The sequence below is a fragment of the Pinus tabuliformis genome, chromosome 3_1 (genome assembly GCF_031772625.1).
Source record: "Pinus tabuliformis cultivar Carrire ecotype Pingquan chromosome 3_1, CPIR1, whole genome shotgun sequence".
Taxonomy (NCBI): Eukaryota; Viridiplantae; Streptophyta; class Pinopsida; order Pinales; family Pinaceae; genus Pinus; species Pinus tabuliformis.
The window spans coordinates 591,188,180-591,260,268 of NC_142301.1; the positions used below are offsets into that span (position 1 = coordinate 591,188,180).

General features: G+C 38.8%; 2 pseudogenes; both read right to left on the minus strand.

Annotated features, from left to right (window-relative positions):
• Positions 1-14,686: 14,686 nt before the first annotated feature.
• LOC149188395 (protein LATERAL BRANCHING OXIDOREDUCTASE 1-like) lies at positions 14,687-26,309 on the minus strand (annotated as a pseudogene).
• On the minus strand, positions 22,363-23,849 carry LOC149188396 (uncharacterized; annotated as a pseudogene).
• Positions 26,310-72,089: the final 45,780 nt, after the last annotated feature.

Genomic DNA, 72,089 nt, shown 5'->3' on the forward strand with positions numbered 1-72,089 from the left:
TGGATGTACATCAAAAAAGTGCTCACAGTGTTGGTTTCAATCATAATTGGGTCAGATGGGTCATGGCCCTTGTGACTTCTTCCAGCTTTTCAATTTTAGTGAATGGCTCTCCTTCTGAACTTTTTCTCCCTTCCAGGGGTCTTAGACAGGGAGATCCGCTTTCTCCTTTTCTCTTCATCCCCATGATGGAAGGGTTGGGACGGTCCATCAAGCATGCAAGAGAAATGGGAAAAATTCAAGGAATCCAACTTTCGGAGAATGGGCAAGTTCTAACTCATCAATAGTTTGTAGATGATACCATGTTACAGGGAATTCCCACAGTTAAAGAAGCACTTGCTTATAAACAAATTTTGAGTGACTTCGCGAAGGCCACAGGTATGGAAGTAAACCTTTCCAAATCAAAAGTCTTTTTCTTTAACACTCATATTGCCATCTAGAGAAATGTCTCCAGAATTTTAGGCTTTCAAAGAGAACCCCTTCCCTCTAAGTATTTGGGAATTACTCTTACAGCTAAACCCTGACACAAGAGTATATGGGATCCTCTAGTAACTAAAATGCAAGACAAAGTCAGGAAATGGAAAAATAGATCTTTTAATTTAGCTGGCAGATTGGTTCTTACTAAAGCAGTTCTCCAAGCGATCCCAATCTTTATGTTATTAGCCCTCTCAGCTCCAATAGGAGTCTTACATCAATTTCAGAATATTCAACGAAATTTTCTTTGGGGCAAGGAGGAAACAAGGAAAAAATGGGCTTTAGTCTCATGGGAAAAGATCTGCAAACCCAAGAACCAAGGAGACCTGGGTTTGGACAATCCTGAGATTCTCAACAAGGCTCTTGGAGCCAAACTTTGGTGGAGGTGGGTTAAGGATCCTAAATCTCAATGGGCAAGCATCTGGAAGGAAAAATATGCCAATGCTTAGCCAGCTTCTGAAATCATGCGTATGACTGGAACAGTGAAAGGCTCCCACATATGGAACAAGGCCTGGGAGAATAGAGAAGTGGTTCAAAAAAATAGTTTCTGGGAAATCAAAGAGGGAGATCTGGCACTTTTCTGGGAGGACAAATGGCAACAAGAACCTAATCTACTGAAGGAAGAATTTTTAGGCCTCAAGAATGAGACTGACAATCAAGGTTTAGTAAAGGTGAAAGACTTTGGGAGAATCCACATAATGTTGGAAAATGGAGAATTTGGAAAAAAAAATAAGAGGATAGAGAGGATAGGACCCTCAACAGTAAAACAGAGTCCCTTAAGAGAATGTTGGATCAGAGAATAATTTTAGTAACGGAAGGGCAGGACCAACTGAGATGGGGTAACAACAAAGAGGGCAATTTTAATATTAAGGAAGCTAAAGGTTTTCTCCTTAATCAAGAACCCCAAGCTCCAAATAAAACTTGGCAGAAGCTTTGGAGACACAAAGGTTGGATGAAAATCAAACTCTTCATGTGGTTAGTTCACCACAAGAAAATTTTAACCTGGGACAACCTTAAAAAAAGGGGCACGCTGGGACCCTCCAGATGTCATCTCTGCGGGACCCATGAGGAGACTATCAAGCATCTTCTCAACAGTTGTATCTTCACCGACAGGATATGGGATTTTTTTACCAACATCTTCAAACAGTCTGATAGAGATAAAGAAACTATTGCTAACACTCTTAACAATTGGAGGAATAATTTTTCTGATAATGAAGTTCTCAATTCAGCCTGGGATCTCTTGCCGAGCTTCATTATTTGCAATGTGTGGAAAGAAAGGAATAAAAGAATATTCAAAGAGGTAAAGGCTGACTCACTTAGCCTGGTGAAGCTGATCGTAAAACAACTTAAGGAGACAGTTGGCACCACGATTAGGAATCTCCCCAAAAATCCTCCCTCGGGAGAAGAGTTAAGAATCCTCCAACTGTTAGACATGCAGGGGCTTATTCCTCAAGGTCTAGACAGGAAAGCAAGCATGAGAGATAAGGTGGATGAATTCTGGCATCCTCCCCCTGAGGGTTTTTTAAAGTACAAAATTGATGGATTTTCCAAAGGCAACCCGAGGGTGGCTGGCTTTGGGGGAGTTCTAAGGGATGATACAGGTAGCATAATCTCCCTCTTCCATGGACACTTAGGAAAAGCCACTAACAACATGGCAAAACTAATGGCCTTGGAACAATGCTTAGAATTTTTTATACAGAACAATTGTCAAAATGTCATAATAGAAGCGGATTCAGAGTTAGTCATAAATGCAGCCAAGAGAATCAGTAATGGAACAGGGCCGAAAAAAGTCACAAAACACTGGAGGTTAACTCAGGTTCTTCATAGGATTCAAGTACATCTACAGGAACTTGTTGGCATTATGATACATATGTTGTACTTGATGGCAACCCACTCATCTCAGATAATAAATTATAGTGTAGAGAAAAGTTCACGCACTTATATGCAGAGAAAAGTTTATTTCATGTAGAGAAAAGTTCACGCACTTTTATGCAGATAAAAGTTTATTTCATGTAGAGAAAAGTTCACGCACTTTTATGTAGAGAAAAGTTTATTTCATGTAGAGAAAAAGTTCGCGCACTTTCATGCAAGGAAAAGCATGTATATGTTGGAGAACTTACCTTTGGTCCATGGTAGTTAGTCCTTGGTATTTGAACCTATGAGGAAAAGCGCGTATATGTTGGAGAACTTACCTTTGGTCCATGGTAGTTAGTCCTTGGTATTTGAACCTATGAGGAAAAGCGCGTATATGTTGGAGAACTTACTTTTGGTCCATGGTAGTTAGTCCTTGGTATTTGAACCTATGGTTTTGGACCATGGTACCTCATCAAAAGTGTTGATCTCACACAATTTCATAGTTGGTTCATGGTATTAGTCCGACAGTTTTTCATCCTATGGTTTTGGCCCGTGGTATTGCATCCAAAAGTGTTGATCTCACATACTTTCATGGTTGGTTCATGGTATTAGTCCAATAGTTTTTTCATCCTATGGTTTTGGCCCGTGGTATTTTGAAAGGCCTAAGACTATAAAAGAGGAAGGAGATCATTTGGCACAGCATCATCTGAATTATTGAATATCTGATAAAGTGCTAGATCTGGAATATTGTGATTGGGTTTTGGTGCAGATCTGGATCTGAATGAAGAAGGAACCTGAGCGTAAGGAGAAGGATAAGTTCTATTGATGGGTTAAAACCTTAAGGCTGGAATAGTGGTATCTCTATATGATTTTGATCTGTGATATGTGGCATACGCTTGATCTATAAATCTAATAATCTGGGTCTGAATTATTGATGCATGTTTTATTTTACACATGTTATGATCTGGGTATGTCTGATGTAACAACTGCAAAGTTATAAGGAAATATTTGCAGATCTGTATGCGGGTTGGCTTTGGTGAAATCAGAGATTGATGATGCAAGTGTAGTTGATGGGTTTTTGATGTTCTTGGATCCAGTTTGAAAATTTATGAAAAGTGGTCCTTGAAAGAAAAGAAGTAGGGGGTTGTAGCTCCCTTCCAGGAGAGACTGGAAAACGAGAGAGAGTTGTAGCTCTCTGCAGGTTGCAGCCTGCGTACTGGTAAAGGACTGCACCAGTACAAAACCATTGTAAAAGGAGTTTCTAATTTGAAAGAAGATAGAGACATATTGCAGCAGGTGGTTTTCACCCACATTGGGTTTCCACCTTACATCTTGTGTTCTTTGGTGTGACTATCTGTTTTCTTTATTCATGCTCATTATTTTATGGTACTGACATGCAAAAATAATTCAAAGAATAAATAAGGAATATTTATTAAAAGAACTTGATAATACTGATTCACCCCCCCTCTCAGTATTATTTCCAACAATTGGTATCAGAGCAGGTCCTTCAGAGAAGCTTGATCGCTTGAAGGAAGATCATTCATCATGAGCAACTACGAGAGGGAAGCATCAATCAGGCCACCAATTTTTGATGGGACAAACTTCAATTATTGGAAGGTTAGAGTTACTGCCTATCTTCAATCTCTTGGTACAGAAGTTTGGGATATCATAGATACAGGCTACACTTTTCCTTCAGCTACTCCTACAGATACGGTCGAAAAGAAGAAATATGAAACAAATGCTAAAGCAGTCAATACTCTGCTGGGATGCTTATCTCAAACAGAATTCGTGAAGGTTATGCAATATAAATCCGCAAAAGAAATATGGGACAAGATTGTCTTGAGCTACGAAGGAGATGAACAGGTAAAGCGTGCTAAACTTCAAACCCTCAGGATTCAGTATGAGAATCTCAGAATGTATAATGATGAAAGTGTGGCTAACTATTTCCTTCGGGTAGATGAGATTGTTAATTGCATGAAAAACTTGGGTGAAGAAATAAAAGAGGCTATTGTGGTTGAAAAAGTTCTAAGATCATTGTCCCCCAAGTTTGAATCTAAAGTGTCTGCAATAGAAGAAAAGGAAAATCTACGAATTCTTACTACACGGAATTCTAACTGCTTATGAAATGAGAAAGGGAGGTCCATCAGACAGAAGAGAAGCTTCTTTCAAGGCTTCAGGCAAAGGACACTATTATGAAGGAAGTCACGTGCCAGAAGAAGAAGAAGAAGAATCAAATTTTGTCAGAAATCTTCAAAGGGGAACTGGAAGGTTCAGAGGTAAGTTACCTTTTAAATGCTTTGCTTGTGGAAGAGTAGGTCATTATGCTGCAAAATGTCCTCATAAGGATAAAGGAAAGGAACCTGCTAGATGGAACAAGAAACAGATTGCAAATAAGAAAAGCTACTACACTCATGAAGATAGTGATGGTCTATCAAATAGTGACGAAGATGAACGAGGTAATGACTATAAACTCTTAATGGCATTTGAAGATGATGATTACATGGATGCTATAGATGTGGATAGCTTTTATGAAGAAATTTCTAGACTCAAGACATGTATAGGAGAAAAGAATAGGATCATTGATACTCTACAACTTCAAATTGATGAAAAAGAAAAATATCTTGAAAAGTTAGAAGGCGAAATTGTTGGTCTTAGAAAAGAGATTGAGAAAACAAAGGCTATTAATCTTAAGTTTGTCAAAGGATCTGAAACTTTGGATGAGATCATCAATGTACAGCGCTCTCCTCTAAACAAGACAGGTCTGGGCTATAATGGAGAAACTTCTCAAGCATCCACCTCAAAGAGTTATCTTGATGTAGCAAGAAGGAATGAGCAAAAGCACAATGGAGATCACCAAGTAAAGCAGGGACCAATTACAAACAAAGACTATCAGGCAAATCAGGGGCAATCTGTCTTAAGGATGAACAAAAGCTACAACCAACCACAGGTAAAATCCTCTCAATTTGCTTCAAGAATGAATGACAATAGAAATTACAATCGTTTGGCCAGAAGATTTGATAACTGCAGAAATTTCTTCAATGGACAATGCTTTCTTGCCATAACTTTGGTCACAAAGCAGCTCAATGTGTTGCATATAAAACGATCATGACTAGAGAAGCTCAAAAACAAAGAAGTATGACCGGGATTACAAAAAGGACCTATAACAACTTTTCGGTTCTTGAAAATGAAGTTGAATGTTCTATTTGCAATAACTTTGGTCATGAAGATTCTGAATGCAGGAGCAGGTTTCAGCAGACAAAGGAACAAGCCTCAAGCACCAAAACATGGAGAATAAAGGAACCACAAACATAAAGATGTGGGATAGCATTTTATGCAGAGGGACAGGAAAATCTATGGTACATTGACAGTGGATGTTCGAAGCATATGACAGATGATAAAGAAAAACTTGAATCATATTCTGCTCTAGAAAAAGGAAAGAAAGTTTCTTTTGGAAATGATACTCCTGCAACTATAAAAGGAAAAGGCATTGCTCAGTTAAAAGAAAAGGTCAAAGCTAGAAATGTTTTGTATGTTGATGGATTGAAACATAATCTTCTAAGTGTTAGCCAGATGTGTGATCAAAGAACCGAGGTGATATTCAGATCAAATGGATGTCTTGTTCGTGATCTTGATACAGGTAAAACAGTGATCAAAGGTAAAAGAACTCCAAATAATCTATACATATTTGAATAAGGACAACAACAATGCTATCTGAGCAAGGATGATGAGCACTGGTTATGGCACCGGAGGTTGGGGCATCTAAGCTTTTCACAAATAAGGAAAGCATGCAAATATCAGGCAGTTCGTGGTCTTCCAGATATCAAAGCTCCAGACAACACCATATGCAAATCATGTCAGTTTGGAAAGCAAACCAGAACTACCTTTCCGGAAAAGGAAGGATCAGCTAGCATGCCTCTTGAGCTAGTACATACAGATACATGTGGTCCATTCAGGAAAAGGACACCTCGAGGAGAAGAATACTTGATATTATTCATTGACGATTTCTCCAGGTTTGTTTGGTTAGGACTTATGAAGCACAAAGATGAAGCATTCGAAAAATTCAAATCCTTTAAAGCCTTGGTTGAAAATGAATCAGGATACAAAATTAAGTGTCTTAGATCCAACAGAGGTGGGGAGTTTACCTCAAATGAATTTTTCGATTTCTGTGAAGAACATGGGATAAGAAGAGAATTCTCTACAGCTAGAACTCCTCAGCAAAATGGAGTGGTGGAAAGAATGAACAGAACTGTCCAACAAATGGCTCGTGCTATGCTTGATGAATCTGGAATTCCCGCAACTTTCTGGGGTGAAGCAGCACATGCTGCGGTTATTATTCTCAACAAAACAAATGTCCGAGTGAACAGCACTCAAACCCCTCATGAGCTCTGGTATGGTGAGACTCCTTCGGTAAAGCACTTCAAAATATTTGGGAGCAAATGCTATATTAAAAATACTGATGAACAACTTGGCAAACTTGAACCTAGAGCAGATGAAGGCATCCTTCTTGGTTATTCTCCACACAGCAAAGCATACAAGTACTATAATAAAAGACTTGGAAGAATTGTTGACAGCATTGATGTAGTGGTTGATGAGAAGGGATACATTCCTAGGCAAGTAAATCATGAAGATATCGAAGAAGATGAAGGCCATCCTCAAAGACAGAATGATGAAGAAGAAGAACCTCAAGAAGAACCAGAGGAGCAGATAAGGATAGAAGAGAAGACTCCATCCAGATATGTTCAGAAGAATCATCCAGAATCTCAGATTTTGGGACAGAAAGAAGCAGGTGTACAAACAAGAAGAACAATTGCAGAAGCTTCAAGCTATTTGGCATTACTCTCTTCCACTGAACCACAAAATGTGAAAGAGGCATGCAAAGATGAATGTTGGGTCAAAGCAATGGATGAAGAACTTGAGCAGATCGAAAAGAACAACACTTGGGAGCTAGTTCCTAGACCAAAGGATAAGAATGTTATAGGAACAAAATGGGTCTTCAAAAATAAATTGAATGAAAATGGAGAAGTAATTAGAAACAAGGCCAGACTTGTTTGTAAAGGGTATGCGCAGCAAGAAGGAATAGATTTTGAAGAAACTTTTGCTCCTGTTGCAAGACTTGAGGCCATCCGAATGTTCCTTGCTCTCTCAAGCTTTCAAAACTTCAAAGTATTTCAAATGGACGTGAAATCAGCCTTTCTGAATGGAGACTTGGAAGAAGAAGTATACATTGAGCAGCCAGATGGTTTCATTCTTGGAAATGATCCAAATCTTGTATGCAGATTGAAAAAGGCTCTCTATGGCCTCAAACAAGCTCCAAGGGCTTGGTACTATCGTTTGGACAAATATCTTCATCAACAAGGTTTTTCAAAAGGATCAGCAGACAGCAATCTTTATATAAAAGTTGAAAATGACAAATTGCTGATACTTGTTGTGTATGTAGATGACATTATCTTTGGCAGCAATGAAGAAGCTATGAGTCAAAGCTTTTCCTTGGTGATGCAGAAAGAATTCGAAATGTCCTTGCTGGGAGAACTGACATATTTTCTTGGTTTGCAAATCCAACAAAATGAAGGAGGGATCTTCTTGTCTCAAACCAAGTATCTCAAGCAGATTTTGAAGAAATATGGTATGGAAGAAGCAAAACCAGTATGTACACCCATGGTCACAGGATGTAACCTCAGTGCAAATGATGAATCAGCAGCAGTGCATCAACCAACTTACAGATCTATGATTGGAAGTCTACTTTATTTGACAGGTACCCGACCAGACATCATGCATGCAGTGGGAATAGTTGGAAGATTTCAGGCAAATCCAAAGGAAACTCATCTTCAGGCAGTAAAGAGAATCTTCAAATATCTTCAAGGGACTCAAAACTATGGCTTATGGTATCCTAGAGATACAGATCTCACACTTCATGCTTATACAGATGCAGATTGGGCCGGAAGCATGGATGACAGGAAAAGCACAAGTGGTGGTGCATTCTTTATGGGTTCCAGATTAGTATCTTGGTTCAGCAAGAAACAGAGTTCGATTGCCTTGTCTACAGCTGAAGCAGAATATGTTGCTGCTGCATCTTGCTGCACTCAACTCCTTTGGATGATGCAGACCTTGCAGGATTTTCAAATCACTTGTACACCACCCATCTCCATCTTATGTGATAATACAAGTGCAATCAGCATTTCAAAGAACCCAGTCATGCATTCAAAAACCAAGCACATACCAATCAAGTATCACTTTCTCCGGGAACAAGTGCTTGAAAAAAAGGTCAAGTTGGAGTATGTTCCTTCTAAGGAACAGGTTGCTGATATACTCACCAAACCATTGCCTAGGGAGACCTTTGAATACCTCAGGCAAAAGCTGGGGGTTGTTGATGCATCATCTTGTCGTTGAATCTCTTCTGATTGTTGGTTGTACGCAAGGTTCATCTGAAGTATATGCGTACATGTGCTGGGTTGCGGATTGGTCAAAGATCGAATGGCACAGGTTCAGGGGGAGCATATCATGCATTGTTGGCATTATGGAGGAAGTACAGAAGGAGATCATAGATGCTGGTCTGAATATTGCTGAAATACGTCTCTATCTCTTTCATGGTCATGGATTATGGTTCTTCTTTGCAGATCTGGTTTATAGTCAGGGGGAGCATGTTCTTAGGGGGAGCATAACCCTTTGCCCTTGATGTCAAAGGGGAGAGTGATTGGTTGTTGTTGCCATCAAGTCCAAAGGGGGAGATTGTTGGCATTATGATACATATGTTGTACTTGATGGCAACCCACTCATCTCAGATAATAAATTATAGTGTAGAGAAAAGTTCACGCACTTATATGCAGAGAAAAGTTTATTTCATGTAGAGAAAAGTTCACGCACTTTTATGCAGAGAAAAGTTTATTTCATGTAGAGAAAAGTTCACGCACTTTTATGCAGAGAAAAGTTTATTTCATGTAGAGAAAAAGTTCACGCACTTTCATGCAAGGAAAAGCGCGTTGGAGAACTTACCTTTGGTCCATGGTAGTTAGTCCTTGGTATTTGAACCTATGAGGAAAAGCGCATATATGTTGGAGAACTTACCTTTGGTCCATGGTAGTTAGTCCTTGGTATTTGAACCTATGAGGAAAAGCGCGTATATGTTGGAGAACTTACCTTTGGTCCATGGTAGTTAGTCCTTGGTATTTGAACCTACGAGGAAAAGCGCATATATGTTGGAGAACTTACTTTTGGTCCATGGTAGTTAGTCCTTGGTATTTGAACCTATGGTTTTGGACCATGGTACCTCGTCAAAAGTATTGATCTCACGCAATTTCATGGTTGGTTCATGGTATTAGTCCGACAGTTTTTGATCCTATGGTTTTGGCCCGTGGTATTGCATCCAAAAGTGTTGATCTCACGTACTTTCATGGTTGGTTCATGGTATTAGTCCAACAGTTTTTTGATCCTATGGTTTTGGCCCGTGGTATTTTGAAAGGCCTAAGACTATAAAAGAGGAAGGAGATCATTTGGCACAGCATCATCTGAATTATTGAATATCTGATAAAGTGCTAGATCTGGAATATTGTGATTGGGTTTTGGTGCAGATCTGGATCTGAATGAAGAAGGAACCTGAGCGTAAGGAGAAGGATAAGTTCTATTGATGGGTCAAAATCTTAAGGCTGGAATAGTGGTATCTCTATATGATTTTGATCTATGATATGTGGCATACGCTTGATCTATAAATCTAATAATCGGGGTCTGAATTATTGATGCATGTTTTATTTTACACATGTTATGATCTGGGTATGTCTGATGTAACAACTGCAAAGTTATAAGGAAATATTTGCAGATCTATATGCGGGTTGGCTTTGGTGAAATCAGAGATTGATGATGCAAGTGTAGTTGATGGGTTTTTGATGTTCTTGGATCCAGTTTGAAAATTTATGAAAAGTGGTCCTTGAAAGAAAAGAAGTAGGGGGTTGTAGCTCCCTTCCAGGAGAGACTGGAAAATGAGAGAGAGTTGTAGCTCTCTGCAGGTTACAGCCTGCGTACTGGTAAAGGACTGCACCAGTACAAAACCATTGTAAAAGGAGTTTCTAATTTGAAAGAAGATAGAGACATATTGCAGCAGGTGGTTTTCACCCACATTGGGTTTCCACCTTACATCTTGTGTTCTTTGGTGTGACTATCTGTTTTCTTTATTCATGCTCATTATTTTATGGTACTGACATGCAAAAATAATTCAAAGAATAAATAAGGAAGATTTATTAAAAGAACTTGATAATACTGATTCACCCCCCCTCTCAGTATTATTTCCAACAGAACTTCATACACTCAGATTTAATCATGTGAGGAGAAAGGCCAACAAATTGGTAGACATTCTAGCCGATCAAGGTGTCAGTTGCAAGGACAACACAATTTTAAGGAGGTGGAGCACAATGGCACAGAGCGATCTCAAAAAACTCTGTCATAACCAGGTGGAGGAGGACAAAGAAGAGTATAGAAGCAAAAAGATGGAATCCAACTAGTTTTGGACAGCGATCAGAGGGCTTCACAAGGTTGGACTGAAAGGTACACGATGGGAGGTAAGACAAAGTTGGCGGAATTGTTGACCACGATCAGGAATATTCTCCGCAACTGGCGACAGAGTTTCCCTGACCGAAGAAAGCAGCATCTAAACTTCTGGATCACCCTTTTTGTTCATTGGCTGATGTCAATTCCGCCCAGGGAGCGGTTTCGTAGCAATCGCACCGCTTTTATGTCAAAAGTGGTTTTTATTTTTTGGCAGCGATGCCATAGAGAGGAGGACACGTGGTGGCGGGCCCGATCCAAAAACCACTCTCCCCGCTCCCTAAAGGGTGATGACTTCTGGCGCGTGATTTTCAGCTCAACCATCCGATGGAGCGAGGGAGATCAATGCTCGGGATTGAACGAGGAGTTAGGTGGGGCCCCATCGCACACTAATGTCCAGCGTTCTTGGTGGGTGCAATATGTCCCTTGACCGTCATATCCAATTTTACCAATCAACGGCGACGATAGGTCGAGCAGGTTGGAGGTGATGCCAGTTAAGTGGCGTGCTTCTCTCCTTTGCGATTTTGTTTGGAGCCGTTGGATGGGGCTCGACAGTTCTTCACTACAGATGTTAATGAAAGACTTGTTTTCCAGTGGGTTTAGCGTGGGCCCCTCTTTGTTGTATGGTTTCGGTGGGGCTCGGTTCTCTCCAGGTCTTGGAGGGCCGGTGGGGCCCTTTTCTCTTTCGCTCTGGTCCGTCCACTACTCAGGTTTATTTTTGGCTTTTCCTGTTTAGCTTTGATGTGTGGAAAGTAAGTTTTTGTGCCAAGTCTTCTGCCTAGGCCCGTTCTCGGTTCCATTGGGAGGCTGTTCTCCTTCGCCACTTTTTAGAGTGTCTTTTTGTAAATTGTGTATATTATTAATGGTAAAGAAGCTCCTACTCTTGCTTTAGCAAAAAAAGAATATATATATATATATATATATATATATATATATATATATATATATATATATATATATATCTAGATAGATATATAGATATATATAATTGAAACCAGTCATTTTATTACATGTCTGTCATTATGACACTCTTTTAAATTATTAGCAAATTCACGATGACAGATTTATTTATTTTAAGATAAACTGTATTTAACGAATAAAATAGGTGAAAACGAGTAAAATCCCATGTTACAACCCATGCCTAGTAACATCCCATGTTACAACCCATGCCTACGCTACGAAGTTCAACGCCAAGATATGGATCCCCGAAAATGGATAAAAGCTAGCAATTGCTTCAAAAGGTGCAAAGAGAGGCTAATAGCATTATTAAATTAGAATTGTTGAATTGGAAAAATTATACTTTGGTTTGAAATAATAATTGTTGTATTATATTTAGGTTTTTCACATTTATATATATTTTCTGGTATGGTCATCATTTGGAAATCATTTACCTACATTTTATCTTTTCGTCATTATTTAATAGTAAACCAAAAAACATAATCCATAACCCAAAAACAAAAAACCAAGTTAAATATTTTTAATAGTCAACCAAAAAAATCTAACCCATAACCCATTTTTTAAAATCCAAATTAAATACTTTTGGAAGATATTTTTTTTTAAATCCAAATTAAATACTTTTGGAAGATCTTTGCCATAAATCAAAGAGTGTTTTTTAATGGAGTTGGGATAGTTGGGATTTGAATGGAAGTAATAAACATTCTTTTTTTAATTTGTTTTTCTAAATATTAATTTATTTATTTTGGTAAGTATGGTGATGAAACAGATTTAAAATTGCTATTTAAGAGTAATTAAATTTGATTTATTTTTTAAATTCACAAGTTTATATTTAAAATATTTAAAACAAGAAAATAATATAATTTTAAATGTTATAGTTTAATTGTTATATGTTTTGGAGGTTTTTGTTTTTCATATTTTATGGTCAAATTTGTTTAAAATTCATCAGGAATTTGTTGGAATTATAAGCTTAATCTAATATCTCAATTTTTCAAAATACAGAATCCATTGAATTATTTAAAAATAGATTTTAAATAACAAAATAACTAATTTAACCAAAAATCATTTGTTGGATTACAACCAAAATATCTATAACGTAGTATAGTTAGACATCCATTTTTAACATTATTTCCATAAACAAGTTAAGAATAAATTGAAAACAAATTGTAGATTGGTTAGTTTATTTGGCCATAGTTTACGTATAAGACTTTTTGGAGAGTTTTTTTACACATTTTCGGGTCAAAATTGCCCAAAATCAAGCAGTGACTTGTTGAAATCACAAGTTTGAGTTGTGAACTCTTGAAAATCGAGTGCCCTTTCAACTTATTGAATTCATATATGCAATCAAAAACTTAGTTTAAACCACAAAATTGAAGATTTGACCCAAAAAAAAAAAATCTACCAAAAACTCTAAAGCAATTAATAGTGAGACAATGTAGAATTAACTACATCATATGTGCTTATTTAATTAATAATTCTCTACCATCTTAATAGTTCTACTATTTTACACTATAAATTGCCATATATAAGCTCGTTGGTGTTCATTAGAGCTCCTCCAGCGAACAAAATCATTGAAAAGTTAATATATATATATATATATAAAGTTTTACAAAAGCCCAAATCTAAGGCACCTGAAATAGAGATACAATTGCTTTTATGGATTGAAGAATCAGAGATCAAGAGAGGACATTCTATCCAAAGTAAGGATAACAATAAAATAATGTCTTTTTTCTCCTAAATCTGATAAACAAATACTATATATATAGAGAAACTTGTTATCCTTGTTTTCCTCAAATTATCCTCTTATTATTGGTAATCTTGCCTTCTACCATTGAAGTATTACGCATTAATGACCATATTGAATAATTATGAATCCTTTCATTTCCCTAAGAACTTTTGCACTCAGTTATGTTTTTGTTCTTCCACGGTTGTTCACCAATTTATTAACTATGTAAGAGTTACTCAACGCAACACTCCAAAATGAACAACCAATGTATTAACTATGTAAGGGTTACTCAACGCAACACTCCAAAATATCATCTCTTCTATCCAATTCCCTCACCTCTTATTAGGTTAATAGATGGTGGTACATTTGTTGTCCATCATAAATCCGGGTTACCATAAAATTATGTTGTTGTCCATCCTGCTTCTGCTTAAATGTCATTTGTTATTTTTTTTCTTTTTTTTTTCTATGGTCCGATATTCCTCATGTAGGTGCAAATAATCTCAATAAAACTTTATTATTTCAGTTACTATTTATTATTTCGATTATTATTGGAGAAGTATGCTTGAAATTGTATGACTGGATTTAGATGAAAAGACCATTTTTAAATTGTGTATATATAGAATATTTCAATTTAAGTCATAAAAAAATTATTTCACCATACACATTAAAAGACTACATTTTATTGATATATTGTTCATAATAAACAATTATTGTAAATTTTCCATGTATATATATATATATATATATATACATAGATATATATATATATGGAAACAATTTTGAATACACAACGAGTAAAAGTTAAATTGTGTATATATAGAATATTTCAATTTAGGTCATAAAAAAATTATTTCACCATACACATTAAAAGAGTACATTTTATTGATATATTGTTCATAATAAAAATTTATTATGTAAATTTTCAATGTATATATATATATATATATATATATATATATATATATATCTATATATATATATGGAAATAATCTTGAATACAAAACCAGTAAATTTCTTTCCTTTTTTTTCTATATAATTTACAGAGTGATAATGTCCAACCCAAACTATTTTATAATTATACTTTCCATTCAAAACTTACAACATAGTATACACATCTTATGTGCATCTTATGGAAATGCAATTGAAGGATTAGACATTGCGTTGTTTTGCCTGGTCTATAAAAAGAGCATCAAGAGGGCCTTTTCCATGAAAATCTTGGCTCGTATAGTCAATTACATACTCCCCAGCTTTAATAGCCTTGTACAGGTTAAGATGGGCTTCATTTATCAATTCAGGGGCAGCAACAATCAACACATCAAAATGTGGCATAAAAAACATGATGATTGACATTCGACTTAGATTTGTATTAGGCACTACCTAGTGGTCGGCACTCTTGTATTGCCCATTGCTTACTATCTGCCATTAGATAATTCTTCTACCATTTTACAGACACTATGCGAAGGTTTAACTGATGTAACTATTCTAAGAACAATTTATAAAGTTTAGTAGTTAGTTGGTATTAGGAGCAGAATTTATATTTATTCCTTTTTTTATGGGATTTCCCTTTGTATTTCCCATTGCTTACTATCTGCCATTAGATAATTCTTCTACCATTTTACAAACACTATGCGAAGGTTTAACCGATGTAACTATTCTAAGAATAGTTTACAAAGTTTAGTAGTTAGTTGGTTCTAAGAACAATTTACGAAATTTAGTAGTTAGTTGGTATAAGAAGTTTAGTAGTTAGTTGGTATTAGGAGCGGAATTTGTTGAGATTGCAACAAGATGATGGAGCTTAGTGAAAAGAGTCGCCTTCACTAAGTGGGCCCGCAGGCAAATTATGGCGCAAGTTCTATTTTTGATCACAGTGTGAGTGATCACAATGTGGGTGACCAAAGTGTGGGTGACCAAAGTGTGGGCGATCAAAGTCTATTTTTAGACTGGCTGTCAAAAATAGAAAAGTCAAATATTATTGTCTCATAATAATATTTGGACTATAAACTTGATCTTATTCTCTTGGAGCACTTCAGTTTGAGCTACAGATGTGGCCCATGCAGCTGTCAAAAGGAAGTACGCTTTTCTTATGAGTCAGTTGAGTTGTTGCATGCATGACTTCAGTTAGAACTCAATCAGTTGAGTTTGGTGGAGTTGATTGTGGAGTTGATGGAGTTGTGTTCAGTTTGACTTGGTTAAACTAGTTGTAGTTAGTCTAACTGCAGATAGACTAATGATGAGTTGTTAAACTAATTATTAACTCATAATACAACTATAGAATACATCAATTAACTCAGTTTCATGTCAGTGCATGTTCAGTTCAGTAAGGACAGGTGTTAGAGAATCAGATTGTTATCAGTTGTGACTATAGTTGTGCATCAGATCTTGCACAATCAAAGGATTGAGTATGCCAATGAGTTTGCTCATGTATTTTCCCAGTTTGTAGCTTCTGCTCACGTCTTACACATTGTGAGTGATTCTTTGGAGGTGAAATACGAGTTTGGTAGACCATTCTCATTCATTCTTGAGCAGGTATTGAGCAGTGGAGGCAGGCAAGCAGTGGAATAGATTTGGAGATCAGATCTTAGCTGTATTGTGTGTAACAGGTGGAGCTAGTACTGGATTGCTTGTGATAAGCATTGTACTTTGTAATGTTACATGGTCTCAATCATTAATATACAGATAGTGTGGGGTTTTTAGCGAGATGCTTTCCCCGGGTTACATACTGTGTTAATGTGTGAATGCTCTTGATGTTTTATTGTTATTGATGCTGCTATATTGATGATCAACGTAGAGGAGCTTATGTATTGTGTATGTTTTCCGCAATAGTACATGATCAAGATAATCTCCATTGAATATGTGTTAAATTATTCAAAATTTCTACATGGTATCGGAGCTGTTGATCATCAGATCTACTATTCAGGAAGTGTTTACATTCTATTTCTTTAGGCAGAGTCTGTAATCGGGCCAGGTAGCCTCTGGATTCATCCTTCCTTTGGAAGGTGAGATATCCGGTGAATGCCCATACAGTCAATCTCTGTACAAGAAATATTATGTTCTCACGAATCTTAGATCCGAGGGAGTTGAGTTGGTTGCTGGTGGAATTCAAATTTGCAGCAGTGTTTTCTTGGTGACAACGCAGCAATGTCTTTCAACGGATTGCGATTGGGGTATGCTCTTGAGGGTAGCTCAAACTATATTGCATGGAAGGACAGTATGGAGGCAGTATTGGATGATAACAGGCTGAAGGAGTTCATAGAGACGGATGTCCCAAAGCCTACTGATGCTACTCAAGTTGATGCTTGGCAAAAGAAGACCGCAAAATGTCGAAGGATTCTGTTGGAGGGCGTGAAGGATCACATTGTGTCCAGCCTCCATGGAAAGGCTACTTCATATTTGATGTGGAAATCATTAACAGAATTATTCCAAAGTAAGAGCGATCAGAGGAAGCTAGCGCTCAAAGATAAACTCAGAAACATCAAATGCGAGAAGGGTGACAGTATTCCCAAGTATCTCACGAAGTTCACTCAGTGTCGAGATGAGCTGGGAAGTGTGGGGGTTACTGTCGATGATGAGGACTTGGTGAGCTTGGCTCTCCTTGGTCTTCCGAAGAGTTGGCATTCCTATCAGGACTTTGTCAATGGTCGGGAGAAATTTCCAGGATGGGAAAGACTATGGTCAGATCTTGTGCAGGAGGAGATCAGGCGGAGTACCAGGGACGGATCTTCGTCAAAGGGAGCTGATGAAGAGAATTATGCTTTGGCTGCCAAAGAAAAGAAAGGGAAGAGCAAGAAAGCTTCTCATTCTGGTGCGAAAGGCAAGAAGCAGGATATGTCCAAGGTGAAGTGTTTTCACTGTCACCAGCACGGACACTATGCCACTAATTGTCCGCAGAAGAAGAAGAACAAGCAGGCTGTTGGATCTTCAGCAGGAGAGGCTCTAGCCTCACAGTTTGAGCTTGATTTTTCATTGATCACATGCTTGGTTTCAATTGTGATGGGATTAGTGTGGTTCTTGGACAGTGGTGCGTCTTTTCACATGACGGGAGATAGATATTTGTTCTATGTTCTGGAGGACAAAGATCTTGGAGTGCACATCGAGATGGACGATGATGGTAGATACAGTGCGACCGGTATCGGTACCATTTCCTTTGAGAGGGAGTCTGGTAAACCCTTCGTATTGAAGGAAGTCATGCATGTTCTAGGATTGACGAAGAATCTCATCTCAGTGGCGATGTTAGAAGACAAGGGGTATGATGTTGTTTTCAGCGAGGAAAAGGCTTTCCTGCGCAGCAAGACTACTGGTGAGACCCGGAAGATAGGGGTTCGAGTGAGGAACCTTTATCAGTTGCATGTAGATGGATGCGCAGCAATGGCGGGCAAGGCAGAAGGATTGGTGAGCCGGGATGATGGCGATTTGTGGCACAGGAGATTGGGTCACCTTCACCATGGAGCCTTGAAGATACTACAACAGATCACTACAGGGCTTCCTAAAGGCACACTTGCGCAGTCAGATCAGTGCAAGGGGTGTACTTTGGGGAAGTTTGTGAAAGCCACCTTTCACGAGAAGGATAGTAGCGCCACGACGATCCTTGAGAGAATTCACACAGACGTGTGTGGACCTTTCTCAGTTGCTTCGACAGCAAAACACAGGTATTATGTAATTTTTGTTGATGATTTCTCTCGTAAGTGCTAGATCTTCTTCATGCAGAAGAAGAGCGAGACATATTCAAAGTTCTGTGAATTCAAAGCACTGGTTGAGAAGGAGTCGGGGAAGAAGGTGAAGGCTCTTAGGAGCGATAATGGTGGTGAATACATATCGGACGAGTTCAATGATTTCTGCAAGGCAGAAGGGATTCGTAGAGAGCTCATAGCTCCCCATAACCCACAGCAGAACGGGGTAGCTGAGCGGAAGAATAGAACGATTGTGGGTGCTGCATGGGCAATGTTGCATGATCAGGGCCTACCCCTTCACTTATGGGCGGAAGCATGCAATACAGCAGTTTATGTGTAGAACCGTTGTCCTCATAGGATACTTGGCATGAGTACACCTGAGGAGACTTATTCTGGTAAGAAGCCTGATCTTTCTCATTTGAGGATTTTTGGTGCTAACGTTTACATGCATGTGACGAAGGATGCCAGGAAGAAGTTGGATCCGAAAGCAGAGGTTGGGATATTTGTGGGGTACACTGATACGCCCCACAACTATCGTGTGTATTTGCCAGACAGTGGTAAAATTGTTGTGCGACGGGATATAAAATTTCAGGAGGAGAAAGCCATGAAGTGTTCGCTTGAGAGGGAGCTACACTTGCATGCAGATGAGGAGCTATTAGTTCCTAAGGATGAGCTTCAGGACGTGGATCAGCCACAGGATGAGATTCATGGAGTGGAAGAGACCACTCATGCAGCGCCAACCATCAGAGGGCGAAAGCGCTTGACAGAAGCTGAGCGACTGGCTCAAGATGCAGAGAAAGTTGTAGGACCACCTACAGCCCAACGCAGGCAGAGACAGTCACCTGATCGGTACACTGGATACATGGCTCTGATGAGCAAGTGTGTTGTGACTGAGCCATCCTCTTTCAAGGAAGATGTGGAGGATCCCGCATGGGTAGACGCCATGGTGGAAGAGTATGATTCTATTGTCAGAAACAGTGCATGGGAGATTGTCCCTAGACCGGAAGGGAAATCAGTGGTGGGTTCGAGATGGATCTACAAGGTCAAGCAGGTAGCTGACGGGAGTGTGGAGAATTACAAGGCAAGATTTGTTGCCCGAGGCTTTTCACAGATAGAGGGGATCTATTATGAGGAGACCTTTGCGCCTATCGCAAGGTATTCTTCCATACGGACGATTCTTGCTCTCTCAGCGCAGATGGGATGGCACATTCATCAGATGGATGTGAAGACTGCGTTCCTCAATGGAGTCATTGAGGAGGAGGTGTACATTGAGTAGCCCGAAGGCTTTGAGGTCTTCAGTAGCGAGTCGCATGTGTGCAGGCTCAAGAGAGCGTTGTATGGGTTGAAGCAAGCACCACGTGCTTGGTACACACGGATAGACAGCTATTTCACAGGACTTGGATTCTCTAAGAGCGAGGCGGATCCTAACCTATACCAGATTGTGGTGGAGGGTAAGTTGCTTATTATTGTACTGTATGTTGACGATTTGATTCTAACGGGTGGTGAGCTGTTGATACAGTCATGCAAGAAGGATCTTGCTACAGCGTTTGAGATGAAGGACTTGGGCCTCCTTCAATATTTCCTAGGATTGGAAATATGGCAGCGCAGTGGTGGACAATTTGTTTCTCAGGGCAAGTATGCTCGGGAGATACTGGAGAAGTTCAACATGCATGGCTGCAAGCCTGTTGATACTCCTCTTCCTGGAGGTTGGAGGAAGGAGGATGCCACTTCGGGAGAAGAAGTGGATGCCACTGTTTATCGACAGTTGGTGGGGTCGCTGATGTATTTGGTCAATACACGACCTGATATATGCTATGCAGTTAACCAGCTTTCACAAGCTATGGTTAAGCCTACCAAGCTCTTCTGGAAGGCGAGCAAGCATGTATTGCGCTACTTGAGAGGCACATCGGGATATGGTTTGTGGTACAGACAGGAGGATGAGGTGAAGCTATGTGGTTTCACGGATGCAGATTGGGCAGGGAGCCCAACGGACAGAAAGAGCACATCAGGAGGGGTCTTCAGTATTGGATCGACAGCAGTTTCTTGGTACAGCAGGAAGCAGAGATCCGTGGCACTCAGTTCAGCGGAGGCCGAGTATATGGCAGCAAGTTTGGCTGCATGCGAGGCTATATGGATGAAGAAGATCCTAGTTGGTTTGTTCGGTTCTCATTTGGATCCTACTGTGATTTACTATGATAACCAGAGTTGCATTAAACTCTCGGCTAATCCTGTATTTCATGATAGATCTAAGCATATTGACATCAGGTACCATCATATCAGAGATTGTGTGCAGCGGAGGATCATGTTGCTTTCATACATTCCAACAGAGGATCAGGATGCTGATATTCTAACGAAGGCTCTCACCAGGAGCAAATTCGAGTACCACCGAGGCAGGATAGGGGTTGCTGATAATCCATATCTTGTCGAGAGGGAGTGTTGAGATTGCAACAAGATGATGGAGCTTAGTGAAAAGAGTCGCCTTCACTAAGTGGGCCCGCAGGCAAATTATGGCGCAAGTTCTATTTTTTATCACAGTGTGAGTGATCACAATGTGGGTGACCAAAGTGTGGGTGATCAAAGTCTATTTTTAGACTGGCTGTCAAAAATAGAAAAGTCAAATATTATTGTCTCATAATAATATTTGGACTATAAACTTGATCTTATTCTCTTGGAGCACTTCAGTTTGAGCTACAGATGTGGCCCATGCAGCTGTCAGAAGGAAGTACGCTTTTCTTATGAGTCAGTTGAGTTGTTGCATGCATGACTTCAGTTAGAACTTAATCAGTTGAGTTTGGTGGAGTTGATTGTGGAGTTGATGGAGTTGTGTTCAGTTTGACATGGTTAAACTAGTTGCAGTTAGTCTAACTGCAGATAGACTAATGATGAGTTGTTAAACTAATTATTAACTCATAATACAACTATAGAATACATCAGTTAACTCAGTTGCATGTCAGTGCATGTTCAGTTCAGCAGGGACAGGTGTTAGAGAATCTGATTGCTATCAGTTGTGACTATAGTTGTGCATCAGATCTTGCACAATCAAAGGATTGAGTATGCCAATGAGTTTGCTCATGTATTTGCCCAGTTTGTAGCTTCTGCTCACGTTTTACACATTGTGAGTGATTCTTTGGAGGTGAAATACGAGTTTGGTAGACCATTCTCATTCATTCTTGAGCAGGTATTGAGCAGTGGAGGCAGGCAAGCAGTGGAATAGATTTGGAGATCAGATCTGAGCTGTATTGTGTGTAACAGGTGGAGCTGGTACTGGATTGCTTGTGATAAGCATTGTACTTTGTAATGTTACATGGTCTCAATCATTAATATACAGATAGTGTGGGGTTTTTAGCGAGATGCTTTCCCCAGGTTACATACTGTGTTAATGTGTGAATGCTCTTGATGTTTTATTGTTATTGATGCTGCTATATTGATGATCAACGTAGAGGAGCTTATGTATTGTGTATGTTTTCCGCAATAGTACATGATCAGGATAATCTCCATTGAATATGTGTTAAATTATTCAAAATTTCTACAGAATTCATATTTATTCTTTCTTTTTATGGGATTTCCCTTTGTATCTGTTTAACTGACTGTTGTGTTTACTTTTTTCTTTTCCCAAAATAAAACTGACTCAATCTTCAGCGTTCCTACCAAATTGTATACAAGTTAATATTCTAAATTGCAACCTTACTTAAAAAATCCAAAGTGAAATCCCTTATTGATAATTTTGTTGCATGTCAATATGACTATAATAACATTTAGAGAGGATATTCATGAGACTACCTGCCCCATTTGCATGGAGCCACAGAGAGGTATTCATGAGACTACCTACCCCATTTGCATGGAGCCACCTGCTGCCCCTTTTACTTAGCAGCTATCACTGAGGAAAAATAGTAATCAAGCTACATGAGACCATGGTGTTAGGCTCTAAAATATGCAATCATATAAGTGAATTATGAGATGTGAAACAATTTTAGTGAATTCAAATATAAAACAGAAGTAAAATATGCTCAGGAGAGTATATTGCATGAATTGCATTAAAAAAAGGAGAGTGTATGGAATGAATTGCATTAAAAAAAAAAGGAGGCTTGCACATACACTCAATTTCTCTGTCAGAGAAAGAATGAATGAATTTTGCTTCGATTCAACAAATTTTGCTACATCTATACACGCTAACTACTAATTTCTACTTTTCTTGTATGACGACCTGTAACTTAGGCTCGACTTCCAATCCCTCTAATAAGAAGACATCGGTAAGTAGCCTGGAGTTGTGAGGCTGGCTAAGTAATCTTGGAAAGGATCATTGTTGGAGGGGGGTTGTATTTGGTCTAACTGTGGGAATGGGTTTTTCAGAATATCGAAGCCAAAGGTGAACATTGATTGGTTCAAACCAGCATTCTCCTACTGTTGTTGTTGCTGCAACATCAATTCTTCCAACCTACAGCTTCTCTGCACTTCTTTTTTATCGGATTTAAGATCATGCAACAATTGCATGGAACAACTTGAATCGGTGAGAAGAATAGGAGGAATTAAATATGTTGAATCATAATTTTTCTTGTGATTAGGCAGAGAGTTGAAAAATGGGACAAGTTCTGGAAGGTCCATTGGAGCACTACTGGCATTTGAAATGTTCAAATTCTGCTCAAAAATGGGGTTTGAGTTGTAGCTCATGGAAGTAATGGCAGAAGTTCTTGAATCATGGTTAGAGATCATTCTGCAATTCGGAGAGCGGGCAGATTTCATTGAATCTTGTGAAGTTCTTTCTGAATGCTCAATGTTCAAGTTCATTATAGTATTCCCAGTGGGCAGTATTCCTGGCACCTTTTCATCAATTTCTTCGTGGAATTGTTCCATTGCTTCTTCCGAGGACCACTCTTGCTCCTTAGCTAACTTCTCTGCACTGCTCTTCTTGTTGTATATTCGACAAAGTACCCAATCATCCAACTGCAACAAGAAGCAATTTCATCATCCGAAATATGGATAACCCAAAAGAGAAAATAAAGGATTTTGAGCTAAATTTACATCACTGAAACCCATCACAAGCCCTCATTTTTAAATTGGACTGAGGAACAAAAATAATATTTGATATTTATAGTTTTCCTTATTGAAAGCCTCTGGATTAAATTAGAAAACCCTTGATTTCTATAATATAGAAAACAACCCCCTGTTTCCCAAATTGATTTTTCCCAGATACATTCATCCTCTAGAGTCTACCTGGTCTGGGCCCTATCATGACTAGGCCATAATGTCATCCAACCTGACAGGTGTTTTAAACCAAACAACACCTACAATGTCTATTGACACATAGGAATATACACAGAAGAAAATCCACAGGAACAGTCGCATACCCTTAAGCTACCCTTCTTCTTTGTAGATCTATTGACATCAACAAGGCGGTATTCATGCATAATCCAATTAGCCTTGTTTCCTTTAGGTGCTTTTCTGACATAGAAAACCAGAGCCTTCTTGATGCCAACACGCCTGTTGTTGCCCTTAGCAGTGATGGGTTTATTTGCACTTGTGGCTTTCCAGTATCTTGAGCCAACAACCTTGTTGGGGCGAGAACCATTTGGATACTTCCTGTCCCTAGGAGTGAAAAAACACCACTCATTTTCTCCAAACAGTGCCTTTTCTGCAAGAATTGGAAACGTGTATCAGACCAGAACAAATAACAATTTCTAATAACTGAAAGAAAATAAGAATGAAAAACAAGCATTTCCCATTGCAGGAACATGACATGGGCATAAATATGAAAGAACACTATAAATGAATTCAATTTAAAACAAAAGAACACCCATGTCCATATAACAGTCCATACACATATAAAAATGAGATGATTCATTTTGAGATTGAAGGTTTCCATATCAACCAAAGAGACATATCCAAGTAATAGTTCTAAGACATGGAAGGGCATTCATTTGCATATTTGGGCAATTAAAGAATTCATTTTTGAGATATATAAAAAAACTCTCATACTTCTTATGTAATGCCCTTCTTACACTGGAAAAACCCCAAATTTAACAGTTTAGCCTTTACAGACATTGTAACATAAAAAAGGCTTGTTCAACAAGAAATGAACTCAACCAAAGTTGTCTGTTTAAAAAGGGAACAACATCAAGATCACAGTTCAAATAACCTCAATGACAAACTCTAATCCCCATGGAAAGCAGTGAAGTTGCAGTGCAAAATCCTATTGCTCTGGAATTGGTAGTGGATTGAAACAAAAGGTTCCATCTGCCCAAGTAAATGAACTATCACAAAGAATGAAGAAACAAATCTATTTAGAAAAAGTGGTATAAAATTAACCAAATTTGATACCCTGAATGTTTTATAGACCGCTACCGATTCCTCAACTTTTGGAGGATCAAGACAATATCTAGGTCGATCTTTCAGGACATTGTAAGAGTTAAGATAAGACTTTTCCCTTCCAAAGTAGGGCAGGACCTTACAGCCTTTCAGAACCTAACGTTTTAGGACTGTAAGACCATGGTGTACCTTTTAAAACAGTAAACGTAGACCCTGCCCCTTAGGACTTTCAGACTTGGTTAAAACCAGTAACACCAAGGCCTAGCTTGAGCTCACTAGCCACATCCAAACCTCAATGGAAGTGTGATCAGTCAAACTAACGGCTTCGTCACCTTTGTCACTATGGTGGTGGTGGCTCTAATTTATCAGAACCGGTAAAAATAATTGGCACCGCCAACTAGAGCATGCAATAGTAGTAGGTATCAGTACCATGGAAACATCAAGTGCCAGTATGACCATAGCAGTTTTGATTCATAGCCTGTGTGTCTGCGCCACGTGCATGATGAAAGGGACTGGCCCCCGTGGCACGCACATTAATGGCTCGAATTCTGCTAGATGTGGAAATGGAAATTTATCAATCCATCCACCTGTATTCTATGATATTATTCCAAGCGATCCGTTATAGAAATTAGCTTTATTATTGTGTTTAGTGAAATCATGAACTCACATTTCACTAAATTATTGGAATTCACGCCTGCCAAGACGTCAAAATGCACTAAAGGAGAGAAGTTGTTTGAACATATCCACTGGAAAGTTCCCTGACTTTGGCATTTTAGGTAGCGTTGTGCATTTTTTTGGATTGTATGTTAACAAATCCTCAATGTTGACAATAAGATCTCCAGGAACAGGGGCCACAGTAAACCATTGCTCGTCTTTTCGAACCTAGAGACCCTCCACCCCATCGTGGAGCAAAACAATCAATATATCTCCATTTGAATGCGGTTTGAGGCCATTCACCAGATCTGGTTGAGGGAAAGGAAAGTAATAATTGATTCTGAGTTGGAGCAGGGGTTCTTTGATTAGGGTTTCGATATAATTTGGGTCCAACCCTAAACCCTCTGACAGAAGACAGTAGTGTATCAGAATGGATGTAATCTCATATTAGGGTTTCAATTATCACACAACGTATATGTGTATAGAGTTGTACCTATATGTGGAGGGTGTTTTGGGCCATTGCTCAATGACTTTGGCCCACTCTAGAGAAATATAATGAACAAGGGCATCGACCCAATCCAGGACTGTGTCATCAGAAATGTCAAAGAACCGGCCATAGCTTTCAAGCATATGAGTTCCAGGCCTCACAGGACATTGTTCTTGTTTCTCTTCAAGGGAAAGATAAAAAAAGTCCTGTGAAACTCGTTTCATAGTCTCTATCAATGACAAAGGTATGCCATGATTTATTATCTTCAAAATAATTGAAAACCAATGAAATTACAAATCTAAACAATAACGAAATTGGTTGGATGATCGACAGAGGAAAGGGAAAAAAGAAAATGCCAAAACTGTGATCCCATACAAACCTGAAAGAAACCCCATTCCTAGGATGCCTGAGCTAATTGGCTCACAGTCTTGAAGCATTGGTCGATGTCTTCCAGGCCTGCTAGGTCGATGATGCGAAGAGAGTGTTGGACTTGAAGAGGACGAATTGGCCTCAGATCAGATGGAAGGATGTACCGTGCAGGGACTTCCTTCATTTTCCTTTCATGGAGTGTCTGCACAAGATCAATGGGTCTCTTAAGTCTTTGAGACTGCCTCAGAAGAGCCTCCATGGTAGCAGAAGAATCCATATTCGTAGCAGGCGGTGGAATTAGAGTGACGTGAAACCTGGAATTGGATCTGAAACCTCGAAGACATGATTATAGGACCCCGGCGCGCACAAATGTCCTTCTTGTGAGCATTCTAGTGTCCTCCATGTTCAGTGCCATAAACTCCACAAAAATTCAAATGCATTTTCCTGAAATTCTGGCGTAAAAGACTCCGGCGTGCATAGATGTGAAGTGGAGAGCAAAAAGGTGGCTTAAAAATATGTGCACAAATGTAAAAAAAATATGAGAAGTGTAGATGGTCGAACTGATTCAAAAGAAGCCCTATTGGCCTAATTATCGTTTAACAAAATCGAAAATCATAAGAAGTCACATAAAGAAATAGATTGTAATCGAAAAATGTCTCATAGTGTGTTAGAGTCTTTTATATATATATATATATATATATATATATATATATATGAGAATATGAAGATAAAAATATTTATAAATAAATAAATAATCATTTAATAAAATCAACTATTATAATAAGTAGATTGTAATCGAAAAATGTTTTACACCGTGTTAGTGTTTTATTTATATATATGAGAGGATATGAAGATGAAAATATTTATAAATAAAAAAATTAAATTTATTTTAATAAAATTATGTAGTGAAAAAATTAATATCAATTATAAATAAATAAAGATAAATGTTATTATTTTTAGATAAATGATATTCAATATATATACGGGGTTTTGGATAGATGGTGATTAGGTGTTTTGTTAAAGTGTTTTTTGATGTGAAGTCTCCATTTAATTCCCTGTTAGATTGGGGTGAAATATTGAACATGATAAAGATGTAGTCTTCCAAGCTTATAAAAAAACATAAATAATATTCAACACAACTTTGAAAAAGATTGGATAATACATTCTGACACTTAACTCATTGAAAATTAATTAATAAAATTTTAATAATTAAAATATAAAATAAATAGTAATATTTTTATTATTCATTTTATTTTAAAAATAGAAATAAAATAATAATGTAATTATAATTAATAATAAAAATGTTATATAAAATTTATAAAGTTTATTAGGTATATGATTTAGTTGATTTTGTTTTAAATTTATTAAAGATTCATTGGCATTATAAGTTTTAGTTATATGATTTATATAATATAATTATCAATTTTTTAAGATATTAATTTCTTTGTGTTGGTCAATTTTTTTTATTAATTCATCAAAAGATTATATCATATCAACCCCTTATATACTGAATTTTTGGCCTCACTCCTACCATATTTGTTGGCCAGAAGGGAAACACAAAAAATAAGTACAAAATGTTAGAAGTTGTTGTGAATCTAAAAACAAAATCACCAGAATGCCCAAGAAACCCCTAAGATAAAGAGACAACCCACTAATATCATGGAACATGAGGGTTTGCTAGTATAAAAATATTTGGTTCTTGCCCTGGAGGATTTGGTGACCTGTGATCTCAATGGACACAGAACTTTAAGTGTGTCAACCTTTCATTCATGTGCTTCATACGCTCTGCCAACCTGTGTTGACCCCCGCCGAAGTGAAGCCAAATGGTCCAACATACTCCACTGGTTTTGTTGCAGATCATTCATGAAGTTGATGGTTTCTTTTCGATCATCTTGGTGATCATGTTCCAATTGTTCCATAAAAAGAATGACATGTCTCATTTGGGAGTCCAAAGTGTCAAAAGGGGGAGACATAACAACATGACTAGGAGAAAGGGCACGTATAAAGGCCACCTCCTCCTCCAGTTATGCTTCCACATTGCCTTCTCCCCCTCCGTCCAAAGCTAGCCCTCTATGCTCTTCGTGTTGGCCTCGCAGTCCTAACCGACGTCGTGCTCTACCACATTGTTTGTACATTGTCAACTGAACTCTAGCACCTTGAAATCCACACCTTTCCTCTGACACTACACAGAATTTTGGCTCCTCAAGAACCCTATATCCCACCTTGAAGTTCCCCAGTTACCAAGACTAGACCTTATCCAAATCTTTTCACTTCAAAGATGCATACAAGATTGTTTTTAAAAGGGCATGTAACCATAAGATGCATTCACATAAAAGAAGTGGAAATAAATGACAACCATGAGAAGCAAAGACACAAACAAGTTGATAACGGAGTTCACCTAGTGTGGTTTATGTCTATGGCCCTGCTCAATGTGGGGAGACCTCTTTCATTAACCTTCAGCGAAATAAAATTACATGCATGTACAAAGACACCTTATACCTCCATTTCTGGGAATGGCCTGAAAATGCACACCTTTGTTGGAGAAATATACTGCACCATTGAATTCCTGGTGACAAATTGTGAAAAATGATTGTAAACTCGACCCCTTTTGGCTTCGGTCGAAATCTAGTCCACTTGGAATCTCAAAGATTCCTTCTTGCGGGTTGACTGAAATTTGGTTGCTCAAATGAAGAATCTGATCAGATCATTGCTCTCTTGGCGAAAGACTAAGAAAAATGAGTATAAATTTGATATGGTTCTAAAACTATCATTTTCAGGCCTCGAGGGAATCTTTCAGAGTCCTCAAGATTCCATAAATATTATTTTCTGCATGCTAACTAAAATTTTGTTGCTCAGATTAGAAAATCGATCGTGCCATCTAAATCTTGGCGAAATTTTTCTACTTCATTTGAGTATAACTTTGACACTATGAAAATTTAGCTCCAAAGCAATCTCTAAGATTCCTCACTGATTCTGCATGGGAATATTCTCTCTCGAAATCGCACCCCCTCTTGGTTTTGCTATGTGGTTCCTCTTGACTTTTCTCTCTATCTTTCGCTCAAATGGTATCAGTCTAGTTAAATAAGCGTGGTTGGGAAAATTTACCATGTCTTGGTTGTTTGGTGTAATGGCATAAATGACAAATAGTTGGTGGAGAGGGTTGGATTCAAAACTTGTTTCTCTAATTTTATGCCTCCATTTTGTTTGAAATTTGGTGGTATATTACATTTGGGAGTCACCTGTTGGGCGGGCTAGCCTACCCGGTCAGGTGGGTTCGATCCCCACTAGCCCCTTTTAAATTTGGTGTGCCACATATTGTATATATATATATAATGTGATGGGCGGGTAGGTTGGCGGGCCCGTCGAGTTAGTCGACCCCTATTTTATTTTATTTTTGAAATTTTTTATTTTAAAATGCATTGATAAAAAATCATCGGTAGAATTTTTGGGGTCACCGAAAAATTAAGTAGGTGACAATTTCGCCAGTTCTGTCCACCGGAACTGTCACCGCACGGAACAATCACCGCAAAGTGTCAAATTGTTACCTTGTTAATTTTTTGCCAAATTTAGCAACTCCGCCAGATTTAGCTGAGCTCCAAATTTAGTTGGAACTCCACTAACTTTAGTTAAGGGGCCTAGTTGACCAAAACTTTGATTGCCCATAACTTTCACATACGATGTCGGATTGAGGTGTTGTTTGCACCGTTAAAAAGATTGCGACAAGATATTCAATCTGACCTTGGTTTCACTGCGATACAACAACTTAATTTTTGAGCTTTTCCTGAGCCCTCTTTGACTTCTGAGTGTTTCTGGAGCCACCTAGATCAAGACCTCTCTTAAGATGGGCGACACCCAACCAAGACTTCACCTACCCTCTGCCAAAATGCCACTGCACATCAACACCAAGCTTCTCCCCTCAACAATTGTTATACCAACCAAGTTACCATCACACACTTCAAGACATATGGGTAGCTCGGAGAGCATTATGACCGTACTAGAAGCCCCAATTAGCTTAAGTTGTAAGGAGACTTTATAGCCATCAACAAGTGGTTATGTATATGTCATTGCAGTTGGAACATACAAACATAAAAAACCCCTGAAGATGAACACAGAGCACACCACCTCTAGAACCCCACCAACCACAACCTCCAACTTCTAGTCTAGGGCTCGAGAGTCTCAAACTAGATATCCATAAACCCAAGAAGTGGCATTTAGTAGATGGTTCCAACCCCTCAACAAGTAAAAATATTACTCTGCGAAGATATCATGGGTTGTCGAATATACTTACTAGAATGCCAGAAGCAGATAGCTAGTACTGAGATGCCCCTTTGACTGTAGAGCATACCAAACCCTAATTCTTCACCTCACCAAGATCCCATAATTGAAGCAACTTGCCCCCAACAACTCCACCTCTAATTCTCCACTTGTCAATAGGAACCAAAAACGCAAAGAACCAAAGACGAAGGAGCATGCACATGTTGGTTGCCTGGGCATACTCTTCACAATCAACAACACCCTCCCAACCGCCCATAAGTAGGCTTGCACTCATCTAGACTGAACTTGCTAACCCGGTAATAAACCTTTCGTCCATGATCTCAAAAATTTCATTTATTGTGTTGTGCATATCGCCACATATAACTCATGTCCAATTGCTTGAAGAATTAATTCCCTTTCATCTTCCCCCACATACCTGCACTCTTCCACCCCTATCAACAATTAAAACATTATTATACATTTTATAACACAATTCAAATATTAAAAAATTATAATCTCACCAAAATTATTTTTACCAAGTTTCAAAAAACAAAACGTAAAATATTTAAAATTTAAGGGGAAAAAAAATAGACACTTCTTCTTTTATTTAATTGTTTTAAATACATTTACGTTGAAAAATATTCATTATCCATTAATTGTTTTATTTAATTGTTTTATAATATTCATCATCCATTAATGGTTTTATATTGTTTTTAGCATTTCACTCACATAAATGCAAAGAGAACAATTATCCATTATAATAATTTTTAAAAAATATAAATTATACCATATTATTAATAAATTACTATATGAAACATTTTTATATGTTAAATTATAACTATTTATATATATATATATATATTATTTACATTTATTTATTAAAATTAAATATAAAATAAATGTTATTTTTGAATTTTAAAACTCAAAAAATTAAATTTTTCGAAAAGTTATTAAAATTAAACGTGTATTAAATAAATAAAAATTTGAAAAAAAAAAAAGAAGAAGAGGAGATTTTAATCTAGAAAATTTATTAAAATTAAAGGATATTAAATTACAATTTTGAAATTTTAAAAAAAAATTATTAAAATTTAGAATTTATATTTAAAAAAATAAAATGTGATGTTAGAAAATTGAAAATTAGAATAAATTTAAAATTATACACATATTATATTAATGGGGTGGCATGCAAAAGATATATGGAGAGGCATTACTACCATCGCATTTGTTGATACAGTGGGTGGACATGGCAACAGCTCCCCCCTCGAGCACTCCATTGCACATCATGTCAACCTTGAAGAGCTTGCTTCTTTACTCCATGTTTATTTCGTCGATACTGCACATGAGAAACCTTTCAATGTTTGAACTCTCTTGACGCACTCAGGGTCCAAGGTGTTTTACCTCCTCTCATTCTCACTGGTCACATGTCACATGTGACACAAAGCTTATAGCGCATATTGGTTTGATATTGTTCCTTCACAGTGGCAGAGCATTATAGAGATGAATAGATCCATCTCTAGAGACACAAATTACAATGATCCTCGTTGGTTTATGAGCTTAGTCCGATGGATTTAGGTAATACACTAACATTGGGCTTCATTTGGAAACTCTAGTTTCATGCATATATTTGTCTCAAGATTTGGGTGCGTGTTGTTTCTTATTTTGTTTCTCATCTTTCTTGCTTTTTTGGAAGACTCTCAAGGATTCCACAACTATTTCCCCTTCTAGTTGATAGTTCTACCATTCTAGTTCGACTAGCCCTCTTCTCTAGTTTTAATTTTTCTTGTATTTTTCCCCAGGTCTCATTTCTAACTCACCTGACATCCCTCGCCTCCTTCAATTCCTTTCATGCCATCTCCATAAGCCACTTCTCCTCATCACCCTCCATCACCACTATCAACTACCCCCCCCCCCCATCATGTCCTGGGCTCCGTTGCCACCCATTGAGCTACCATCTAACCCTCCCCTTGACATTCCTCCCCCCTCTAGTTGCACAATACAATTCCATGACAACATGCCCATGTCAAGCAAGGATTTGCTTATTATCGAGAAATGGGTGGCTTCGAGGCCTATCAATGAGGAAAAAGCTCCACCGCACAATTTTGTACCCATACTCCTCCTCAGATGTAGGAAATGATTGCTAATACAAAGTGGGATATAACTAATGAGCATTAGCGCCTGACATATTATGAAGTGAGAGCAAAGATGACAGTTTGGGTTCCTCATACTGGTCACTCATGAGGTCGTTTCAATTACCATATGCACATTATTGACCTTTAATGACGTCAAAAATCTTGCTTGTTGGGATGTTGATAGACTAAAATGAGGCTTGAGAAAAAGTTCTCCTCTAGTTAGATGAACTCTAGGTGCTCTCGTGCCTTGTGCATTGTAGTCTTAGTAAAATCAAGGCTCACCTAGCACTATGTCTTGCACTGAGTTGTTCACCACATAGTACCAAGGAGCCTATCCCAGTTGAGGCCTCTGACTTTGAAAAATATTAAATTCACTCTTACTCAACTAGTTTTTTTTTTTTCCTAGTCTTAGTTTTTTCATTTCAGTGATGAAAAATGGCCTTAGTTTCCTAGTCTATCTAAATGTTTTTCTTATGTTTTGGTACAAACTTAGTGAACTCTTCTTTCTTTCTTTTTCCTGGAAACTACAATTTTGTGTTGGTTTGGTTTCCCTAGTGGTAAACCAACACAGAACTATAGGATTTGGATGTGAATTTTGCTTAGAGAAATAGAAAGTCAACTTCACCAACAACAACAAAAAATGTAGGTATATTAAATTTAAAAAGATTGGAATTTAAAAAATGTATTAAAATTATATGTCTATTAAAATTTGTAATTTGATGGTGATGATTTATGGAAATCAATATGGAAAAATAAATATTTCCTAGGACAGAGTCTTGTCTCCAAGTTACGCTCCACTAGACTCACATTTGGCTTATCAATATGGAACTTGATGAATCAAAACAAATTCCTAGTCCAAAAAACCTCGTTCTTGGAAATAAAAAATGGGTGTCAAGCTAAATTATGGGAGGATTTTTGGTAGCAACTTCCCCTCCCCACTCTCCCCCCCCCCCCCCCAGCCATAATCCTCACTTTGTTTCCCTAAGTTGGTAGCTCTCATGAAAGGCAAAGGATTCACGCAAGTGGCACATTACGAGAAGACAGAATAAAAACTTTCCCTAGAGGATCTAGAGATGCAAGGAAGAAAGGGGCTTTAACATCTATCAGGAGGAATGGTGTGCTCTTAAACAGGAGCTTGAATAAAGAAAGATCCCAATAATTAATGGCCTCGACAAACTAATATGGGGGTACAAGCCGATTGGAGTGCTCTTAGTAAAATAAGCTTACTCTTTAATTATAATAGATAATTTACGTCGCAAGGATAAAATATGATCGTAGATATGGGATGGACACTGGTGGCCAAAGATATCATATTTCCTATGAATGCTAACTCGCAAAAGAACACTAACATGGGATCACATTGAAAAAAGAGGCTTTCAGGGCCCCTCATATTGACACTTATGCAGAGAACATTAGGAAATTGCTAACCATTTTTTTAATGAATGTCCCTATGTCGAGTATCACTGGACTTAACTCACAATACTATTCAGGTAATCTAATTGTCGCCCTCACCTATACATAGTCGAAGCTATCTCTTCTTGAAGAATTGTTGTGTTTAAGAGTCATATAATTAACAAATCTTGGTCACTAGCTCCTAGATTTGTTCTTTGATCCTTTTGGGAGAAGTACAGGGTCAATATGACCTTAGCCATTGATTGAGATTAGATCATGGTTGTTGATTTATCAACGAGAGATGATAAAGGAAATCGATGGGCAGTCTTAGAGATCATTCATTGTAGTGAAGAGGGCACAGTGATAGCATGGGGTTTGACACCAATGAGGGTTTCAACAACATTTGAAGCAATGAATATTTATTCAGCTTTCTTTCATCAGTATTCTTCCAGATTATGAAATCTGGAGGAAGGATTCTACCATCATTTTTCTGCAGATAAGGAGGCTGAGTTATTGAGATCTTGAGGGTTCCAGGAGAGGCTAAGTTTTCTTTAAGAGAGGTCATGATTCCTTGTGGAAGCCTATATTTCCAAGAGGAGGTTGTTTTTATTTCCAGTAGAGTCGTACAAGTTGCTAGCATAGCCGAGAAGCTAATTTTGTCCAGGCTGTGAGAATTATAGAGCCAAAATAAGTGCACATGTGATGCAGGAGCATGAGACTTGAAGACAAAAGACTTCGAATTTTATTCCAAAAATACAAAAAAAAAAATTACAAGCAAAGGAGTGGTATCCTTGAGTTGTCACCTTACAAAGCTTTCTAGATAGGGTTTGAGCTAGAGTGCAAGGATTTGAATTATTTTGTAATTAATTCAAGTATTTAGGCTTAGTTGAGATTCTCGAGGAGAATATCATGCAGATTATATATTATCTAGGATTAGGCAGATTCGATCCATTGATTCAGGATCTAATTGTTGTACATACTGGTATTTATGTAAGTTTTGAATTAGTAGAATAAGATTTTGACATATTTTGATAGACTGTGGCTGGATTTTGGTTGAAGAAGGTTGGAATGTAAAATTTGGAATTTCTTTGTATCTCTGTGAATACTGTGCATGAATGGTCAAATCCCGAAGGTTTTAATTTCCTTCGAAATATTTTTGAGTTTTGTTGAGGTTTGTATAATCTTGTGTTGTCGCATCTAAACCTTCACTCACTTTGCATTTAAATAACTTGAATGTATTTCGAAACCACAGAGTTTAGTTAACGATATTCTGAATTTGACAGATCATAGGAAATAACTTAGAAGCAGACTAAACTTGGCAGAAGTGCTGAGTCTGGCGAGGAAACCTGAAAAATTCACGAGGAACCCAGGAGAAGATTTGAATCATCTGATCGGATAGATCCGGACAGATCCAACAGATCTAATGGTCATCGCGTGCCAACAAGTGCAGGCATTGATCAGGATAGTTAAGCGGTCTTCGTAGGGGTAAGCAGTATCTCACACGATTAAAAGGTGGTAAGTAGTATTTTGTGAATTCACGCAATTAGCCTGAAGGGTTGACACGTAGCATGAGAAAAATACTTTTCTTGCACACCCTCGGCCTGATATCGGTTGGGCAAGAATCCACGCGAGATTGCACGATAGCCGTTGGATCAAGCGGGATTAATCAACGGTGAAGATCAGCAAGCTAGTTGGCATGCGGGTGATGCGATAACCGTCGAATTGAGGAATGAGATTGACGGTGGAGATCTAATGCGCCAAAGGTTTGTGGAATTTTGGACGAGATAAGCTTATGAACTGGGTTTTTTAATTACTTTTGGTTCCATGGAAAAATTGAAGTTTTGCCATATATAGGGTAAAATAAATAGTTCTGTTATTTTAGCATAATAGCTAAATTTGGAGGTTGATGACCGATACTCCAAAGAAAACCCGAGAAGAAGTTCCACCTAAACTTGAAGAAATCGTTTCTAGTTTTGAACGATTATCCTTAACACCTGCAACCAGCCCACCATTAGTGGTATCAGAGCAGCCTACTGACACTGAGCAGGATCTCAAAGATCAGAAAAAGAAATCCAACATGGCTTTTAGAGTTGGAGGAAGACGCGGCGCTAGTCGAAGAAGAGGAAGACCAATTGCAAATGCTGAAGTGTTGGAAGTTATGCAACAGATGCAAGCTAGATTGGAAGTAGTGGAAATGGGAAATCAAAGAAATGCAGATGCTGGAGATGTCAGTGAGCCTGAAGTTGAAGCTACAGAAGAAGGGGAACCTGCAAAAGTTACTCCTAAAATGAGATTCTTTAAATCGGTGTTGGGATCCACATCTAAACCCAAACTTGAGGTTTCAGTTTATACAGGAGGTTTAAACCCCGAGGAGTTGATAGATTGGATTAATGACATGGATAAATTATTTGATTATGAAGAAATGGAAGAAGGAAAGAGAGTGAAATTCGCTGTCACAAAATTGAAATGACATGTAGCACTTTGGTGGGATGGAGTGTAGGCAGAAAGAAGGAGACTTGGTAAGCAGCCAATTAAAAATTGGAACAGGATGGTGGCAAAGTTGAGAGGTAAGTTTTTTCCAAGTGATTATCAACAGACATTATTTAGACAGATGCAGAATCTTAGACAGAGGTCTTTGACAGTGAAAGAATACACAGAGGAATTTTACAAAGTGAGCATAAGAGCTGGACAAATTCAAGATATAAACGAGAAGGTTGCAAGATATATAAATGGTCTTAGAATGGAGATCCAAGATGAGATAAGTGTGTTGTCTCCTAAAACAGTAGAAGAGGCTTATCAGATGGTATTGAAGGCTGAAGAAAAACTCATGAGGAAGCAATCTGCCAGAAGTAGAGGTACTTTCTAAGGAAGAGGAAGTTAAGGTGGTAGAGGAAGATCTACAACACCTAGAGATGGAGCTAGCAGTAGCTCGAATCAGCATACACCCACAGAAGGTGATGCAAGTGGCAGAAGGAGTTTTTCCAAAGGAAGAGGAGGCAGAGGCAGAGGAAGAGAAATCAAATGTTACAGATGTAAAAAACTAGGACACAGAGCTTATGAGTGCCTAGAAAATGCAGGGACAAATCAGAGAAATGTAATTATTTCTCAGATTGAAGTGGAAGCAGCAAAGGTGCCAGAAGAATAAAATGTACCAGAGAAAGGGGAATCTTTGGTAGTTAGAAAAGTTTTGTTAAAGTGAGCAAAGGAAATTGTTGAACCAGCACAGAGAAAGACTTTGTTCAGGAATGTGTGCAAGGTTCAAAGAAAATGCTTTCAAATGGTAATTGATAGTGGCAACAACGATAATTTTGTCTCTACAGAAGTGGTGGAAAAGTTGAAATTAAAGACAAAGAGACATCCAACACCTTACAAGATGTCATGGCTTCAAAAAGGACATCAGTTGTTAATGAAGGAACAATGTGAAGTGGAGTTGCAGTTGGGCAGATACAAAGACAAAATTCTGTGTGATGTGATGCCTATGGATGTGTGTCACATATTGCTGGGTAGACCTTGGCAATATGATAGAGGAGCTATGCATGATGGGAAAAATAACACATACAAATTTGGTAAAGATGGTGTCAATCATACATTGTTGCCTATGGAAGAAGAGGATGCATCAAGAAAATATGATCCAAAGACTCTATTGCTGAGTGGAAAAGAATACTTGCAGCAGATTGAAGAGAATGAGGTAAATTTTGCATTGATTTGCAAACCCAAGGTAATAATTACTTCCACTAAAATTTCTGATTTTCCAATTGAAATTCAAGAGATGCTGGAAAATTATTGTGATATCATTGTAGATGATTTGCCTAATGAGTTACCACCCATTAGAAAAATCAGTCATCATATAGATTTGATTCCAGGGGCAAATCTGCCAAATAAAGTAGCTTACAGGATGACTCCCACAGAAAATGAAGAAATCAAAAAACAGGTTCAGGAATTGTTAGATAAAGGACTGATTAGAGAGAGTTTGATTCCTTGTGCAGTGCCAAAAGTGTTGAGTCCAGAGAAAGATGGAGGCTAGAGAATGTGTAATGATTCAAGAGCAATCAACAAAATAACAATCGGGTACAGATTTTCTTTACCTAGAATTGAACATTTGATGGATTATTTAGGTGGAGCAAGATATTTTACAAAGCTGGATTTAAAAAGTGGTTATCATCAAATAAGGATTAGAGAAGGAGATGAATGGTAAACTGCTTTTAAAACAAATGAAGGATTGTATGAATAGATGGTAATGCCTTTTGGGTTATCAAATGCTCCTAGTACATTTATGAGGCTTATGAATGAAGTGTTGAAATAATTCATTGGTAAATTTTTAATGGTATATCTGGATGATATATTAGTTTACAACAGATCTAAAGAGGAACATATGAGACATCTGAATTATGTCTTACAGAAGCTGCAACAAGAAAAGTTACTGATAAATTTAAAGAAACGTTCATTCATGAAGGAAGATTTGGTATATTTGGTCTTTGTTGTTTCTGATGATGGATTAAATATGGATCTAGAGATGATAAAGGCAATCATAGAGTGGCCTTCACCGAAAAGTGTTTTTGAGGTAAGAAGTTTCCATGGTCTTGCTAGTTTTTGTAGAAAATTCATAAGGAATTTTAGTAAGATCAATGCTTCTATTATTGACTCTATAAATAAGGATAAACAACCATTTAAATGGATTGTTGAAGCAGAAAATAACTTCCAGTTGTTGAAAAGAAAGATCACTGAAAAACCTATTTTAATTTTGCCTAATTTTAATAAACGTTTTCAAGTGAAATGTGATGCTAGTGGAGAAGCTATTAACGTTGTTTTAAGTTAGGAGGACAGACTTGTAGCTTATTTCAGTGAAAAACTGAATGAATCGAAGAAGAAATATTCTTCTTATGATAAGGAATTTTATGCAATTGTATAGTCATTGAAAAAGTGGAGACATTACTTGATGTCTAAGGAGTTTATACTTTATTCAAACAATCATGCATTACAGTACATTATGCAACAGCCAAAGCTTAATTAGAAACATGCAAAATGGGTAGAATATCTTCAAGGTTTTAATTTTGTATTAAAACATATAACTGGCCAATCAAACAAAGTAGCTGATGCCTTAGGCAGAAAAAGCATTTTAGTTCAGGAAAGTCAAATTCAAGTGTTGGGTTTTGATTTTCTTAAAGAATTATATGAGAAAGATTTAGATTTTAAAGGGGCATTTGAATCTTGTAAAAATCTTGTTTTTTTAGACAGAAGTAAGTGGCTGGATTTTTTCTTGCAAGAAGGATTGTTGTTTAAAAGAAATCAACTATGCATACCAAATTTCTCTATGAGAGAAAATTTAATCAAGGAGAAACATAGTGGTGGACTTGGAGGACATTTTGGTGCAGACAAGACTTATGAGCAGTTGAATCGGTTTTATTTCTGGCCGAAGATGAGATCTGAAGTGGAGAAATATGTAAAAAATTGTAAATTTTGTCAATATGCAAAGGGAAGGAGCCAAAACACAGGTTTGTATGTTCCATTACCTATTCTAGATAGACCTTGGGATATGGTAAGTATGGATTTTGTTTTGGGTTTACCAAAAATTCAAAGAGGAAATGATTCAATTTATGTTGTGGTTGACATATTTTCTAAAATGGCACATTTTATTCCATGTTATAAAACCAGTGATGCTACTCACATTGCTAATCTATTTTTTAAGGAGATTATAAGGTTGCATGGGTTACCTAAGAGCATTGTTTCAGACAGAAACACCAGATTTGTTGGTCATTTCTGGAGGACCTCATGGAAGAAACTTGGTACTAAACTGAGTTTCAGTTCAACTTATCATCCTCAAACTGATGGACAGCCAGAAGTTGTAAACAAAAGCTTGGGTAATCTTCTGAGAAGTCTAGCAGGTGAACATCCAAAACAGTGGGATCAAATTTTGGCACAAGCTAAATATGCTTATAATGATTCTCCTAACAGGAGTATAGGGCAGAGTCCATTCCATATAGTTTATGGAATGCACCCAAGAGGAGTGTTTGAATTGAGAGACTTGGGAAAATCTTAGATGAGAAGTGCTAAAGGAGAAGATTTTTCTTCAGAGATTCAAGCAATACATGAATAGGTAAAACAACAATTACAGGATAGCAACATAAAGTACAAGGGCAGAGCAGATTTGAAGAAGAGAGAAGTTAATTTTGAGGTTGGAGATTTGGTTTTAGCACACCTAAGGAAGGAAATATTTCCAAAAAGGGAGTATAAAAAGTTAAAATTTAAGAAAATTGGACCGTGCAGAGTCTTGAGGAAATTTTATGCAAATGCATATGAAATTGAATTACCCCCTGACACTGGAATATCTCCAATTTTCAATGTTGTTGATTTGTACAGGTATGAAAACAGAAATGCAGATGATACAACAGAAGATAAATAAGAACAAGAGGTTGATTGGGTAAAACAGTTACCTACAGTGAAGGCATTGCAGCCAGAAAAGATTTTAGACAAGAGATTGTTTAAAAAGACAAGAGGACGAGAGTATTTTCAGTATTTGATCAAGTGGAAGGATCAATCAATTGTTGATGCTACTTGGATGGCAGATGTTGTACTACAGAAGTTGGGCAATTATGTATAAGAGCTCATGGACAGGAGCCCATGTAGAATTTTGTCCTCAGGAGTCTGATGTAGGAGCATGAGGCTTGAAGACAAAAGACTTCGAATTTTATTCCAAAAATACAAAAAAATGTTTACAAACAAAGGAGTGGAATCCTTCAGTTGTCACTTTACAAAGCTTTATAGATAGGGTTTGAGCTAAAGTTTAGGGATTTGAATTATTTTGTAATTAGTTCAAGTATTTAGGCTTAGTTGAGATTCTCGAGGAGAATATCATGCAGATTAGATATTATCTAGGATTATGCAGATTCAATCCATTGATTCAGGATTTGATTGTTGTACATACTGGTATTTATGTATGTTTTGAATTAGTAGAATAAGATTTTGACGAATTTTGATAGATTTTGACAAATTGTGGCTAGATTTTGGCTAAAGAAGATTGGAATGTAAAATTTGGAATTTCTCTGTATCTCTGTGAATACTGTGCATGAATGGTCAAATCCCGGAGGTTTTAATTTCCTTCAAAATATTTCTGAGTTTTGTTGAGTTTTTTATAATCTTGTGTTGTCGCATCTAAACCTTCACTCGCTTTGCATTTAAATAACTTGAATGTATTTCAAAACCACAGAGTTTAGTTAGCGATATTCTGAATCTGACAGATCACAGGAAATAACTTAGAAACAGACTAAACTTGGCGGAAGTGCTAAGTCTGGCGAGGAAACCTAACAAATTCGCAAGGAACCTAGGAGAATATCTGAATCGTCGGATCAGATAGATCCGGACAAATCCATCAGATCTAATGGTCATGGTGTGCCAACAAGCGCGAGCGTTAATCAGGATAGTAAAGCGGTCTTCGTAGGTGTAAGCAGTATGTCACGCGATTAAAAGGTGGTAAGTAGTATTTTGTGAATTCACACGATTAGCCTAAAGGGTTGACACGTAGCACGAGGAAACTACTTTTCTCACACGCCCTTTGCCTGATATCGGTTGAGCAAGAATCCACGCGAGATTGTGCGATAGCCATTGGATCGAGCAGGATTAGCCAACAGTGAAGATCAGTAGGCTAGTTGGCATGTAGGTGACACAATAACCGTCGAATTAAGGAATGAGATCGATGGCAAAGATCTAATGCGCCAAAGTTTAGTGGAATTTCAGATGAGATAAGCTTATGAACTGGGTTTTTTAATTACTTTTGGTTCCGCGGAAAACCAGAAGTTTTGCCATATATTGGGTAAAATAAATAGTTTTGTTATTTTAGCAGAATAGCTAAATTTGGAGGTTGATGACCGATACTCCAAAGAAAACCCGAGAAGAAGTTACACCCAAAATTGAAGAAAATGTTTCTAGTTTTGAACGATTATCCTTAACACTTGCAACCATCCCACCGACATGGAAGGTCGTACATGCCATATTTTCCAGTGTGAGGCAATCTCAAGTTGTAGAGGGAGGTTGTGAGCCTTTTAGTGGTCAGATCGACTTATGGAGGTGAAGAGATATTTTGTCGTAAGTTTTCCATGGTTTGGCAGGTAGTATTGTAATATTCATCAATTACAGAATTTGTTGAAGATTAATAAAACTCTTAGATCTGAAGAAATGGTTTTCCCTTCGAGGATTTTCTAGGGACATTTTTTCCAAAAATATTATGTCCATTTTGCGATCGGTTTTCTATCAGAGTTTCCGTGGTTTATTTTTTGTGAATATTGTAATCATATCTTTATTCAGTATTTGCAGTATATTAATTTTACTCATAATTAAATACAACGAATAATTATCTGTTGATTGCAATACGTGATATTTTTATCAATTTTTCGCATGGTATCAAAACAGATCTGACGGCAGAAGAAGGCTTTGCATAGGCACATTAAAATAAAAGCCAAGGGTTTAAAACCAATTCAAATTATTTAGTTTATTTGGGTTTCTCCATATTTCTAAGTTTTTGTAAAATTGCCCTAGTAGGTTTAAGAGATCAAGAAAATGGATGGAGCCTCAAATTTTGGTGTCTCGAAAGTCAGAATTTCTTTATTGTTGGAAGAAAATGGTCTCAAGGAGTATGCAACCAGTGTGATAGTTGTACCAACAGATCCAACACAACTCACAACATATAAGAAGGAAGATACCAAAGCTAAAATAATAATCCTTGATGGATTCAAGGACCATATAGTTCCACATATTGCTGAGTTGGATAAAAAAAACAAAATGTGGGACACAATATTGAAACTGTTTTATGATGCTACTACCAATAGGAAGCTACTTCGAGAGAAAAGTTAAGGAATACCAAGATGAACAAGGGTGAATATTTTACAAGCTACCTCATGAGACTTAATTTGGTAAAGGATGAGTTAGTTGTAGTGGGAGATAAAAGAAATGGTAATGAGCCAGTGCAAGTGGCCTTGAATGGGTTTATGAAGCAATGGGATCTCTTTGTTCAAGTTATCAATGGACGCAACACCTTATCGAGTTGGGATCAATTATGGAGATATTTCACTCAAGAGGAGTTGATACTTAGTCATGTTAGTGGTAGTAGCAGTAAGACTCAGAAGAGAGGAGCAGCAGGAGAAGGTGGCCCTAGCTAGGAAAGGAAAAGCAAAGAAGGGGTCCAGCAAGGGACCAAAGTTCAAACCCAAAATGTGAGAAGAAAAAGAAGGACCTCTCGGAGGTAAAATGTTATGGTTGTCACGATTTTTTTCCACTATGTCAACAATTTTCCATAGAGGAAGAAGACTGAGAAAAATGGCAAGAAGCAGACAACAACTTCAATAAGTGTAGATGAGCTCTCCAACAGAATGGATTAGGAATTCACACTTATTGCTTGCCTATCTAACTCGAACTCACAGGGTTTTTGGTATATAAAAAATGGGGCATCATTCCACATGACATGAGTTAGAAAGTACTTCATTAGCTATAAGGAGGTGCACATCATATTCCATATCTAGATGGGGAAAAGTGCAAGTTCAATCCAATTGTTCTATTTTAGAGGGAGAATGGCAAGTTGATTCTTATTCATGATGTGTTGCATGTGTTAGGGTTGGGTATGAACTTGATTTCCATATCCATCCTTTAGGATAATGGTTATGATGTACTCTTTAGGGGGGCGCAAATGTTGATTAAGCACAAGGATTGTGTATCACCTATATCGATTAGAGTTAGGAGCGACCGATTGTACAGGTTGCAAATGGATAGTCCTAATGAACTAGTTAGCAGCAATAATCTGAGGGATCAGGGGGAGCTATAGCATAGGAGGATGGGTCATATACATATCGGGGCACTTAGATTGCTTTGTGAGACGGTGAAAGGTATTCTAAAGGTAAGCACAGAGCATGACAAGGTATGTAGGGGATGTGTGTTGCGGGATTTTGCAAAAGAATATTTTCCAAGGAGTGACATGAGATCAAAGGATGTTCTTGACTTAGTGCATTTAGATATATGTGGACCGATGTCAACAAATTATCTCAGGGGATACGAGTACTTCACTACTTTTATGGATGATTTATTTAGCAAGACTGGGATATACTTCCTGAAGACCAAGGATGAGGTCTTTAGTTGCTTTCAGGAGTTCAAAGATCTAGTTGAGAATGAAACAGGTAGGAATATCAAGGTTCTTTAGTCAGACAATGACGGTGAGTACACGGGAAAGGAGTTCCAGGAGTTATGTACTAGGGAAAGGATCAAGAGAGAGTGGATGGCTCCTTACAACTTGCAACAAAATGGGGTTGCTGAGAGGAAGAATCAATCTATTTTGGAGGTCATGAGAGCTATGATGTATGACTAGGATTTTCCACATTACTGATGGGTAGAGGCATGCAATGCATTAGTATACATTAAGAACATGGTTCCATATAGAGCATTAGGCAAGATGACATCAAAGGAGGCATTCACGGGGAAGAGGCCATGTGTTAGTCATTTTAGGATATTTGGCAACCTAGCATGATGTCACATTCCAAGAGAGGAGGTACACTTTCCAAGCTGGATCAAATTGTAGATATGGTGTACTTTGTAGGGTATAGTGAGACCTCTAAGGCATATCAAATTTTCATTCTAAGGGTTAGGCGGATTATAGTCAAATAAGATGTCAAGTTCCTAGAGGACATATAAGAGGTCGAGATATTTTCCAGTAGTTGATGATCTGAGTGAGCAACCAACAGCTCTTAGAGTTGAGCAGCAGGATCAGGGGCAACAAAGCACAAGTACAGTGACCAGTACGAGCACAAGCTTAGGTGCAAAAGTTCCTGAGACTTCACAGATTATGGAGATACGGATGCAGTAGATTAGTAGAAGCATTAGGAGGATATAGAGGTGGATATTCCATCATCTATAGTTGGCAGGAGGAACCATGAGGTTCAATAGACACTCAGGTATTCTTAGGAGTTTGTGGGAGCTCTTACGGGGGGAAACAAGCAGTAGAGACAACCATAAAGGTAAACTAGATACATGGAATTAGTTAGTTAGTTAGAAGATAGCGAGCCTTTTAGCTATTAGGAGGTTGCAAAACAACATGTGTGGTGAGAGGAAATGGTTGAGGAGTATACCTTAATCATGCAGAATGATGTGTGGGAGGTTGTGCCCAAACCAACAGATAGAGCAGTGGTTGGATCATATTGGATATTTAATATCAAGCACATTGCATATGAAAACATCGAGAAGTACAAGGTGAGGTTCATGTCCAAGGGGTTCTCTCAGAAGGAGGGCATAAAATAAGAGGATACATTCACTCTTGTGGCTAGGTATACTTTTATACAAGTTGTGATCTCATTAGTAACACAGATGGGATGGCAAATCCATTACATGTATGTCAAGACAATGTTTCAAAATGGTGAGTTGGAAGAGGAGGTATACATATAGAAACCAAAGGGCTTCGTAGCACACAACAGTGAGACCCACATGCGCAAGTTGAAGAGAGTGTTATACAGGATCAAGCAAGCTCTCAGGGAATGGTATGAGTGCATTGAAAGATACTTGTAGGGCATGGGCTTTGTGAAGAGTGGGGAAGATGCTAACCTCTACTACTTTGTGGTTGGGGCAAGGATCTCATTCTTGTTCTATATGTGGAGAAATAATTTCTAACAGGTTCACTAGGGCTTATAGAGGAGTGCAAGAGGGATCTTTCAGTTGATTTAAGCTGAAGGATTTAGGGCTTATGCACTACTTTATAGATATGGAGGTGTGGCAGACAAATGAGGGTATTTTCCTTGGGAAAGGAAAATATTACATCGAGATCCTGAGGAGGTTCGGGATGGAGGACTGCAGAGCCATGTCTACACCCATGATCATGAATTGGAGGAAGGTAGACACATCCGGGGAGAAGGAGGTAGACCCCACCTTATATAGGTAGTTGATCGGCTCTCTCCTATATTTGGTCAACATCATGCCAAATATATCCCATGTAGTAAACGTTTCCAGTCTATTCATGGTACAAGCGAAGAGAGTGCATTGGAAAATGACAAAACATGTGTTTAGGTATTTACATGGTACAATCAAGTATAACATCATATATGCTTGAGGTGATGGTATCAAGTTGGTCAACTATATTGACGCGGAATTAGTTGGTAATACAGTGGATTGGAAAAGCACTTCATGGTGTTGCTTCAACTTGGGATCTGGAGTTGTTTCTTGGTAAAGTTGGAAGCAAAAGTTTGTGGCACTGAGTTCTATAGAGGTAGAGTACATAACAACGAGCATGGATAATTGCGAGGCCATATGGCTTTGGAAGCTACTAGTAGCCTTATTTGGTTAGAGGATAAAGATGATGGTGATACACTGTGACAATCAAAGTTGCATCAAGTTGTATGAGAATCTAGTGTTTCATGAAAGTTCCAAGCATATAGACATCAGGTACCACTTCATCAAGCATTGTGTATAGCACAAGATACATACAGATGAGCAGATAGCAAGCATAGTAATGAAGGATTTGGGGAAGGTGAGAATCATATTCTTCAGAGATAGGATGGGTGTTATGTAGAACACCTTTCTCGCTAAGAGGAAGTGTTAGTTTATGTAGCTTGAATAAGTGTTCTAGTCTCAGATGGTGTCTATGTGGCTAGAGACACAAATGAATTAATTTTCTCCAAAACCTAGAAAATTTCTCGAAGAAAAACTACCTTAATTAGAGCTAATTGGATAGTTTACTAATTTTCCTAAGTATAACTTAGGGAAATAGTTCAATTAATGACGATTAATTGAGGTAAATTGATTTTCCTCTAGTGACTTCTAGAAAAGTCATGAGACTGGGTCACGATGATCATAGCCATCATATGAGCTTAAATCATGGTCATTGATTTCTCAATGAGAGATTATAAAGGAAATCGATGGGAAATCTTGGAGATCATTCACTATATTGTAGAGGGGATAGTGATAGCATGGGGTTTGACACTAGTGAGGGTTTCAATAGAAGTTTAAGCAGTGAATATTTTTGGAGTTTTCTTTCATCAATATTCTTCCAGTTTCTGAGATCTAAAGGAAGAATTCTCTAAGCATTTTTTTGTAGACAAGGAGACCGAGTTATTGAGGTCACGAGGGTTCCAGGAAAGGCTGATTTTTCTCTGAGAGAGGATTATATTCCTTGTGGAGGCCAAGATTTCTAAGAGGAGGTCGTACAAATTTATAGGAGGGTCATACAAGTTGTCAGCGTAGTTGAGGGGCTAATTTTGTCCAAGCCGTGAGCATTGGAGAGCCAGAAGAGTCGCACATGTAAGACCATACAAGCCATATTTTCCAGTGTGAGGTCATGCCAAGTTACAGAGGGAGGCTATGAGCTTTTCAGTGGTCAGAACGACTTATGGAGGTGAAGAGATATTTTTTTGGAGCTATGCCAAGGTTTGGAAAGTAGTATTGTAATATTCATCAATGGCAGAATTTGTTGAAGATTAACAAAACTCTCGGATCTGAAGAACTGGTATTCCCTTCGGGGTTTTTCTAGGGACGTTTTGTCCAAAAATATTGTGTCCATTTTGTGATTGGTTTTCTATCAGATCTTCCACAATTTATTTTTGTGAATATTATAGTTGTGTTTTTATTCAGTATTTGCAATATATTAATTTTATTTTAGAATTAAATACACTAGATAATTATTGATTGATTGCAATAAGATATATTTTTATTGATTTGTCACATGGTATCAAAGTGGATCTAAGGGTAGAAGAAGGATTTGCACAGGCACAGGAAGAGAAAAGTTGGGGGTTTAAAACAAAGTTCATGTTCTTAAGTTTATTTGGGTTTCGCCATATTTCTAAGGGTTCGTAAAAAAATGCCTCAATAGGTTTGAGAGATCAAGAAAAATTGGATGGAGCCTCAAATTTTGGTGTATGGAAAGCCAAAATTTCTTTATTGTTAGAAGAAGTGGTCTCAATGAGTATGCAACCAATGTGATAATTGTACCAACAAATCCATCACAACTCACAACATATAAGAAGGAAGATTTCAAAGCTAGGAGGATAATCCTTGATGGATTCAAGGACCATATAGTTCCACATATGGTTGAGTTAGATACAACAAGGAAAATGTGGGATGCAATACTGAAACTATTCCAAGATGTTACCACCAACAGGAAGCTACTTCTTAAAGAAAATTTGAGGAATATTAAGATGAACAAGGGTGAAGACATTACAAGCTACCTCACCAAACTTAGATTGTTAAAGGATGAGTTCGTTACAGTGGGAGATAAACCATATGATGATGAGCTAGTGTGAGTGGCCATGAATGGGTTTACAAAATAGTGGGATGTCTTTGTTCAATTTATCAATGGATAATACACCTTATAAAGTTACAATCGATTATGGAGGGATTTCACTCAACAGGAGTTGAGACTTAGTCTTGTCAGTGGTAGCTGCAGTAGAACTCATAAGAGTGAGGAGAAACGGGAGTACATGGCCCTAGCCAAGAAAGGAAAATCGAAGAAGGGGTCCAATAATGGACCGAACCTAAAAGGTGAGAAGAAGAAGGACCTCTCGAAGGTCAAATTCTATGGCTATCACGAGTTTAGCCACTATGTCAGAAATTTTCCACAAATGAAGAAGACTGAGAAAAAGGGCAAGAAGTAGACAACAACTTTATTAAGTGAAAATGAGCTCTCCTAAAAAATGGATCAATAATTCACATGTATTGATTTCCTATCTAGCTAGACACCACTGATTGTTTGATATATAGACAATGGGGTGTCATTCCACATGGAAGGAGTTAGAGAGTACTTCTCCAGCTATAAGGAGGAGGACATCATATTCTAGATCCAGATGGGGAACAAGTGAGTGAAATCTAGTTGCAAGAGGGACTATTTTGTTTCCGAGGGAGAATGGCAAGCCGGTTCTGATTCATGATGTGTTTCGTGTGCCAAGATTAGGTATGAACTTGATTTCCATATCCATCCTCCAAGATAAGGGTTGCAATGTATGCTTTAGTGGGGTGTATGTGCTAATAAAGCACAAGGATTGGGGATCACCTATAATGGTTGGAGTTAGGAGCAATAGGTTGTACAATTTGTAAATGGATACTCCTTACGCAATTGTTATTAGAAATAATCTGAGGGATCAGGGGGAGTTATGACATAGGAGGATGGGCCATATACATCATGGGGCACTTAGATTACTTCATATGACAGTGACAGGTGTTACAGAGGTGAGCACAAGACATGACGAGGTACGTAAGGGATGTGTGTTGGGGAAGTTTGGAAAAAAAAAAAATTCCAAGGAGTGACATGAGATCAAAAGGTGTTCTTGACTTAGTGAATTTAGATATATGTGGATCCATGTCAATGAAGTCTCTTGGGGAATATGATTAATTCGCTACTTTTATCGATGATTTCTCCAGGAAGACATGGTTATACTTCCTAAAGTCCAAGGATGAGGTCTTCAGTCACTTTCAGGAGTTCAAAGCTCTAGTTGAGAATGTGATAGGTAGGAAGATCAAGGTTCTTTAGTTAGAAAATATCTATGAGTACATGGGAAAGGAGTTCGAGGAGTTTTGTACCACGGCAGGGATCAAGAGAGAGTGGATGGTTCCTTACAAACCATAGCAAAATGGGGTTGCTGAGAGGAAGAATCATTTTATTTCAGAGGAAATGAGAGCTATGTTGTATGACTAGGATTTTCCATGCTACATATGGGCAAAGGCATGCACTATGACAATCTACATTAAGAACAGGGTTTCACATATAGCATTAGGCATGATGACACAAGAAGAGGCATTCATAGGGAAGAGGCCATATGTCAGTCATTTCAGGATATTTGGAAACCTACCATACTGTCACATTCTATGAGAGGAGGTACACGTTCCAAGCTATATCAAACTGAAGAGAGGGGGTACTTTGTAAGGTACAATAAGACCTCTAAGGCATATTGAGTTTTCATTCCAAGGGCCAGGAAAATTATATTCAGACGAGATTTCAAGTTCCTAGAGGACATATAAGAGGTCCATAGATTCGTCGGCAGCTTATGATTAGAATGAGAAGCTAGCAAAATATCTTAGAGCTGAGTAGTAGTATTAGGGGTAGAAAAGCACGAGTATAATGACCAGTATGAGAACAGGTTCAGGTGCAGAAGTTTTTGAGACTTTGTAGAGTATGGAGTAACAAATGCAGCAAATCAAGGATATGCATCAGGAGGATATAAAGGTGGATATTCCATCGTCTCCAATTGGAAGGAGGAGACATGAGGTTTAGTAGAAACTCATGGATGCTTAGGAGTTTATGGGAGCTCCTAGGATAGACATCAAGCAATGGAGACAACCAGAGAGGTACACTGGCTACATGGAATTAGTCAATCAGTTAGTAGATAATGAGCCTTCCATCTATCAAGAGGTTGCATAATATCAGGTATGCCAAGTTGAAATGGTTAAGGAGTACACCTCAATCATGTAGAATAATATGTACGAGGTTGTTCCTAGACCAATAGATAGAGTGGTGGTTGGATCACACTAGATATTTAAGATAAAGCACAGTGCAGATGGTAGCATCGAGAAATACAAGGCGAGGTTCATGGCCAAGGGGATCTCTTAGAAGGAGAGAATAGACTACAAGGAGACATTTTCTCCTATGGCTAGGTATACTTATATACGAGTCATGATCGCATTAGTAACATAGATGGGATGGCAGATGAACCGGATGGATGTCAAGGCAACATTCCTAAATGGTGAGTTGGAAGAGGAGGTATCATTAGAGAAAATAGAGGGCTTTGTAGCACATAACAGTGATACCCACATGTGTAGGTTAAAGAGAGTGTTATATGGGCTCAAGCAATCTGCTAAGGCATGGCATGAGTGCATCGGTGGATACTTGCATTGCATGGACTTCGTGAAGAGTGAGGAAGGTGCTAACCTATACTACTTGGTGCTTGGGGGTAAGGATCTCATTATTGTTCTACATGTGGACAACTTGTTTTTGATAGGTTCACTAGGGCTTATAGAGGATTGCAAGAGGGATCTTGAAACTGAGTTTGAGATAAAGGATTTGGGACTTATGCACTACTTTCTAGGCATGGAGGTGTGGCAGATATATGGGGATATTTTCCTTGGGCAAGGAAAATAATGCATTGAGATCCTGAGGAGGTTAGACATGGAGGACTACAAAGCCATTTATACACCCATGATCATGAATTGGAGCAAGGTAGATGAATTTTGGAAGAAGGAGGTAGACCCCACCTTATACAAGTAGTTGATTTTCTCTCTCATGTATTTGGTCAACACTAGGCCAGATATATCCTATGCAGTAAACTTTGTCAATTAGTTCATGGTAGAACCAAAGAGCGTGCATTGGACAATGAAAAAACATGTGTTGAGTTATTTGCATGGTACAATTGAGAATGCCATCAAATATGCTTGAGGTGATGGTATATGGTTGGTGGGTCATACCTACGCAAATTGGGCTAGTAATTGAGTGGATCGAAAAAAGCACTTTAGGGTGCTACTTCAACATGGGATCAAGAGTTGTATCTTAGTACAGTTGGAAGCAAAATTTCATGGCACTAAGTTCTACAACATAGTACATAGAAACAAGCATGGCTACATGTGATTCCATATGGATTTGGAAGCCGCTAGTAGCCTTGTTTGGTTAGGGGATAGAGACAATGGTGATACACTGCTACAATCAAAGTTGCATCAAGTTTTCAGATAATTCAGTGTTTCACGATAGGTCCAAGCATATAGAAATTGGGTACCACTTCATTAGGGTTTATGTACAACACAATATTTTTCAACTATAGTGTATACCTTCAGATGAGTAGGTAGTAGACATACTGATGAAGGCTTTGGGGAAAGCGAGATTCATCTTCTTTAGAGACGAGATGGGTGTTATGCAAAACACCTTCCTCAGTAAGAGGGAGTGTTTGTTTATGTAGCTCAAACATGTGTTCTAGTCTCAAGTGGTGTCTATGAGGCTAGAGACACAAAAGGATTAATTTTATCCAATACCCAGAAAAAGTTTCTACAGGAAATTACCTTAATAAGAATTAATTAGCTAGTTTATTAATTTCTAAGTCTAACTTAGGGAAATAACTTAATTAATTAAGATTAATTGAGGTAAATTGGTTTTCCTCTAGTTACTTCAAGAGAAGTCGTGAAATGGGTTCAAGATGATCTTAGCCATTGATTGAGATTATATCATGGCCATAAATTTGTTAACGAGAGATTATAAAGGAAATTGATGCGAAATCTTGGAGATCATTCATTGCAATGAAGAGAGCACAATGATAACATGGGGTTTAACACTAATGAGGGTTTCAATAGCAGTTGAAGTAATAAATATTTCCAAATTTTTCTTTCATCAGTATTCTTTCAGTTTCTAAGATCTGGACAAAGAATTCTCCTATGATTTTCTACAGACAAGGAGGCTGAGTTATTGAGGTCGTGAGGGTTCCAAGAGAGGTCGAGATTCCTTTTGGAGGCCAATATTACCAAGAGTAGGTCATACAAATTGATAGGACGGTCGTACGAGTTCCTAGCATAGCCAAGAGGCTAATTCCTTTTAGGTCATGAGCATTAAAGAGCGAGAGGAGCCGCACATGTAAGACTGTGTAGGTCGTATTTATCGGTGTGAGGTCATGTCAAGTTGGAGAGGGAGGTTGTGAGCCTTTCAATGGTCATATTGACTTGTGGAGGTGAAGAGACATTTTGTCGAATATTTTATGGGGTTTGGAAAGAAACATTGTAATATTCATCAATTGCATAATTTGCTAAAGATTAATAAAACTCTCATATCTGAAGAACTGGTTATCCCTTCGAGGTTTTTCCAGGGAAGTTTTGTCCAAAAATATTGTGTCCATTTTGTGATTGATTTTCTATCAAATTGATGGGTCCCATCAATAGGTATATTTTAAGGCCCATTGTTCTATCCTCTAGCCCTTAATACTCTCCTTTTCTCACATTAATTTGCATTTTTAGCCATAATATGCTTAGTTGGAAGACTAAAGGGTGCTTGCCGTATTTCATGGACTAATGTGATTAATATGCAGGCAAAAGAAGAGTTTTTGGAGATATTTACTATGCAGGGGCTTGTAGGAGACATCTAGAGATAATATAGGAGGCTTATCCACTACATTAACACTCCAACTCAGCTTGAGATCAAAGATTCCTCACTAACAGCTCAAATTCACTAGCAGCTGAGGAACTCAAGTGCATGTGAATATCTAAGGGAACCAGATCCACCAATTTCAAGATTTTCGAGGGAATAAATCCACCTTTCAAGGGAGTTTCCCCTCAACTACTTTTTTATAAATAAACAAGCCTAAAGGCTAATTGGGATTCAAACTTTTGTGGGAGATAGGAGTATATACGGAGAGCCTAGTTATTGATAACATTATTTTAATTTTTCATGTCATGTATGTGACTCTTATTTTATGTCAATAAAAATCTTACTATTTGACAGACCAAGATATAACTCCTCAAACGAAAACTCTCTATATTATTCATTCAGGTTATTCATTGTTATATAAAAGAGGGAGTGATTGTTCGGTTCATCTCCCGACTCTCCGTTTTCTCTATCATTTATTTACATTTACATTATTTACAGTTGTTCACCCAATCCTTAAGATTAGGTGTCAACATTACCCCCCTTAATCTGAAGGAGTGTTGGTGAGTCCAAGCATCATTCTGAATCTTTCAAGTTTTTCTCTTCCAAATGCTTTGGTGAAGATGTCTGCAATTTGCTCATATGTGGAACAATGGCGGAGATGGATTGTTTTGGCCTCAACATGATGTCGAATCAAATGATATTTAGTGTTGGTGTGCTTTGTTCGATCATGGATCTTTGGGTTCTTGGCCAACTTTATTGCAGATGTATTGTCAATCATAAGTGGAGTTGATTGCACTTGTTTTACCTACAAATCTTCAAGAATTTTCCTGAGCCACACAATTTCTTTTGTTGCTTCAACTGCTGCCATGTATTCTGCCTCTGTTGTGTAATCTGCTGGAACTAATTGTTTGCATGATCTCCAGGAGACAGCTCCTGATCCAAGACTCATAGCATAGCCAAAAGTAGATACCCCTATTTCTTTATCTCCATCGAAGTCTGAATCAGAGTATCCAATCAAGCTGAAGTCACTCACTTGTGTATACTTAATTCCAAAGTCTTGAGTTCCCTTCAAGTACCTTAGAACTCTTTTTGCAGTAGACCAATGTCCCTCACACAGTTTTTGCATAAACCTGGAGAGGATTCCAACAGCAAATGAAATGTCTGGTCTGGTGGTAGTTAGGTAGTTGAGACTTCCTACAAGCTGTCTATACTTTGTTGCATCCTCAAATTCTTTTCCTTCAATGGATGTGAGCTTTAAGTTTTGTTCCATTGGAGTAGTCAGAGGATTGCATTCAATCATGCCAAACTTGTTCAATAGATCTCCAATGTACTTCTTTTGAGAAATGAATATGGACTTTGGATGTTGAGTTACTTCAATACCAAGATAATAATGAACATAGCCCAAATCAGTCATTTCAAAACCTTTCTTCAATTCCTTATTTATGGATGCAATGTAGCTTTCATTGTTCCCTGTCATCAAGAGATCATCTACATATACCATAAGATATACAACTGTTTTTCCAACCTTCTTTACAAATAGGGTTGCATCATCAAGATCATAATGTTTGAAATTGAGTTTCAGAAGATACTCAGTTAATTTTTCATACCAGGCTTGTGGTACTTGTTTGAGGCCATATAGGGATTTCACAAGTTTGCATACTTTATGTTCATGTCCTTTCACAGAAAATCCTTCAGGCTGGGACATAAAAACGTTCTCTTTTAGATCTCCATTCAAGAAAGTAGTTTTTACATCCATTTGATGGACTTTCCAACCGTTTTGAGCTGCTAGGGCAAAGAGTGTCCGGATGGTGGCCCATTTTGTTGTGGGGGAAAAAGTCTCCTCATAATCGACCCCTTCCTTCTGTGCAAAACCTTTTGCCACAAGTCTAGCTTTGTGCTTGTCAAGTGAGCCATCAGCTTTATACTTGTTCTTGTAGACCCACTTGCAGCCAATTGGTTTGGTTCCCAAAGGAGGATCAACCAGCTTCCAAGTGCCATTCTTTATCAGAGCATCATACTCCTTTTTCATTGCTTCTTTCCATTCATCACAAGAAGCAGCTTCTTTGAAGGAAGTTGGTTCAAAATCTGTAGACAAATTCAATTCACAATCATAAGAAACATTCATATCAACTGGTGAGTCGGAGTCATCTATATTATCTCCATTTTCTGATTTTAATTTCTAGTTCCTATCTTTCCAACCTCATCAGGATGAACACTTTCAAGTTTCTTTGTCAGCCACTTTGGGGGACCTTTCTCAGATGGTCCAGGCTGCTCCGTTGACTAAGTTGGGACTGAATCAAGATTGAGTCTCCCAATTTTGTCAATCACATCGCTCAAAGCATCATCTGTTTTTGGAGATTCATGCAGGGGAGAGAGTGCTTCTGAAGAAGATTCCACAGGTTGATCTAGTATAGGAATCCCCCCTTCAAGATTTGGAATTTGATTATAAAATTCTTGAAATGACTTTGCAGTTGTGAATCTATCCAAGCGATCAAGTTGTCTTTCAACAACATTGTCAGTTTTGGATGATTCAAGAAATATTACATCTCTAGATACTACAAACTTTTTGTTGATTTCATCACAGAGATGGTATGCTTTGGAGGTGTTTGAATACCCCAGGAAGATACACTTATGACTTCTTGCACCAAGTTTGTTTCTATGTACCTTTGGTTTCAAGGCATAATAGGTGGAACCAAAGACCCTGAGATGCTTTACCGAAGGAATGTGCCCATACCACATTTCATAAGGAGACTTGTTTCTAATAGAATTAGATGGACATCTATTCTTTATATATACAACACATAGAACAACAGCAGCCCAAAACATTGCTTTTACATTTTTGAAGAAGAGCATGCAGCATACCATATTTAAGATTGTCCTATTCATTCTTTCAGCTACTCCATTATGTTGGGGATTATAAGGCACAGTTGTTTGATGTGTGATACCATGTTGGCGAAGATAGTATTCAAATTCATTTGAAGTGTATTCTTTTCCATTATCCACACGAATAGAGCCAATATGAGTTTGTGCATCATTTTCAATCCATGCATGAAAGTTATTAAATGTTTGAAAAGCAACAGATTTGTTCTTCAATAAATATACGCAACACATTCTGGTGTAGTCATCAATAAATGTCATCATATATTTATTTCCATTTGCAAAAGAGACAGGCATTGGACCACATAAATCTTAATGAATGAGTTCAAGTTTTCTATGTGCTCTGGAATGTGAATCATGGAAGGGTTGTTTGCTATGTTTTCCTAGAATACAAGCATCACATTGCTTAAGTTTCCTAGGAATTGTAGGCAATCCAGCGACACCATTTTTCTTCAACAAGCGGAGGCTGTCATTATTCAAATGTCCAAATCTAGCATGCCATAATAAACTTGATGGAAGTGTACCTTCTTCATAATGAGAATTGTATGAGAAATGTTGTGCATGAGAAGAGGTACCTTGTAGCATGAGGAGCCTTTCTTATTCTATTCCCCTCATGACAAGTGAGTGGTCAGATGTTTTTCTTACCTCAAGCTTGCCATCAAACATATGAATGGAGTGACCTTACTGGTAGATGTGGACCAAGGACAACAAGTTTCTCCTCAGTTGTGGGAGATATAGAACATGATGCAGAAGAAAGTCTGGAAGACCAGGAAATTTAAGCCTGATTGTGCCAAGCCCTGATGGCTTGAGTTTTGATTGGTATACAAAGTATACTACTCCATCAACATTGTCAGTGAATTCTTCAAAAAAATCTTTTCTATGAGTCATGTGGCAAGTTGCTCCTGAGTCAAGCAACCAATCATTTTTCCAAGAAGTGAAGCATTACATAAGTCTTCATTTACTCCAATATTACATTGTGCCACAACATAATGAGCTGATTCAAGTGCGTTACCTTTGTCTGTGTCATCAGTTTCACCTTTCTGTTGGTTTCTTTGCTACTCAATTTTATCCCAAGGTATCTTGCATGTGGAGGTATCATGTGATCCTTTCTTTTACAACGTATGTAGTGGAAATCTGACTTTTCTCATTGAGAGTGTTTGCCCCCCCTGCCTTTGAAATATCTTCCTTTTCCTCTGTAACCACCTCTTCCTCTAGAAGACTCTTGAGCAGGATTCTTTTCTTTATGAGCAAGGCACACAACCTCTTCAGAAGATGCAGGGGTTGTTTTCTTTCCAAAATATTTCTCTCTTTCAGCAAATTTTTCCACAAGACAGTCAAAGGTAATATCTTTGAGATTTCCATTTGCTTGCAATGACTCAATATAATTAAAGTAAGTAGGATATAGTGCCTTGAGAAAAGCAACCAGAGGAATATCCATTTCAACCTTAGTGGCTTTAATATCATGCATTATTGATTTTACTTCGGATGCCAGAGTAAGAGGATCATTATTTTGTAATTCAAGGGTGAAGAGTTTAATCATGAGTTGAACAATTTCAAGTGCAGAGTGTGAGTCATAGAGTTCTTTCAGCTTTTGTAATGCTTCAAATGCAGTTGATAATGGTTTGATGTGTTGACTCACCTCTTCACTTACAGATGCAGTGATCAATGCATATGCTTTGCTGTTTTTATTCTCCCAGATGGCAAGCTCTTTGTCAGAGGTAGGTTCAACAGGGTCCTTATCTCCTTCTCCAACACACACTCCTTTCCACAGCTCATTAAAAATAAGAGTGTGTTGGAGTTTCCTCAACCATTCTGGATAATTCTCTTTTCCGGTGAGAGTTATTCCCACAATAGATATGATTGAATGCATATCGAACAACGTAATACTTCAGCGTTCAACGTTCACCCGAATACAGGAGTCAGAGTCTGACTGTAACTGTCTATGGTAGAAATGAACAGTGGATGATGAGCGGTGGATGAGTGGAGGATGAGCGGCGGATGAGTGGAGAAATAACAAATGTGGAGGAGGACCGTTAGACAAAGTCCAATCGTTAACGGTTACCGGGGTCGAAGATCGACGATCATCGGGTCGAAAATCAAGGGCGAAGAAGTCCAAATGTTAATGGTTACCGAAGAGCGGTTTTAGGGCAGTGAACGGTATATCACGCAGGCTCAAGGCGGTAAGAGGTTTTGAGTGGGGAGCACGCGATTCCAAAGACACATGGTTCAGAGGAGAGAGAAGAAACCACATATATTGCGTGAGGAACGATCAAGAATGAGGGTCGTGCGATATTGATGTGGGCCATCAGATCTGAGGTCAAGAGATCTACGGTCGAGATTGAGCCTGTAAAACCTCGGGAACTGTGTCCAAGTGGGGTCCGGTAAGTTCGTCAAACAATAGGAATAAAGATGCAGCGGTGAATATATTAGACAACGGTGCAGTACGGTGAATGTGATAAATATAGTAAATATGGTAAAAAAAAATTAAACAGTTACATGTTGTTCTTCAAACAAAAGGTCAACAACATAAAAAACATCAAGCCATTACAGTACTATTTAACACAGCAACAAAGTATTCAAACGATGGGCATTCGCAGAGATCTGATAAAAATGTCAGCCTGCAAGAGATGCAAAACAGAGAGTGAAGGAGTTAAAAAATTAAAAGAAAGGCCAAAAATGGCGCCTGCTCTGATACCATGACAGATCAGGATATAACTCCTCAAAACGGAAACTCTCTATATTATTCATTGTTATATACAAGAGGGAGTGAATGTTCGATTCATCTCCTGACTCTCAATTTTCTCTATTATTTGTTTACATATTCATTATTTACAGTTGTTGACCCAATCCTTAAGATTAGGTGTCAACACTATTGGCCTACATCTGAGTAAAATTTAGAGGGTTGAAACCCCTGGGTTTGGGCCCAACCCAGCAGCTTTAGTCCCTCTCATGTATTCTTTCTTGTTCTTGTTCAAGTTATTGCATTTTTTTCCTTGTTTAAGTAAGGATTATATTACAAAAATCACATTTGCAGGTTTTACCACCACCTCTATTGTGGGAAGTGTGGTTGGAGGATCTACAAGTACAAGCCAAAAACATGTGTTTATGATTTCTTGGAAATTGTCAATTTTTGAATTATAAATCTTCTGCATGCTTGGTTTCCGTTACTTAGAAGTTAGTAGCATTGATTTGGCAATTAGATGGCATTATGACAAATGTGTTGTCCTTGATGGCAACCTACTTAATAAATATAGCAAGATGATGGTAGCAGGATGATTATTCAAGCTAGTACAGACTTGCCAGAAATATTGGACAAAGTAATATCAGTTCAGAGGCAGAGGAATGATGAAGATGAAGTTTGAGGAAGTATATGTGGGTTTTGCGAAGCAAAGTTGTGTACATACATAGGTATAGTGAAGAAAAATCACATATACATGGTTTTTGTGAAGCAAATCCACATACATACACAGATATAGTGAAGAAAAGTCTCATACAGTTTTCGCACCATGGTATTATAAATACTAGGGGTCTTTACCATGGTATTGGCCCATAGTAATGAGCACAACAACTGATATTTGATATCGTCAAAGAATACCATCGACATAACTACGGAATTGGCCTAAGGTATTGGCTAAGGCTAAGCTATATAAAGAGATGGAGGTCAAAGTGCTAAGTGTGCATAATATGGGTTATTGATTAATTGTTTGATCTGAAATAAGTGTGCACCCAGATTATAATGATGGATCAGGTCTTATAGATCTGAAATGACTACACATTGAATAATATGCTTATGGGTTGATAGATCTATGATGATGATGTCATGATGTTTTTATTTTATAATGTATGCCAAGATTTGGGTTTGATTGATGTTTTGTTGTGCAGTGAAGGTATGATTCAATAGTTGCATATCTGTAGGCAATTTTTTTCAAAAAGATTGTGTACATACGCGGATCTACTTCATATGTATGTGCCTTTCAAGAAGCATACCCGTGTACAGATATGTACACGGGTATGCTTCTTGAAAGGCACATACATATGAGGAAGTATCTTATAAGGGTCGCATAAATATGCTAAGGTTTTGTTGTATATGATGTCTGATCAGTCTTGTTGTGTTTGTTGATGTTTGTCGATGAAGTCTTTCATGATGATTTGTGTTTGACAGTACTAGTTGAGGTTGAACTGATTATGTTATGAAATATTGAATAGTAATGATGTTTCTATGAGATGATATGTATTTGGTTCAGATATCTGTGACAAGGTCAGTATGTGTTTTAGTGATTGATTTCAGTAGTGCAATGATTTAGTTTCAGGGTTCAATATTTTGAGATCTGTACATGGGTTATCTAAAGAGAAAGTGTGTATATATGCAGGTATGTCTCATAATAGTAGCGTATATATTCTGATTGACCAGGGTTTGCAGTGACATGATCTGGTTTTTGTGATGAACAATAAGTAGTCTGACATTCTGATGAAGAGTATACAATGATTTGAGATGATCTAGTTGCTTTGGTTGTTTGAGATTCAGTAATTGGTTTATTCAATGATTTGATGATTAAGTTGGTTCAGTAATTTGATACAGTGATTGGTTTCAATTTGTTATTTGATATTGGGCTTAAATGATGGTAGTGGGTCCAGTCTGAAAATTTGATGAAAGGTGGCCTACAGGTTGTGATGTTTTGAGTTAGGTGGATCCATTATGAAAATTATGAAACGTCATCCACAGAAGTGCTAAGGTTTGGAGCCTTCAGTAAGGAAGTCAAAACTTCCTTCTAGTGGTAGTTGGTAAATCATATCAAGGAGTAGGATAACCCTTCCGGTGGGTGCCAGTAAACGAGATTAGGGTGTTGGAGCTCCCTTCCAATGGGTGATTGAAAACGAGAGAAGGTTGTATTCTTCTCCATGTGGGTGCCTACGTGATTCTACGCTAGTACAATATTGTAAAAAGTTTTTCATTATAATAAAAGATTAAGACAAAGACGACAATAGTGGTGGTTTTCTCCCACATTAGGTTTCCACCTAAAAATGTTGGTGTTCATGTGTGTTGATGTGTTGCTTATGTGTGATGGTTTATTTTGTTCTTACTTCACATGGTTACTATTTAATTGGTGCCTAATAAAATACTGATACACTGGTTCAAGTTAAACTGATGATGAATTAACTGAAAATTTAGTTAACTGGATATACGTTAGTTGCCTGCATAACAGTCATGTACATATGCAGGCTTACTTCATTATAGTCTGTTGGGCATGGAATCCCCCCAAGGCATGTTTTGGGGCTCAAAGCCCAAGTTTTGACCAAATCCATTGTAAAAGCTCCGCGATTTGTGGGCGCAGAACGCGAAGTCATAATAGAGTCACAGGCTGTCTGCCCTTGTTTTTGTAATGTAATGTCGTCTTGATAGACCTACCCATGTTACACGGACCATGGGATTGTATAAATAGAGTGAGGATCTAACTGTAGAAAATAGCTAAGGAATAAGAAAGGAGGAGAAGCATGATGAGTCTAAGGGATTGAATCGAAGTGTAAAGTGTGTTTTTGGGTTGTAGAGTAGGAGAAGGCTCTGCAGCTGAGTGCGCAGAGGCCTAGTAATCTGCAGCGGAGTGCGCAGACCCCTATAGCTGAGTCCGCAGGGCAGGTCGAGTCGGTAACCGTGGGAAGAATTAATAAAGATAAGTTTTACCATATTTCTGTGTATCTTTTCCTGTTTTATGTATTATTGGGTATAAATTGCAAATTTACTGTTTACTTTTTTCTCGAACTCATATGAATGTGTTGTATAAATAAATACAGCGTGAGGCATCCATTTACGCAAAGATAACTAACTAGTGTAGGAAGATAAATAAGATCTTAGGTGCGAATTAGGGAGATAGTGCAGAGCACTGCTCCGGCAACGCGGAAGCTCCACGGCCCCTGGTTAGGGTTGCGCGAAGGCAAGTATATCAGGGTGCGAGGGACAGGGAAGTGCGAAAAGTAACCTGTGCAAAGGGACTAATGGTTGGACCCAATCAACCCTCTCAGACATCTCAAGGGTGCGGAAACCTGGTTCCAGTACCCCCGCATACTACTTCGGGTGAGACCTTAGTCTGCTCTCCGCCAGTAGTACAGGGATTTATTTGGCTAATTAACTCCGAACCTGGGTCAGGCCCCAACAAGCCAAAAAATGGTTCCGTTGCCGGGACTGGGATCTGCATAGAGATGTCTGATGTTGTATCACTGGAATCCAACTAAGAAAGGAATTGAAGATTTGTTGTACAGGAAGATTCATGAGTTTGCGGCGCAGGAGAACAGGAATCTGTGACTATCAAAAGAAGAGTGGTTAGACTACTACTTATACACAGAGATCCACGAAATTTTCTTCACATCCTTCCCTACAGAGCTGTACGAGTGGATCGCGAAGCTAGCATATAGCCAGGGAAGGTGCAAGCTCAATAGACCTATTATGTACTCCAGAGTTGGTGCACAAATTGGAAGCATCAGAGGATAAGATCGTGCGCATTGTTGGTCACTGGATCGATCGAATTATAGGAGGATTCATCACCGAGTTCGCGGGAGATACTTCGGTCAGCTATAGCGAGTAGAGAGATGCTTGCTCAAAGGACCGCGAGGTAAGTACGTTAAGTCTTTGAACACTTGGATTAAAATGCTATTGTGTGAAAAGCGGGTTATGCGAATAAATTGATGTTTGGGGCTACAGGAAATGGGAGAATCTATAGAAACGAAGGTAGTGCAAAACTAGAAACTAACCCCTTGATTTCACCTCCACGAGGGGACATGGAAGAGCTTGCGAGGGTCTCACCAAGAAGTGAGATCAATTTGATAAGGCAGAGAATTCCGCGCATACCACCCCCACCCACACCACTGCCAGTTTCACCGTCTTCACCCCCATCTTCACCCATACCACCTCCACTACCACCACGAGTCAATATGGCAAGCGCAATAAAGTTTCCAGTGTTCAAGGGAGTAGGAAATGAAGATCCGGACCAGTTTTGGTTCGTGATAAAAGTTGTATGGGAAGCACAGGGAGTCATGGATGACAAAATAAAGAAGGAAACTTTGGTCAGCACTCTACAGGATCGCGCATTGACCTAGTACATTAAGCACTCCAATGACAATCCGAATGCAGGGATCATGGATATCCAAGTTGTGCTAAACAAAGAATTTAGGATGTCGAAGTCAGAGGCGTAGTCAATCATTGGGTTTAAGGAAATCATAGTGATACCAGGCGAGACCCCTTGGGAGCTAGATCAGAGACTGAAGTGCACAATTCACGAAGCTAACATGACGTTGACGAATGGACAACACCGCGAATGGTTTGTAGCATCGTTAACGTTGCATCTAAGGAACACGCTGTCACAATAAAGGCTAACAACTCAGGCCGAGGCCTTGGAGGTCGCAATGAGACTACACGAGACCTCGATACAGGATCCCAATCTAAGAGTTCAGCAGATTCACGTGCAGTTGAAAAACTTGTGCCTTGAGATGCAGAGTCTAAAACAAGACAGGACAGCTCACCTGGAAGTGCACGATGAGGTATGGTGCATAAAGTGCAAGGGTCAGGGATATGACAAGGACCACTGCCCAGTGTTCACGAATTACCTTGCAAGGGGAGGACCAATGCCATTGAGACCAGAGGCACAAGCAGGACTGAGCGTAACACCTGTGTTGTGGTGCGTAATTTGTCAAATAGGAGGAAAGCATGCTACAGATAACTGCCATTTATTGCATAAGTACATGAAGAATTCACAACAGTTGTTCTGTAATTTCTGTAGATCAATGGGACATGATGAGTGCACCTGTAGAAGTTATGAGTTGATGATGGATAGGACTCCTACCTACAAAGTTTAGGCCGAAGTGCAGCCCCTTGACTAGAACACAAGGATGGCACGAACCGGATTTTAGGGGCGCAGATGAGGCCGAGGTGGAGGAGGACCTGGAAGAGGTCGCGGACAGCTGATATGCTACAATTGCAAAGGGCCAGGGCATTATGCCCGTGATTGTACGAATCCAACGCATCCATCATGCTTGTATTGTACATTGTTTGATCATGAGATGAAGGATTGTCCCACGCTAATAGCATGGCTACGCGATAAAGGAGCGCTCCAACCTCCCTCGACTCAGAACCTACAAATGATGAGGTCTGAGCTGCGCAAGGAAGACCCTAATGTGAATATTGTGCTCCAAAGTGGAATTACGACAGGGAATGACAAAGGCAAGCAGCCTGAAGAGAGTACTTGGGTTCACAAGGCTCCGACGATAGAACCGAAGTTTGATTTGAAGCATGCTAAGGAAACCTTCATGGAAGCTAGGAAGATCTTCACCGATGCCTCCACTTCAGGAAGCAAAGACAGACCGGAGCTGAAAATGGACCCATCAATGCTCACAACGTTCCTGGAAACATGCATGAAGCTGCTACATGACAACAATGTTGTAAAGGGGCTGCAGGAACTCATAAATAGATGCGCTAGGACTGTGCTAGGAGAACCGCGCATAGTTCGAAAGCTTAGAAAGCACATGACGAGGACAGGAAGGGAGATGAGATTAATTGTGCACATTGGAGAATATGAGATGGACCAAGTGATTCTAGACCTAGGATCAAATGCAAACGTTCTACCGAAGCAAACATGGGAGCGCATGGGAAGGCCTACACTACAATGGTCTCCTATCCAACTGTGAATAGTGAACCAGCAAAAGATCCTACGTATGGGAATATTGCAAGGAATCACAGTGGATATTGAAGGAGCAAGCGCGCTAGCAGATTTCGAAGTAATAGATTTTTTTATGACAGAAATCCCTACCCCGTGCTATTAGGAATAGATTCGGCCACTGACATGAATGGGGTGATAAATCTGAAGAAGCGCAAGATGATCTTTGAGAAAAATTCTTTACACGTCGTTGTACCTTTGGACCCTACAGAAGCATCGCGCTATATAGAGCCAGTGCACGACTATGGAAGTGACGACGACTTGGACTGCATCTACAAGATAGCTGTGTGAGAACAAGGCTGGGTGAATCCAACTACGAACGGATGAATCTCATGGGAGCGTGAAAGCTCTTGCACATCGGATTCTGACGAGGAGATAGAACGATGGCAAAATCGATTACACGAGGTAACCACACTGGGGTTGTGTTATATTATTTCCATGTAGTTAACAGGGGGTTTGAAGGGCACCCATAACCCCACTTTATGAGGTCTGGGGCAGCGCCCCGGAAAATTTTGGTTTTGGACCCTAGGTTAGGTTGGGCGGACCCACCTATGGTTTTGTGCATGAATTTAACACATGTTTTTTGGACGCGATGGTTTTTCGGTCCATGGTATTCGACGCAATGGTTTTCGGTCCATGGTATTGGACACGATGGTTTTCGGTCCATGGTATTGGATGCTTCGGCATGTATAAATATGTATTGTAACATTGAAAGGAACATAATGAAAAATCAAGCTGGTAGTCCCGGTTTTGGGATCCAGTGGAAAAATCTCTGTGTATATGTGTTTTATGAGTTATGCTCTCACATTGTTTATTTTTCTATGTTTTAGAATTCGTATGCAGGTAATTTTTGTACGGGGTTAAAAGCTACATTTGGTATCAGAGCAGTTTTGGCTTCAAGGGGATGCCTTTGTTGCTGAGGGGTTTCACTCGGGCCTATGGTAGACCCTGTTCAGTGAGAGATCTGCGAGATCGATTCTGGTGGTGAAAGAAGATGGCGAGTAGTGGAAAGATAGAGATCAAGAAATTTAATGGTCAGAGTTTTGAGTTGTGGAAACTCAAGATGGAGGATCTATTGGTGGATAAAGACCAATGGATTGTGGTAGATCCAGGTACTAAACTAACGGGAGTGTCCGATGAAGAATGGAAGAAGTTGGATCAGAAGGCAAAGAGAACAATACGATTGTGTGTCTCAGATTCAGTATTGCTGAATGTATCAGGGGAAGCTATGGCGAAGGCTTCGTGGGACAAGTTAGGGACTTTGTACCAATCTAAGTCTCTGATGAATAAACTGTTCCTACGGAAAAAGCTGTATAACCTGAGGATGAAAGATGGAGACTCGGTGACAGAGCATTTGAATGCATTTAATACTGTGGTAAGTCAATTAGCATCTATTGATATTAAAATTTCAGATGAAGATAATTGCATCAGTTTGTTGTGTTCTCTACTAGATTCATGGGATAGTCTGGTTATTGCAATAGGTAGCAATGCAACTACCTTGCATTTTGATGAAATAGTCTCATCATTGCCAGCAGAGGAGATGAGACGGAAAAATATGGAGAGCCAAAATGGTGATGCCTTGTCTGTACGAGGGCGGACCCAGAACAGAAACAAAAATAAGTCATCGAGTGGGAGAACTAAATCTAAAGGGAGATCTAAATCTCTAGGAAAACCTATAAAGGTGGTGTGCTGGAAATGTGGAAAGGAAGGGCACTACAAAAGGCACTGTAAATCTAAAGCTCCTGACAAAGGAAATGGATCTGATGAGGCTCCTTCCACAAAGGCGAAAACCACCTCAAATGAAGGTGGGGATGTGTACTTGGCTTCTTCAAGTACACATGTAGATCATGAGGCATGGTTGATTGACTCAGGTGCATCCTTTCACTTCACTCCCCATAGAGAGTGGTTCTGCGAGTATGAGAAATATGATGGTGGTGATGTCTTCTTAGGGGATGACAGGAAGGCTAGAATCATTGGTCGCGGAAAAGTAAAGTTGAAGTTGCAAGGTGGAAGGGTTAGAACACTTCCGAGTGTTCTACATATTCCTGCATTGGCTAGAAATCTGATTTTTGTAAGCAAGCTGGATGATGCAGGTGTAAAAACAGTTTTCGAGAAGGATACCTGCAAGATGGTTCGGGAAGCACTAGTATTGGTGCGGGGAGTTCAAATTGGAACTCTGTACAAGCTTCAAGGTAGCATTGTTATTGATGGGTGCAATAGTTTTGTGGTTCCTGAAAGTGGAGCAGAAAATATAGTGGTCTCTAGAGAGAAGACCATGTTGTGGCATCAAAGGCTTGGACATATTGGAGAAAAGGGCCTTCGGATACTTCATGGTAAAGGTATGGTAGAAGGTATGAATAATAGCTCTCTGGATTTTGATTTCTGTGAAAATTGTGTATATGGGAAGCAGAATTGGGTGAGTTTCCCCTTTGGTAGTAAGAGGGCAAAACAGATATTAGAACTTGTGCACAGTGATGTGTTTGGACCTGTGAAGGTTCCATCACTAGGTAAGTCTGTGTACTATGTATCATTTATAGATGACTTCTCAAGGAATACATGGATATATTTCCTTAAGAAGAAATCTGAAGTCTTTGACAGGTTTAAAGAATTTAAGGCTTTGGTGGAAAACCAGATAGAGAAGAAGATAAAGGTGTTGAGAACAAATAACGGTGGAGAGTTTTGCATCAAGGAATTTGAAGAATTATGTAAGAAGTGTGGTATAGCACGGCAGAAGACTACTCCATCTACACCTCAGCAAAATGGAGTTGTAGAAAGAATGAATAAGACATTGATGGAAAAGGCAAGAAGCATGCTTAGTGGTGTCGGGTTAGGACAAGAATTCTGCGTAGAGGCGGTGGATACTGCATGTTACCTGGTCAACAGGTCACCTTCATCAACGTTGGAGGATAAGACTCCACATGAGGTATGGACTGGTAAGACACACTCTCTTTCACATCTGAGGGTATTTGGATGTGATGCATATGTACATTTTCCAAAGGAGAAACGAACCAAGTTGGATAGTAAATCTGAAAAGTGCATCTTTATTGGGTATAAGGATGGTTTAAAGGGTTATAAGCTTTGGAACCCAGTCACACGGAAGGTTGTGTACAGCCGAGATGTGGTGTTCAGAGAGGTGAAGGATGTTATTAAACATGAAGTCCAATGAAAGGAACCTGAGAAGATAGAGTTTGAGCTAAAGGAGGAAGAATCAGACTCTACAGCGGAGGAGGAATTAGAAGATGAAAAGCCACAAACTCTGGTTGTGAGAAGATCAGTTCGAGAAAGAAGGCAGCCTGAAAGGTATAGTCCATCTGCTTTCTATTCAAATTTTTCTTTATCTATTACTGACGATGATCCCAGAACTGTGAAGGAAGTAGTAGATTCAGAGGATGGAAAACTCTGGAAAGAGGCCATGGTTGATGAAATGGAATCTTTGCACAAAAATGAGTCTTGGGATCTGGTGGAGTTGTCGGCTGGAAGGAAACTCATTGGCAGCAAATGGGTGTTCAAAATGAATACAAATTCAGAAGGAAATGTGGAGAAATCCAAAGCTTAGTTGGTAGCAAAAGGTTATTCCCAAGTGCCAGGAATTGATTTTGGTGATATTTTTTCTTCTGTTGCCAAGGTAACTTCTATTAGATTACTTTTATCTGTTGTTGCTACTTTTGATTTTGAGGTAGAACATATGGATGTGAAGACAACATTTCTTCACGGGGATCTGGAAGAGGAAATCTACATGAAGCAACCTGAAGGATTTGCAACGAAGGGTAAGAAAGAACTGGTATGCAAGTTAAAGAAGTCTCTGTACGGGTTAAAATAGTCACCAAGGATGTGGTATCAAAAATTTGATACATTTATATGGGTGTTGTGTGTGGAGCATGATTGTTCAGAGGTCTTTTGTTTCAGCCAGATGTATACCCCAGGAAGTTTGTACACCCCTCCACGCGGGGGTCCGGGGGGGCTGATCCCCCCGGCTGGGGGGTCCGGGGGCCAGCGGTCCCCCGGTGGGGGCTCGGGGGCAGCGCCCCCGAAGCTAAAAACAAATGTAAAATTGCCTTGTAAAAGTATAGTAATTTCTAGTCAATCTGGGCCGTTCATTAGGCAAATGATCTGACGGTAGAACTTATGTTTAGTTTAGGGTTTTTTGCCCTAGAAGGCAACCCCTCTCTTTGTATGAGGGTATTGTATTGGAGGCTGAGATATAGATGTGTATTCTGTGAGCGAGAAATAGAGAGGTGAGACAGTGAGAGAAAACAGAGGATATTACAACGGATTTGCTGTAGGTTGTGTCTCTTCATTTTGATGGATAATAGAAAGGAAGGACTGGCTGTTCAAGGTGGACATAGCCCAAACTGGGTGAACCACGTATATCTGTGTCTCTCTTGTTTTGTGCGTTTTCTGCGTTTATATTTCTGCAATATTTTATGTGTTCCATTGCTCTGTAATATATAATTTTCTAACAACGGGGACTTGGCTTCACGAGAAGCAAAGCAGATCACTGTGTGTATTTTAAATTAATTGGTGACCGTGTTATTTATCTAGTCTTGTATGTGGATGATATGTTGCTGGTTGGAAATGATAAAGAAATTATACATGATTTGAAGACCCAATTGTCCTCCAAATTCAACATGAAAGATCTTGGTGTTGCAAACTATATTTTGGGCATGGAAATTAAAAGAGATCATACAAAGAGGAAGCTCTAGTTAAACCAGAGGAAGTATGTCGAGACAATACTGCAGAGATTTAATATGTAGGATAGTAAATCGGTGAAGGTTCTTATTCCTGTAGGTGTGAGTTTATCTGCTGAACAATGTCCCAAGACACAAGAAGAGGAAGAGGACATATCCCGTGTTCCATATGCAAGTGCAGTCGGTAGCCTGATGTATGCAATGGTCTGTACTAGACCAAACATTGCACATGCAATGGGAGTATTGAGCAGGTTTATGTCAAAACAAGGAAAGGAGCATTGGACAACAGTGAAGCGGGTTTTCAGGTATTTGCGTGGCACTAGTGATTATGGTCTGTGCTACCAAGGAAGACTAGAATTGGACAGAGTGTTGGATATTCATGGCTTTGTTGATGCAGACTGGGCTGGAGATCTGGATGAGAGAAGATCTACAAGTGGGTATGTGTTTAACCTATTTGGAGGTGCAGTCAGTTGGATGAGTAAGAAACAATCTGTAGTGGCACTATAAACTATAGAGCCAGAATACATGGTAGCCACTCATGCAAGCAAGGAAGCAGTTTGGTTGCAGAGATTGTGTTCAAGTATAGGGTTAGTACAAGAAGCTATAAGGATAGACTGTGACAGCCAAAGTGCAATTTTCTTTGCAAAGAACCCTGCATATCATTCAAAGACAAAGCACATTGATGTTCAATATCACTTTGTGAGGGATATGATAGAAGACAAAAAGGTGTTGTTGGTAAAGGTGGACACTTTGAAAGATACTTCAGATGCATTGACAAAATTTGTGAGCTCTGAGAAGTTCTCTTGGTGTAGAGAGACAATGGGCATTTCAGGGCTGGGAAAATGACTAAGCTCTCTTGTGGCCCCCTGTGGAAAGAAAACAACAAGTGGGAGAATGTTGGGTTGTGTTATATTCTTTCCACGTAGTTAACAGGGGGTTTGAAGGGCACCCGTAACCCCACTTTATGGGGTCTGGGGCAGCACCCCGGAAAATTTTGGTTTTGGACCCTATGTTAGGTTGGGCGGACCCACCTATGGTTTTGTGCATGATTTTCGCACATGTTTTTTGGACGCAATGGTTTCTCGGTCCATGGTATTGGACACAATGGTTTTTGTTCCAAGGTATTGGACGCGATGGTTTTCGGTCCATGGTATTGGATGCTTCGGCATGTATAAATATGTATTGTAACATTGAAAAGAACATAATGAAAAATCCAGCTAGTAGTCCCAGTTTTTGGATCCAGGGGGAAAATCTCTGTGTATATGTGTTTTATGTGTTATGCTCTCACATTGTTTATTTTTCTATGTTTTAGAATTCGTATGCAGGTAATTTCTGTATGGGGTTAAAACCTACAATAGAACGATGGCAGAATCGGTTACACGAGGTAACCACGCTGAACTGTAACATGATGACGAGATCGCTGCACTGTGTATCAACGAAAGTAAGGGATCTGCCTATGTATGATGGGTTAAGTGAGGTGGATGACTTCCTGAACATATTTGAAAGAGAGGTGCCGAAACAGCAACACTTCGAAGCCTTGAAATGGGTACTACGTGCTACGCCTGCGAGGTGGTAGGGTACACACCAAGGAAGCTTCAGGGACTAGCGCGAATGCAGGAGAATGATGTGCATGTGATTTGGGAAGCCTCAGATTAACAGACAAGATTTCTGAATGAAATGGTCCGCACGCCCACCTGTCCAAATGGATGCAACATATGGTATGAAACCTGTGCAGATGCACACATTCTTCGTTCTAAGAGACACGGTCAGTAAGCATGTGTGGACAAATGTTGTAACCCCCCTCCCCCGGTTGGAACCACGGAGTATGGAAAGACCAAGTGCATAGAAGGTTATCCATGTAGAAGCCTTTAATGAAGTATGCGAAGTGGTGAACAAAGTACACAGTGCGCAGCGGACTGATTGGGACCTGCACGTACCAGCGGTTCTATGGGCTTATAGGAACATCTGCAAGAAACGGATGGCGCAAGCACCTTCGATGCTGGAATATGGAGCGAATGTTGTAATCCCCATAAAGCATAAAATGCCTAGTCTACGCATGGCAGCACCGGTAGATACTATGGTTCATGGAACCTTGGAAGAAGGGGTAGCGCAGCTGAAGGAAGCAGAATGCTTGGGACCTGAGGAAGAAATCTGACAGGGAAATTTTAGGCTCCAAGAACTTGGGAAAGAAAGGGTGCGATTAAGGGAGAAAAGTGCTATGGTGGAAGCGGAAGCCAAGAAGCTGGAGGACGAGATCAAGAAATATTTTCTCGCTAAAGAGACCATGGTAATAAAGCAAGGTGCGCACGATCACGTTGACAAATTTGGGGACTATCGCCGTGAATTTATTAGCTTGATGCCTTGGATTGGACCGCATATTACTAAATGGATCGACCATGGTGGTGCACTACAGATGATAAGATGTGTGACGCAGCCAGTAACAATAAAAGTGGGTATTTTCCAAGAAAAGTGATGGATGACTAGATGAAACCCTATATAGGTGGAGCGGCCACCTGACTAGCCATGGGAGGTAGAATCTTAGTGCTCCAAGCAGTTGAAAGGAGGCATGAGACTATAAACTACTCTACCCGGGAGCTGCGCAATGTTGGAGCTGCACGCAGAAGCAAAGTGTCACAAGGTCCGCGATCGCGCAAGGGGGACTGCACTACCACGCGGGCTGGCTGGAAAGTGACCGTTGGAGTCACTATTCATGATTTGATACTTGACTTGAGACCAAAGGGAGTGGGGGGTAGGAATTTAAGACACGCTTTATGGGCAAAATTTGGGAAAATCTACCGCCAAGGGAGCATTAATGAACTGGATTTGGTGGGAACAGTCGAATTCAAATTCAAAAGGCGCTATAAATTACAAAGGGCTTCCCAGCAAACAACACTTGGTCATTTGAGAATTGAGTTGTTGTATGTCCCACGTATCCTGAGTTGAGATCTATTTGCCCTGTGCTGA